Source organism: Tachyglossus aculeatus, chromosome 26, assembly GCF_015852505.1.
Source record: "Tachyglossus aculeatus isolate mTacAcu1 chromosome 26, mTacAcu1.pri, whole genome shotgun sequence".
Lineage (NCBI taxonomy): Eukaryota > Metazoa > Chordata > Mammalia > Monotremata > Tachyglossidae > Tachyglossus > Tachyglossus aculeatus.
The window spans coordinates 4,162,067-4,232,678 of NC_052091.1; the positions used below are offsets into that span (position 1 = coordinate 4,162,067).

The 70,612-nt window shown below is 53.0% G+C and overlaps 3 protein-coding genes across 7 annotated transcripts in view; 1 reads left to right on the forward strand and 2 right to left on the reverse strand.

Moving 5' to 3' along the window:
* Positions 1-5,773, forward strand: part of LOC119945959 (leucine-rich repeat and fibronectin type III domain-containing protein 1-like protein) — a 7,837-nt gene extending 2,064 nt beyond the window's left edge. Inside the window, exons 2-6 of one of the 2 annotated variants that reach the window (XM_038767276.1) lie at positions 399-1,844; positions 3,266-3,696; positions 4,623-4,740; positions 5,131-5,259; positions 5,407-5,773. In XM_038767276.1, the coding sequence (XP_038623204.1) occupies positions 487-1,844; positions 3,266-3,696; positions 4,623-4,690 (1,857 nt within the window). In that variant the 5' untranslated portion in view covers positions 399-486 and the 3' untranslated portion in view covers positions 4,691-4,740; positions 5,131-5,259; positions 5,407-5,773. The remainder of the gene's footprint in view (positions 1-398; positions 1,845-3,265; positions 3,697-4,622; positions 4,741-5,130; positions 5,260-5,406) is intronic. The other variant, XM_038767277.1, reaches the window with a different exon arrangement.
* Positions 5,774-15,940: 10,167 nt separating this feature from the next.
* On the reverse strand, positions 15,941-47,327 carry LRFN1 (leucine rich repeat and fibronectin type III domain containing 1). Of its 4 annotated transcripts, none has more exons than XM_038767215.1 (5): positions 47,256-47,321; positions 29,816-29,862; positions 29,081-29,234; positions 22,742-24,142; positions 15,941-16,935 (listed from the first exon to the last, which is right to left on the reverse strand). In XM_038767215.1, the coding sequence occupies exons 4-5, from the start codon at positions 24,118-24,120 to the stop codon at positions 16,017-16,019; spliced, it is 2,298 nt and encodes a 765-aa protein (XP_038623143.1). In that variant the 5' UTR covers positions 24,121-24,142; positions 29,081-29,234; positions 29,816-29,862; positions 47,256-47,321; the 3' UTR covers positions 15,941-16,016. The 4 variants fall into 4 exon arrangements, with proteins under 4 accessions (XP_038623143.1, XP_038623142.1, XP_038623141.1 ...); XM_038767214.1 differs by having other exon boundaries at positions 29,816-29,923; positions 47,256-47,312; XM_038767213.1 differs by having other exon boundaries at positions 29,816-29,945; positions 47,256-47,298.
* A 21,198-nt stretch (positions 47,328-68,525) lies between these two features.
* GMFG (glia maturation factor gamma) overlaps positions 68,526-70,612 on the reverse strand; it is an 8,582-nt gene continuing 6,495 nt past the window's right edge. Inside the window, exon 7 of the mRNA XM_038767436.1 lies at positions 68,526-68,646. Within this exon, the coding sequence (XP_038623364.1) occupies positions 68,575-68,646 (72 nt within the window). The 3' untranslated portion in view covers positions 68,526-68,574. The remainder of the gene's footprint in view (positions 68,647-70,612) is intronic.

The window sequence follows — 70,612 nt, forward strand, 5'->3', positions numbered from 1 at the left end:
CTCCCCAGCTTTTAGAACAGTGCTTTGCACATAGTAAGAGTTTAACAAACACCATCATTATGATTATTATTTGCTTGTATCCACCCCAGCGCTCAGTACAGTGCCTGGCACAAAGTAAACGCTTAACAAATACTTAAGCGCTTAAGTATTTGCTTAATACTTAATTAGAGCTCATTATTGGCCAAGCTTACGCACACATCTGCCCTGTAGGTTGGTGGGGAAGGGGCGACTCCAGGCCAGGGCCCCACAACTCGGCTTGTGCCTCCCAGCCTGCAGGCCTCCTCGCCCTGGCACGAAGACTGCCCGGCTCTGCCCCTGGTGCCAGCCCTGGGAGGGGGACGGGGGGGGCGCGAGCCTGGCCAGGCCAGGCCAACTTCTGTTTCCTTTCCACTTCCCAGCTCCTCCGGGCGCGGGGGCCGGACCCGCCGCCGCCTCTTCCTCCTCCTCCTCCTCCTCCCGGCCGCCCTCCGGCCTGGGCCCGGGGCCATGGAGCAGTTGGCGCTCTGGTCCCTGCTCCTGACGGCGCCTAGCTGGGCCGACTTGTGCCCACGTCGCTGCCACTGCCAGGCCCCGGCCCCGTCTCTGGCGGTTCTGTGCGCCCGCACCGGGCTTCTCTTCGTGCCCGCCCTGCTGGACGCCCGCACGGCCGAGCTGCGCCTGACGGACAACTTCATCGCGGCCGTGCGGCGTCAGGACTTCGCCAACCTGACCCGTCTGCTGCACCTCACCCTGTCGCGCAATACCATCAGCCAGATCCTGCCCTGGGCCTTCGCCGACCTGCGGGCCCTGCGGGCCCTGCACCTGGATAGCAACAGGCTGCTGGCCCTGGACGGCGAGCAGCTCCGCGGCCTTCCCAACCTGCGCCACCTGATCCTCAGCAACAACCAGATCAGCTCCATCGCCCCGGCCGCCCTGGACGACTTCGCCGAGACGCTGGAGGACCTGGACCTGTCCTACAACAACCTGGAAGGCCTGCCCTGGGCCGCCGTGGGCCGCCTGGCCAACGTCAACTCTCTCAGCCTGGACCACAACCTCATCGCCCACGTGCCGCCCGGTGCCTTCGCCAACCTTCAAAAGCTGGCGCGGCTGGACATGACGTCGAACCGGCTGAAGACCATCCCGCCGGACCCGCTCTTCCTGCGCATCCCCGTGTATGCCCGGTCGCGGGGCTCCCCGCTCTCCTCCCTGGTGCTCGGCTTCGGGGGCAACCCCCTGCACTGCAACTGCGAGCTGCTCTGGCTGCGCCGCCTGACCCGCGAGGATGACCTGGAGACCTGCGCCTCGCCGCCCGGCCTCCTGGGCCGCTACTTCTGGACGGTGCCCGAGGAGGAGTTCGTCTGCCAGCCGCCCGTCATCACCAGGGCCTCGGCCCGCGCCACCGTGGCCGAGGGCCAGCCGGTGAGCCTGCGCTGCCGGGGCTCCGGGGACCCGGCCCCCAGCGTCCACTGGCTGGCCCCCGACGGGCGCGTGGTGGCCAACTCCAGCCGCCTGCGGGTCTCCGAGGCCGGGAGCCTGGACATCGCCGTCACCCGTCCGCGGGACAGTGGTGTCTTCACCTGTGTGGCCTCCAACGCCGCTGGGGATGCCACGGCCTCGGTGGAGCTGAGTGTGGGGCCCCGGCCACGGGAGGCCAATGGCAGCAGGCCGCGCCCGGGGCCCTCGGACATCCTCACGGCAGGCCGGGGCAACGGCACGGCCGTCGGTGCCCAGCCCCGGGTGGTGGCCGTGGCCCAGGTGACCACCTCCTCGGCCCTGGTACACTGGGAGCCGGGCGCCCCGGCCCCTGGGCTCCGCATGTATCAGATCCAGTACAACAGCTCGGCCGACGACACCCTCATCTACAGGTGCGGCCTGGACTTGGGGGGCAACACGAGGGTGCAGCACGAGGGCACCCCCCTGGGCAGCGCCTGGGTAACAGGGACTTAACTCCGGGAGATCTCCGCGCTCTTAAAAGTCATGCGTTCTAATCCCAGCTCCGCCACTTGTCCGCTCTGTGACCTTGGGCAAGTCACTCCACTTCTCAGGGCCTCTGTTCCCTCATCTGCAAAATGGGGATTAACACTGTGAGCCCCACGTGGGACAGCCTGATTACCTTGAATCCCACCCAGTGCTTAGAACAGTGCTTGTCACATAGTAAGTGCTTAACAAATGCCATCATCATCATCATGATTATTATTATTCTCTGGGCCTCAGTTCCCTCACCTGTAAAATGGAGGTTAAGACTGTAAGCCCCATGTGGGACAACCTGATTACCTTGAATCTACCCCAGCACTTAGTACAGTGCTTGTCACATAGTAAGCGCTTAACAAATGCCATCATCATTATCATGATTATTATTATTCTCTGGGCCTCAGTTCCCTCACCTGTAAAATGGAGGTTAAGACTGTAAGCCCCATGTGGGACAACCTGATTACCTTGAATCCCACCCAGTGCTTAGAACAGTGCTTGTCACATAGTAAGCACTTAACAAATGCCATCATCATCATCATGATGATTATTATTCTCTGGGCCTCAGTTCCCTCACCTGTAAAATGGAGGTTAAGACTGTAAACCCCATGTGGGACAACCTGATTACCTTGAATCTACCCCAGCACTTAGTACAGTGCTTGTCACATAGTAAGCGCTTAACAAATGCCATCATCATCATCATGATTATTATTATTCTCTGGGCCTCAGTTCCCTCACCTGTAAAATGGAGGTTAAGACTTTAAGTCCCATGTGGGACAACCTGATTATCTTGAAGTACTTAGTACAGTGCTTGTCACATAGTAAGTGCTTAACAAATACCATTATCATTATTATTATTATTAATAATAAACCTGGGACCGGCGTGAGCCGCTGAGGGGTCTGGGAAGGATGGGGACTAGTGTGAGGGAGTTTTTTTAAATGACATTTGTTGAGGGTTTACTGGGTGTCCCACGCTGTTCTAAGCTGTGGAGAGGGTACAAGTGAATTAGGTGGGACACAATCCCCGGGGCTTGCAGTCTCAGAAGGCGGGAGAACGGGTATCGATCCCCATTTTACAGTTGAGGAAACTGAGGCACAGAGAAGGAAAGTGATGGTCAGTGAGCAATCATTAGAGGCGGGATTAGAACCCAGGTCCTCTGGCTCCCGGGTCAGGGCTCGTTCCACCGGGCCGCGCTGGCCCGGGAGGCCTGGCCCCGGCTATGGGATAAGTGATGGAGGCGGGCGACCCAGGGATGGAGGGTGGACAGGCTCGCCCTTCCCCCGGGCCTCTCACCCCCTGCCCGTGTCGCCCACCCAGGATGATCCCGCCTTCCAGCCGCTCCTTCCTGGTGCTAGACCTGGCGTCCGGCCGGGCCTACGAGTTGTGCGTGCTGGCCGTGTACGACGACGGGGCGACTGCCCTGACAGCCACGCGGGCCCTAGGCTGCGTGGGCTTCTCCACCCTCCCGGAGCCCGGGCAGTGCCCGTCCCCGCACCCCCCGGCCCTGGGCGGGGGCACCCTCATTGTTGTCCTCGGCGGGGCCATCGCCGCCTCCGCCCTCGCCTTCATCTTCATTCTCATCGCCCGCCACCGAGGAGGCTCCAAGACCCCCGGCCCTCCGGTCAGCCACGTCTGCTCCCAGACCAACGGGGGCTCGGCCGGGCCCGGGGGTCCCCCGCCCAGAAAGGACCAGGACCCCAAGGCCCTGGCGACTGAGCCCCACGATGCGCCCTACTCCGGAGAACAGGGTGAGTAAGGCCCCCGTGCACAATCATTCGTTCATTCATTCGATTGTATTTATTGAATGCTTACTGTGTCCAGAGCCCTGGGCTAAGCGCTCAGGTGGAGACATTAGAACAATAAACAGTCACATTCCCTTCCCACATGAATTTACACAGTCTCCCTTTCCCCACAAGCCCAGGTCTGGTTTCTTCCTCTCGCCTCCCCCACGTCATTCCCAAGTGGCTTCCAGGCTGGCCAGAGGGATAGCAATAATAATAATAATAATGATGATGATGGTACCAATAATAACGGTATTTGGGAAGCAGCATGGCCTAGTGGATAGAGCCCGGGCCTGGGGATCTAATCCTAACTCCTCCGTTTGTCTGCTGTGTGACCTTGGGCAAGTCACTTCACTTCTCTGGGCCTCGGTTACCTCATCTATATAATCTCTGGGACTGTGAGCCCCATAGGGGACACGGACTGTCTCCAACCTGATTAGCTTGTATTTACCCTAGCGCTTATAACAGTGCTTGACGCTTAGCAAGCGCTCAACAAGTACCATCATCATTATTATGTGTTAAACTTGGGAAGGGGGAAGGAATGGGGTCGAATGGGAGCATTTGAATCCCAGTCTGCAAAGGATGCTGAGAAAGTAACTCATCGCCTTGCAAAGGACGCTGGAAAATTGCCCGGACTCTATAGCAAAGGGTGCTGGGAAGCCACCTAGGTCCTTGGGAAAGGGTGCTGGGAAATTCTCTAGGCAGAATCGCTTCTCTTCCTCTAAGCATAGGATGCTGAGAGATCCTGGCAGGCAGAGGGTGGGGAGCTCCGTTTCAGAGCGGGAAGGGACAGGGAGAAGTGAGACATTGTGGGAGTTTGGGGGTTCTGAATCTTGGGGTCTGAATCCTCCATCTTCCTCTCCTCGCCGCCTCCCGATCCCTTCCACCCTCAGCCCCCGCCAGCCCAGCCCGGCCAGGGGAGAGGATGAAGCCAAGCGAATGGACGGACGTGATCATCTGACGCCGCCGTGCGAACTCGGGACCAGGGGGCCGCAGGGGCCGTGTGGTCTGGTGAGCATGGCGGGAGACCCCTCCCCGCCCACACCTGGGTCCTGTCTAGCTCGGGGAGTGGGTTCTTCTGCTGGGAATTGAGAACAGGGATGTCGGGGGTTGGGGGAGAAGGAGAGAACGGCAGCAGGAATGGCGGTGAGATGTCAGGAAGGATGACTGAGTAGGCCGCAGAGGGGCAGGCTGGAATGTTTCCTTCTCTAGAGGGAGAGAGAACGAAGACCCTGTTGGAGAGAATGTGAGAAGAGAGGCAGGGTTGTAGGGGGGTGGGAGTGGAAAACGGGTTGACTCTCCAAAATTTCAGCTGGAGCAGGAGGTGGAGGTAAAACCCAAGCAACCCGTCCATCCACCCCCGGTCCCCGGATCCCCATTCTGGTGTCTGTGTCTTCTCAGGTTTCAGGCCCAATCTCTCAATCCCCCCTCCCTCCCTTGAGCGGCCCTGGAGCCCCCTGTCCCTAGGATCCCCTGCCCGGAACCCCTGGACAGCCAGAGCCCCTGGAAGGGAGGCGAGAGGCCAGGGAGGTGAGAATTGGGGCTGGGGGCGGGAGGGGTGGGAGGAGGGGGTCTTGACCCCGTTGGACAGATCTCCCTAAGTCCCTCCCATTCCTTCGATTTCCCTCACCCCTTCCTATCCCCCCCCTGCTCACCTCTCCCACGATTTCCTTCCAGGCCCGTTGCCATGGAGACGAGGGGGGTCGGAGCGGCCATCTTGGATATGTCCACTCAACGCTGGCGAGAGACAGACCCACGCAAGGCCACGTGGACCGTCCCCTTCCCCCTGACTCCGTCCTCCTCCCGTGACCCTGGAGGATGGGGACCAGGTCCCTCTGGGAATACAGGGTCATGGGGGCTCTTTTCAACCCCCGTCCCCCGCCATCAGGGACTTTTTAAAAATAAAATGGCTCGTGACGCTGGCTGCCACTCCCGAGGCCTGACCCCTGGATGCCCCGCGTCCGGCGGTCCGTCCGGGGCCGTTCCGTGAGGAAGAAGGGAATGGTCCGGTGACCCCCGAGAGCCTGGAGGGGAAGGATCTGGGGTTAGGGAGGGGGACGCCTGACTTCTATGTCTCGCTTTTAATTTAATTTAATGATGGCATTTATTAAGCGCTTACTATGTGCAAAGCACTGTTTTAAGCACTGGGGAGGTTACAAGGTGATCAGGTTGTCCCACATGGGACACAGTCTTCATCCCCATTTTACAGATGAGGGAACTGAGGCCCAGAGAAGTGAAGTGACTTGACCAAAGTCACACAGCTGACAATTGGCAGAGCCAAGATTTGAACCCATGACCTCTGACTCCAAAGCCTGTGCTCTTTCCACTGAGCCACGCTGCTTCTCTTGCTCTGGGCCTCTGGGGCAGTACCACAGAGTGGATAGAGTACGGGCTTGGGAGGCAGAAGGTCGTGGGTTCTAATCCTGACTCCGCCACTCGTCTGCTGTGTGACCTCGGGCAAGTCACTTTACCTCTCTGGGGCTCAGTTACCTCATCTGTAAAATGGGGATTGAGATTGTGAGCCCCATATGGGACGGGGGCTGTGTCCGACTTGATTTGCCTGTATCCACCCCAACACTTAGTACAGCGCCTGGCACAGAGTAAGCGCCTGAGAAGCAGCGTGGCTCAGTGGAAAGAGCCCGGGCTTTGGAGTCAGAGGTCATGGATTCAAATCCCAGCTCCGCCAACTGTCAGCTGGGTGACTTTGGGCAAGTCACTTCACTTCTCTGGGCCTCAGTTACCTCATCTGTAAAATGAGGATTCAAACTGTGAGCCCCCCGTGGGATAACCTGATTACCGTGTGACCTCCCCAGCGCTTAGAACAGTGCTTTGCACATAGTATTCATTCACTCATTCATTCAATCATATTTATTGAGCGCTTACTGTGTGCAGAGCACTGGACTAAGCTCTTGGGAAGTCCAAGTTGGCAACATATAGAGACAGTCCTTACCCAACAGTGGGCTCACAGTCTAGAAGAAAGCACTTAACAAATACCATCTTTATTAAATACTACAATTATTATTATTTTTCTGGGAGAAAAGCTGAGGCACGGGAGCCCCGGCCTTCCTGGTTCTGGCTCGCCTGCTTATGACCCTTCCCCATCTTTCTTAGTCTTGTGATTTGGCTCTGCTCCGGGGACCGAGGCAGTGGGCGAGGGGGAGGGCGAAGGCTCCGGGGAGGGAAGAGGGGGCTGGCGGCGAGACAGAGCTGGGGAGGTGGAGATGACGGAGCCGGGCCAACTGCCCGAGCCACGTTGTCCTGGCAGGCACCATCTGGGTGCCTCACTTCCACTGCCCAATCTGCCTCTCTGGGGTGGGGGGTGGGCCCCGCAACAGAGGGCTGGGGGCCGGAGCTCTCCAGACAGGGGAAGGGCCAGGCGCTGGACCCCAAAAGTCCAGAGACTGACCTCTCCTCAGCCCACTGTCTTGCACTTTGACCTTTGACCCCCGGTGGGGGGTGAAGGAAGGGGCTCGGGGCTTGGAGTTTCCCAGAGATGCCGATTTAACCCGATTTGCTTGTATCCACCCCGGTGCTCAGTACGGTCACACAGTGAGCGCTTAACAAATACCGCAATTATTATTATCCCTGTCCTGGCAGCCCCTGGGAAAGCCTGCGGGTCATCTGGCGGGTGGGTTAGATAATAATAATAATGATGGCATTTATTAAGCGCTTGCTATGTGCAAAGCACTGTTCCGAGCGCTGGGGAGGTTACAAAGGGATCAGGTTGTCCCACGCTGGACCCCAAGAGTCCAGAGACTGACCTCTCCTCAGCCAACTATCTTGCACTTTGACCTTTGACCCCCGGTTGGGTCGGGGGGAGGAAGGATCCCGGGGCTTGGAGTTTCCCAGTGATGCCGATTTAACCTGATTTGCTTGTATCCACCCCAGAGCTCAGTACGGTCACACAGTGAGCACTTAACAAATACCGCAATTATTATTATCCCTGTCCTGGCAGCCCCTGGGAAAGCCTGCGGGTCGGCTGGCGGGTGGGTTAGATAGTAATAATAATGATGGCATTTATTAAGCGCTGACTACATGCAAAGCACTGTTCTGAGTGCTGGGGAGGTTACAAAGGGATCAGGTTGTCCCACGCCGGACCCCAAGAGTCCAGAGACTGACCTCTCCTCAGCCCACTGTCTTGCACTTTGACCTTTGACCCCCGGTTGGGTCGGGGGGAGGAAGGATCCCGGGGCTTGGAGTTTCCCAGTGATGCCGATTTAACCCAATTTGCTTGTTTCCACCCCAGCGCTCAGTACGGTCACACAGTGAGTGCTTAACAAATACCGCAATTATTATTATCCCTGTCCTGGCAGCCCCTGGGAAAGCCTGCGGGTCGGCTGGCGGGTGGGTTAGATAATAATAATAATGATGGCATTTATTAAGTGCTTACTATGTGCAAAGCACTGTTCTGAGCACTGGAGAGGTTACAAAGGGATCAGGTTGTCCCACGCTGGACCCCAAGAGTCCAGAGACTGACCTCTCCTCAGCACACTGTCTTGCAATTTGACCTTTGACCCCCGGTGCAGGGGGAAGGAAGGGGCCCGGGGCTTGGAGTTTCCCAGAGATGCCAATTTAACCCAATTTGCTTGTATCCACCCCAGTGCTCAGTACGGTCACATAGTGAGCGCTTAACAAATACCACAGTTATTATCCCTGTCCTGGCAGCCCCTGGGAAAGCCTGCGGGTCAGCTGGCAGGTGGATTAGATAATAATAATGATGATGATGGCATTTATTAAGCGCTTACTATGTGCAAAGCACTGTTCTGAGTGCTGGGGAGGTTACAAAGGGATCAGGTTGTCCCACGCTGGACCCCAAGAGTCCAGAGACTGACCTCTCCTCAGCCTACTATCTTGCACTTTGACCTTTCACCCCCGGTGGGGGGGGGGGGGAAGGAAGGGGCCCGGGGCTTGGAGTTTCCAAGAGATGCCGATTTAACCCTTTTTGCTTGTATCCACCCCAGCGCTCAGTATGGTGCACACAGTGAGCGCTTAACAAATACCACAATTATTATTATCCCTGTCCTGGCAGCCCCTGGGGAAGCCTGCGGGTCGGCTGGTGGGTGGGTTAGATAATAATAATAATAATAATAATTATGATGGCATTTATTAAGTGCTTACTATGTGCAAAGCACTGTTCTGAGCGCTGGGGAGGTTACAAAGGGATCAGGTTGTCCCACGTGGCGGGGGGCTCACCGTCTTCATCCCCATTTTACAGATGAGGTCACTGAGGCCCAGAGAAATGAAGTGACTTGCCCAAAGTCACACAGCTGACAAGCGGCTGAGTCGGGATTTGAACCCATGACCTCTAGAGAGGGAGCTCTACCTTGTTGGGTAGGGACCGTCTCTGTCTGTTGTCGACTTGTATTTTCCAAGCGCTTAGTCCAGTGCTCTGCCCACAGTAAGCGCTCAATAAATACGATTGAATGAATGAATTAAGCGCTTAATTCATTAATTAAGCGTAGTAAGCTCTTACTTTGGGCAGAGCACTGTACTGAGCGCTTGTCGCCACCTGCTGGGCATTTTTTGTTCACTCACTCGGTGCCCCACTTCCTCGACACTGAATCCCTGTGGAACAGGCGTGATCTATGGGAGGCTCCAAGCCGTAAAATCCACTGGGAAGGGGTCTTGGGGTGACATGGTACAATAGCAAACCATAGATCCAACATTCCCAGTCAATGAAAGCAGGAGGGATGGAGGCTAGACTTCGTGGAGGTTGGGAGATCAAAGAAAAAAAAAAGGCGGGGAGGGGAGACTGAGTGGCCTCCTTCCCCGTAAATAATAATAATGATGGCATTAATAATAATAATAATGGCATTTATTAAGCGCTTACTATGTGCAAAGCACTGTTCTAAGCGCTGGGGAGGTTACAAGGTGATCAGGTTGTCCCACGTGGGGCTCACAAGTCTTCATCCCCATTTTCCAGATGAGGCTACTGAGGCCCAGAGAAGTGAAGTGACTTGCCCAAAGTCACACAGCTGAACAGCGGTGGAGCCGGAGGGATGGAGGCTAGACTTCGTGAAGGTTGGGAGATTAAAAAAAAAAAGGCGGGGAGGGGAGACTGAGTGGCCTCCTTCCCTGTAAATAATAATAATGGCATTTATAATAATAATAATAATAGTGATGGCATTTATTAAGCGGTTACTATGTGCAAAGCACTGTTCTAAGCGCTGGGAGGTTACAAGGTGATCAGGTTGTCCCACGGGGGGGCTCACGGTCTTCATCCCCATTTTACAGATGAGGACACTGAGGCCCAGAGAAGTGAAGTGACTTGCCCAGAGTCACACAGCTGACCAGTGGTGGAGCCGGAGGGATGGAGGCTAGACTTCGTGAAGGTTGGGAGATTAAAAAAAAAGGCGGAGAGGGGAGACTGAGTGGCCTCCTTCCCTGTAAATAATAATAATGATGACATTTATAATAATAATAATAATAGTAATGGCATTTATTAAGCGCTTACTATGTGAAAAGCACTGTTCTAAGCGCTGGGAGGTTACAAGGTGATCAGGTTGTCCCACGGGGGGTGGGGGGCTCACAGTTTTCATTCCCATTTTACAGATGGGGTCCCTGAGGCCCAGAGAAGTGAAGTGACTTGCCCAAAGTCACACAGCCGACAGTTGGCAGGGCCGGGATTTGAACCCATGACCTCTCGTGCTCTTTCCACTGAGCCACGCTGCTTCTCCTTGTAACCACCCCAGCGTTTAGAACAATGGTTGGCACATAGTAAGCGCTTAACAAATACCACAACGACTAATGATAATAATTCAGGGCTCAACTCTGTTCCCCAGATGTCCCGGGCACGGAATATCTGGGAAGTTGGAGCAGAGGCCTCGGGTAGTCCAGTAGCCCTCCTCCCACCCCAGACTTGCCCTCAGGGACGGTGAGGTGGTCAGCCTCACCAGAGACGTGGTCTCTGGGGGATGCGGATTAGGGGGTGGCAGGGAAGACCCTTAAATCCCAGCATATCTTGCCCTTTTCCCGAGATGGTTCCCCAGCCCTCTCCCTGACCCCCGATGTCCACTCTGCCGTGACCTCAGACCCCTTCAGCCCCACCGCCCCCCTGCATCCCTCCTCCCCTAGCCCCCTCCTTTCATTCATTCAATCGCATTTATTGAGCGCTTACTGTGTGCAGAGCACTGTACAAAGAGCTTGGGAAGTACAGTACCCTCCTGCTGTCTCCCCATGTAACAATAACAATAATAATAATGGCATTTGTTAAGCGCTTACTATGTGCAAAGCACTGTTCTAAACGCTGGGGGGATACAAGGTGATCAGGTTGTCCCACGTGGGGCTCACTGTCTTAATCCCCCATTTTACAGATGAGGGAACTGAAACCCAGAGAAGTGAAGTGACTTACCCAAAGTCACACAACTGACAAGTGGCAGAGTCGGGATTTGAACCCATGACCTAGACTGTGAGCCCGCTGTTGGGTAGGGACCGCCTCTGTATGTTGCCAACTAGTACTTCCCAAGCGCTTAGTACAGTGCTCTGCACTCAGTAAGCGCTCAATAAATACGATTGAATGAATGAATAAATGAATGACCTCTGACTCCAAAGCCCGGGCTCTTTCCACTGAGCCACGCTGCTTCTCCGTAAACTGTAAGCTCATTATGGACCGGGAATGTGCCTGTTTACTGTTATAAACACTGCACTAAGCGCTTGGAAAGTACAATTCATCAACCAAGAGAGACAATCCCTGCCCACACCCGGTTTACAGTGTAGTAGAGAAGCAGGGTGGCTCAGTGGAAAGAGCCCGGGCTTTCGAGTCAGAGGTCGCGGGTTCAAATCCCGACTCTGCCACTTAGCAGTGCGACTTTGGGCAAGTCACTTAACTTCTCTGGGCCTCAGTGACCTCATCTGGAAAATGGGGGTGAAGACTGTGAGTCCCCCGTGGGGACAACCTGATCACCTTGTAGCCTCCCCAGCGCTTAGAGCGGTGCTTTGCACATAGTAAGCGCTTAACAAATGCCGTTACCATTATTATTAGAAGGGAGGAGAAAGGTATCAAAACAAGTAAACAGGTATCAATATAAATCCTATCGCTTGTCGTCATCACCATCATCATCAATAGTATTTATTGAGCGCTTACTATGTGCAGAGCACTGTACTAAGCGCTTGGGAAGTACAAATGACCCCCACAGTTGTCCCCACTGACCCCCGTCTCTCCGGGGTGTGGGGAGGGGCGGAGGACGATGGGGGTCACCGGGCAGCCCTGTGGCCCCCAGCCCTCCCGTCTTGGGGTCATTACTACGTAGTAGTCGTTTTTCTCGTTCGTCCACACGTGGGAACCCGGACAACCGGAGGGCAGGAGCGGCGAGGGTCCGAGCGGCCACCAGAAAGGGGGCCCGATTGCTAGGGCCGCTTGCAATTAATAGTCATCAGCTCATCACCTTAATGAGCCTGGATGGAGCCCCGTTAGCGCTGGGAAAGAGGCTATCTGCTTCAAGGAGGGCCCGCCGCTCGCCCCGCCCCCGCTCATCATAGCATAATAATGAGTTCAGTCCCATAATAAGTTAATTGCCACCATAATGAGCTGATTATAGCGCCTCATTAACATAAAGCGAGCACGTTTGGCCGCCGGAGGCTCTTCCCCGTTGTCGGAGGCCTAAGGCAGAGAGGGAAACACAGAGACATAAACATAATAATAGACATAATGGTGGCGTTTGTTAAGCGCTTCCTAAGTGCGAAGCACTGTTCTAAGCGCTGGGGGGGATACAAGGTGATCAATCAATCAATCAATCGTATTTATTGAGCGCTTACTATGTGCAGAGCACTGTACTAAGCGCTTGGGAAGTACAAATTGGCATCACATAGAGACAGTCCCTACCCAACAGTGGGCTCACAGTCTAAAAGGGGGAGACAGAGAACAGAACCAAACATACCAACAAAATAAAATAAGTAGGATAGAAATGTACAAGTAAAATAAATAAATGAATAAATAAATAGAGTAATAAATATGTACAACGTGGGGTTCACATTGTTGATCCCCATTTTATAGATGAGGTAACTGAGGCCCAGAGAAGTTAAGTGACTTGCCCAAAGTCACTCAGCTGACAAGTGGCGGAGGAGGGATTAAAACCCATGACCACTGGCTCCCAAACCCGGGCTCTTTCCACTGAGCCACGCTGCGACACCTAAACTGCTTCTTTTTTTCTCTCTCTCTCCCTCTCTCTCTTTCCCCTACACCCCCACACCCCTCAGCAGAGAGGAGAAACCGGGGTCCCCCAGCTAGGATGCAAACAGGAACACTCGGCCGAGTGCAGGGACGACGAAGAGGCCACCGTTGTCATGACAACACTCCCCCCCACCCCCCCCAAGCGGGCCAGGAAGCGGAGTGTGGATTTCGGGAGGGTTCTCTGTGCCTCAGTTAGCTCATCCGTAAAATGGGGGTTGACTGTGGGACAACCTGATCACCTTGTAGCCTCCCCAGCGCTTCGAAACGTGCTTTGCACATGGTAAGCGCTTAACAAATGCCATCATTAATTGAATTAATTCCCCACCTCAACCCTCAGCCTAGAGGCTCCAACCCCGGAGTCCACCCAGAGAGCCAGAGGAGCTCACAGACATGCGGTCGTGGAAAAACACGTGGTTCCTGCGATTCTTGGACACGGCGACTCAAAGGAATTCAGGTTGGGGGTCGGGGCGGGGGGAGGAGAAAGCCAGGAGCCGGGGGACAAGGCTGGGACTTGTATCCAAGAGTATGAACCGCCCCCCTTTCTCCCCACACCTCTCCTGCTCTCATTTGCAGTTCAGCACGGGAGCCATTCTGACCCTCAGATCTTCTGCGGAGGCAAACGCCTCCCTGGGGCAGAGCGGGGTGAGGAGGGGGTTTCAGTCGCCCCAGTCAAGGTCTGGCCGAGGTCTAGGCTCCTGCCCTGATCCCACAGCGCTGATCGTCGGCTGTCTCCTGCGGGGGAGGGGGGACGAAGTTTTCAGAGAGGAAGGGCGGTCAAGGAGCGGGGGAGCTGAGCTGGAGAAGAGCAGGAGGAGCGGTGACCTTGGAGTGACCTCCGCCAGGGGAAGGGACTCCGGCTTCCGTCTCCCCCTTCCCGCCCCCATCCCTCTCCCTCCGGCCTTTCGCTCCCTTCCACGCCTCCCCATCTCCCTCCATCTCTCCCATCGTCTCCCTTTCCCGGTTTTCCAGCCCTCCCCTCCCCCCAGCTCTGCAGTGTCTGCTGCATCGGCCGCTCTCCGTGACGTTTCTATTTCGGCTCCTCTCTCCTCTCTCTCTCTCTTTCTGTCCACCCTTCTCCCGCCCCCGGGCCCGGCCTCGGGGGACCTCTGGCCTCTTCGACTGTCCACTCCTTCCTCGGTCCGCCCCCCCAAAACCTCCTCCCTAGTCTCCCCCCAGTTGCCCCAGAGGAACTCCTGAGTCCGGGACGCAACCCCCAGGCCCAGGCTACCGCTCCCCACCCGCGACGTCCCCCGGTCTGTCCGTCTCCTGGCGGCCTTCACTCACCTGATCTCGAAGCGACTGACCTCCAGGGTCCCCGGAGGGGCCTGCGGTTTCTTCTTCCTGGCCCCTCCCGGCCAGATCCTCAGGAAACTGGAGGACCCCATCACTCGCACCCCCAACCCACCCTGGGACTCAACAATTTTCGAAATCGGGCTCCAGAGGTTCTCCGCGGGACCCAGGAGATCCCATTTCCAGCTTCGCACGGGACTCCGACCGGCGCTGGTCTGTGTGCCAACCGAAGAGCTCCCCGGACTTCTTTGCCACCCAGGCCCCAGGGGGCCTGAGCTACTCGGGAGTGGGGTACGCGACCCCCAATCCTCTCCCCCACTCCTCTCACAGCCCCTAGAAGGACGGCCTCCAGCAACTGGGAGGTGGGGGAGACGGACAGGGATGGGGCGAGACCTAAAGAGCCCCGGCTTAGGAGTCAGAGGATGTGGGTTCCAATCCTGCCTCTGCCACTCGTCTGCTGGGTGACCCTGGGCAAGTCACTTCACTTCTCTGGGCCTCAGTTCCCTCATCTGTAAAATGGGGATTAAAAGCGTGAGCCCCACGTGGGTCAACTTGATTACCCTGTAACTACCCCAGTGCTTAGAACAGTGCTTGGCACCTAGGAAGCGCTTAACAAATGCCATTATTATTATTTTTTTTTTTACCCCCACCCCAGCCCAGGACGAGTCTTTCTGTCCCTCTCTGGGCCTCTCAGCTCACTCGGCAGGTTGTCCCCCGGCCCCTTTCTGGGAGGAGACACCCCAGGCCGCTCTTCTTCCCTCTCCGTGCGGACAGTCCTTCCTTAAGTCTGACCTCCATCCCTCCTGCTGCCACGTCCTCTCTGTCCGCCCCGCCCCACAGAGCTCACGCAGGCAGGCAGCCGTTGACACAGAAAAGGTTTAATTTTTCTGGGGCTGGGGCAGCTCCCGGCTGGAGGAGGAAGGGGCTCGAATGGGGGTCGGGGGGTGGGGGCCGCTGGGTCCAGGCTCCCGGTAGGAAAGCTGGATCCAGGCCTGCCCAGCCACGGGGACTTTGGAGATAGGAGGGTATCAAGGGAGGGGGGTTGGGGGACGTGGTAGGGATGAAGAGAGGGAGGTGGGGGGATTGGGGACAGTGGGGAGGGGGTAAATTCAGGGCTGGGTTGGGGGGGTCAGGAGACAAGGGTGGACGGGGGTGATGATTTGGGGAAACACGTGACAACGAAAATGATCTAGTCCAGCCAGATACAATAAATAGACCTCCGCCCTCAGGGGGGCAAACCCCGCCCCTCCACGACCCCACGACCCCCACCCGCCCCGGTCTCCAGTTCTGCATAAAGATTTCTTGGGATTTCGTGTCTTGAGTGCATATATCCTGCCAGACAAACCCGCCCGCCCTCTAGCCCCCTCCTCCCCCCGCCCCCCTCCGGCCTTCCCCTCTCTTCCCCGGTGTCCCCCCTCCCACGGTGTCCCCACCGCCCCTGACCCTTGGAGCACGAAGGGTCAGGCCCGAGAGGAGCGGGAAGAGGGCCTCGTGGGGTGGGCCTCGTGGGGAGGACCGCGTGTCACCCGCCCCGTCCATGTGTCCGCTGTATAAGGCACCGCTGCAGCGAGGTCCGAGAGCGCGCGTGGGGTCGGCGCGCGAGGGGTGGGGGGTGGGGGGCCAGGCAGAAGAGTGGGGGACCCCTCGTCCCAAACCCAAGCGTGACCCTGCCCCTCCACCCCCACTCCGAGGGAAGAGCGGGGCCTCCTCCCTCGACATCCCCTCCCCACCTTCACCTGACCCTCTCCCGGGGACCCAGGCCACCGCCACTCCCCGGACGCCCCCCACCCCGACCCTCATCCCCGCCGAGGGGGCGGTGGGGGGGGTCTCAGACGGTGCTTTCCAACATCCACTCGGTGCTGGTGAAGGCGAGCCGACCGGGGCTCAGCCCCCCGCCCGCCGCGTCCAAATGCGAGGTGGAACGGTGGCGTTTTGTCCGGGCCCGACGCGGGTAACTATGGCTCTGAAACAGTGCCCCGTAGTCCCCGTCGAAAGAGTAGCGGTGGTGGTGAGTCCGGCTGAGCTCCCGGGGAGGCAGCCGAGGCGGGGGGACCCCCAAAACCCCGGAGTGGCTCCTTCTGGGGGGCGTCTCCGTCGTCTGAGGCCTAGTTTCCCCGCCGGAGGCCTCCTCGTTGACCCCCGACGGCAGAAGGCACAGAGACACCGTGGAGCCGCCCGAGCCTGGAGGGGGTCCCTCTTCCTGCGCCCCCCTGCCCGCCCTTCCTTCCTCCTCCTCCTCCTCCTCCTCAGCCGAGAGCAAGGCCACCGTCTGTCCGTCCCCGGGGCTAGGCCTCGAAGGAGCGTCCAGCTCCTGCAAGGCCTCGTATTTGTCCTGGGCGGCGGGCGGCGGGGGCTTGGCCGAGGGCAGCGGCGGATGACCGGCCGCGGTCCCCCCGCCCCCGCCGTTGGTCTGAGAATATACATCGCTGACCCGAGGTCCGGGCACCTTGGGGCCGTCGGGGCCGCTGTAGACCTTGTAGCGGATCATGAGGATGACGATGAAGACCAGGACGGAGGCCACGATGAGGCCGCCGATGACGAGGATCATGGTGCCACCCAGGAACTGGGCGTGCAGGGGGTGGCAGGGGGCCGGCTCCCCGGCCGTAGTGAACTGGACGCAACCCACCACGCGTGTGGCCGTGAGGGCCGTCATCCCATCGTCGTACACGGCCAGCACGCAAAGGTCGTACTCCCGCCCCGCCGCCAGGTCATTCACCAGGAAAGTCTTGCTGCTGGACGGGATCATCCTGGGAGGGGGGAAGCGGGGTGGGGGGACACAAGACCTGGAGTGAGCCACGGCCCCCCTCTGCCCCAATTCCGCCCCCCACCCTCACAATAATAATAATTATGGCATTCGTTAAGCGCTTACTAGAGGCCGGGCACTGTTCCCTGTCCCACCTGGGGCTCCCGGTCTCCATCCCCGTTTTCCAGATGAGGTCACTGAGGCCCGGAGGGGTGAATTGACTTGTCCAAGGTCACACAGCAGACAAGTGGTGGAGCCAGGATGAGAACCCATGACCTTCTGACTCCCAAGCCCGGGCTCTAGCCACTAATAGTAATAATAATAACAATGGCATTTATTAAGCGCTTACTATGTGCAAAGCACTGTTCTAAGTGCTGGGGAGGTTACAAGGTGTTCAGGTTGTCCCACGGGGGGGCTCACAGTCTTCATCCTCAGTTTACAGATGAGGTAACTGAGGCCCAGATAAGGGAAGTGACTTGCCCAAAGTCACACAGTTGACAATTGGCAGAGCTGGGTTTTGAACTCATGACCTCTGACTCCAAAGCCCAGGCTCTTTCCACTAAGCCATGCTTAATAATAATAATAATAATAATAATAATAATAATAATAATAATAATAATAATAATAGTAATAATTGTGGTATTTGTTAAGCGCTTACTGTGTGCCGGGCACTGTACTAAGCGCTAGGGTGGATACAAGCAACTCAGGTTGGACATAGTCCCTGTCCCACTTGGGGCTCCCAGTCTCAATCCCCATTTTACAGATGAGATAATTGAGGCCCAGAGAAGCGAAGTGTCTTGCCCAAGGTCACGCGGCCGACAAGTGGCGGGGCCAGGTTGAGAACCCATGACCTTCTGATTCCCAGGCCCTGGCTCTATCCACTAGGCCATGCTGCTTCTCCCTAGTCCCCTGCCCTCTGGTTAAAAATAACAACTGTGGTATTCGTTAAGCGCTTACTGTGTGCCGGGCACTGTACTGAATGCTGGAGTGGATACAAGAAAATCAGGTTGGGCACAGTCCTTGTTCTGCATGGGGCTCACGGTTTTGATTCCCATTTTACATGTGAGGTCGCTGAGGCTCAGGGAAGTGAAGTGACTTGACCAAGGCCACCCAGCAGACAAGAGGAGGAGCCAGAATATAATAATGAGGGCATTTGTTAAGCGCTTACTATGTGCCAGGCACTGTTTTAAGCGTTGTGGAGGTTACAAGGTGATCGGGTTGTTCCACATGGGGCTCACAGTCTTAATCCCCAGTTTACAGATGAGGTAACTGAGGTACAGAGAAGTCAAGTGACTTGCCCAAAATCACACAGCTGACAAGTGGCGGAGCCGGGATTAGAACCCAGGACCTCCGACTCCCAAACCCGTGCTCTTTCCACTACACCACGCTGCATCGCTTTTCCCCTGGCCTGGGATGGGGCGATCGAACATGCTTGTAACCTTGGGCAAGTCACTTAACCTCTCTGGGCCTCAGTTTCCTCATCTGTAAAATGGGGAGGGCGGCACCTGTCTTTAATAATAATCATAAAATAAAACTGTAGCATTTCTCAAGCGCCTACTATGTTCCAAGCAACATACTAAGCAGTGGGGTAGATCGATTAAGCAGTGGTATTTATTGAGCTCTTCCTGTGTGCACAGCACTGTACTGAACGCTTGGGAGAGGACAATACATTAGACTTTGCAGACACATTCTCTGCCCACAACGAGCTTACAGTCTGGAAGTACAGTAGATACAGTATTTGCAGATTAGACACAGTCCCTGTCCCACTTGGGGCTCACAGTGTATTTGTTCAGCGTTTACTCTGTGTCAAGCACTGTACTAAGCGCTGGAGTAGATACAAGATAATCAGTTCCCATGTTTGTAGATGAGGGAATTGAGGCACAGGGCAGTGAAGTGACTTGCCCAGGGTCATACTGCAGACTGGTGGCACAGCTGGAACGAGAACCCAGGACCCCTGACTCCCAGCCCCCAGTGCTTTCCGCTCTCAGAGATATTATAAGAGGGGCTGTCAGGCTAACAACCAAATCCCCACCATATTCCAAGCATTTAGTACAGAGCTCTGGGCATGGTATGCACTCAGCAAATACTACTTATTGATTGCCGAGCTGCCCTCAGTCCAGGGCTGATCCCCCATTAATTCCTAATAACAATAATGATAGAGAAGCAGCGTGGCTCAGGGGAAAGAGCCCGGGCTTTGGTGCCAGTGGTCATGGATTCAAATCCCGGCTCTGCCAACTGTCAGCTGGGTGACTTTGGGCAAGTCACTTCACTTCTCTGGGCCTCAGTTCCCTTATCTGTAAAATGTGGATTAAAACTGTAAGCCCCCCACCGTGGGACAACCGGATCACTTTGTAACCTCCCCAGTGCTTAGAACAGTGCTTTGCACATAGTAAGCGCTTAACAAATGCCATTTATCATTATTATTATTATTCTATGTGCCTGTTACCTCATCTGTAAAATGGGGATTGACTTTGAGCCCCCCGTAGGACAACCTGATCACCTTGTATTCCCCCCCAGTGCTTAGAACAGTGCTTTGCACATAGTAAGTGCTTAATTAATGGCATTATTATTAATTATTAATAATATTAATTAATAATATTAATTAATAATAATAGGACTTGTTAAGCGCTCGTTCCAAGCCCTGTTCTAAGCGTTGGGCTAGATACAAGTTGATCAGGTTGGGCAGAGCCCCTGTCTCACCTAGGGCTCGGACTCTTAATCCCCATTTTTTACAGACGAGGTATCTGAGGCCCAGAGAAGTGAAGCGACTTGCCCAAGGTCACACAGCAGACACGTGGCAGAGCCAAGATTAGGATCCGGGTCCTTCTGGCTCCCGGGCCCGAGGTCTATCCCCTAATAATAATAATGATGATGGCATTTATTAAGCGCTTACTATGTGCAAAGCACTGTTCAAAGCGCTAAGCCACGCTGTGTTCACATACCTGATTTATTGTTCTACTGTACTCTCTCAAGAGCTTTGTACACAGTAAGCGCTCAGTAAATAGCGCTTAGAACAGTGCTTGGCACATAGTAAGCGCTTAACAAATACAATCATTATCCTTATTATTATAAATACGATGGAATGTACGAATGAACGAACACGCCTGATTCTCTCAGGGGCCCTCAGGTCTCCGTCCCTTAGGGGAGGACAGGGAGCAGAGTGGAGTCGGATGTCTGTGAGCAGAGTAGAGCCCAGGCTTGGGAGTCAGGAGGTCCTGGGTTCTAATCCCGGCTCCGCCACTCGTCTGCTGCGTGACCTTGGGCAAGTCACTTCACTTCTCTGTGCCCCAGTTACCTCATCTGTAAAACGGGGATTGAAACTGCGAGCCCCGAGTGGGACATGGACTGTGCCCAACTTGATTTGCCTGTATCCACTCCAGCGCTTAGTACAGTGCCTGGCACATAGTAAGTGCTTAACAAATGCTATTATTATTATTAAGCGGCCCGGAGCCGACGGGCTGACAGGTACCAGATCTTTGCAAAGCTGCTGTCACATCACAGCATGCAAGAACAGCGAAAGCAAAGGAGGGAGGCACCACCTTGGCCCCCTTCCCACCTTCCAGCGACCCCCACTTACAGGACCTTCCACGGGCCACAGAAGAGCAGCTGCCACCCTCCCGGACCGGGGAGGACAGGGTGGTCTCCTGCCCAACCAATCAATCATACTTATTGAGCGCTTACTGGGTGCAGGGCACTGTACTAAGCACTTGGGAGAGTACAGTATAAAAGAATTGGTAGACCCATTCCCTGCCCACAAAGAGTTTGCGGTCCAAATCCCAAGACCACCAGGAAGTGAAGCCCCCCCAAAACTGGCTTCCTTTCAAGACCCAAAGGTGGGGAGGGGGTGCTCTGATTGGTGGGAGGCCTATAGGGGTGGGGGGCCTGGTCCGGTCCGGTCGAGACCTACCCACTCGAGCCACGAACCCGCTTAACCCTTGGCTTGCTGTGGGCAGGGACTGTCGCTCTTTATTGCGGCATTGTACTTTCCCACGCGCTCAGTACAGTGCTCTGCACACAGTAAGCGCTTAATAAATACGAATGAATGAATGGATGAAGCCCACTGTCCTGGGGGAGGGGGCTGTCCTGGCTCTGTTCCAGAGCCCCCCCTGCCCCCCTTCCTGGAGCTCCTCGCTCCCACCCGGCCCTACCGGTTTCCCCCCCCAGCATCAGCCTTCTTCTCCTCCTGGGAACTCGCTTCGTTTTTATTTCTGTTCTGACAAACAGCCCAGGAGAGGCAGATAATTAGATGAGGTTCTGCCTCGGACCCCTTGGGGTTGGGGGGAGGGGGCGGTGGGAGAGAGGGAGGGGCAGGAGTTTAGGGGCCGGGAAGGGGAAGGATGGCTTCTCTGGCCTTAAATCGCAAGCCCAACCAGATCCTTCCAAATCGTGATAGAGGCCACTGGTCTCAACGTCAGTAGTGTTTATTGAGTCCTGATTCATTCATTCATTTATTCAATTGTATTTATTGAGTGCTTACTCTGTGCAGAGCACTGTACTAAGAGCTTGGGAAGTACATCAGCAACTTGTACTGATGGTGTGAGAGGGTAGCTACAATAACAATAATAATAATGGCATTTATTAAGCACTTACTAAGAGCTTGGGAAGTACATCAGTGACTTGTACTGATGGTGTGAGAAGGTATCTACAATAATAATAATAATAATGGCATTTATTAAGCACTTACTAAGAGCTTGGGAAGTACATCAGCAACTTGTACTGATGGTGTGAGAGGGTATCTACAACAATAATAATAATAATAATGGCATTTATTAAGCACTTACTAGGAGCTTGGGAAGTACATCAGCAACTTGTACTGATGGTGTGACAGGGTATCTACAGCAATAATAATAATAATAATGGCATTTATTAAACACTTACTAAGAGCTTGGGAAGTACATCAGCAACTTGTACTGATGGTGTGAGAGGGTATCTACAATAATAATAATACTAATGGCATTTATTAAGCACTTACTAAGAGCTTGGGAAGTACATCAGCAACTTGTACTGATGGTGTGAGAGGGTATCTACAACAATAATAATAATAATAATGGCATTTATGAAGCACTTACTAGGAGCTTGGGAAGTACATCAGCAACTTGTACTGATGGTGTGAGAGGGTATCTACAACAATAATAATTATAATAATGGCATTTATTAAGCACTTACTAAGAGCTTGGGAAGTACATCAGCAACTTGTACTGATGGTGTGAGAGGGTATCTACAACAATAATAATAATAATAATGGCATTTATTAAGCACTTACTAAGAGCTTGGGAAGTACATCAGCAACTTGTACTGATGGTGTGACAGGGTATCTACAGCAATAATAATAATAATAATGGCATTTATTAAGCACTTCCTAAGAGCTTGGGAAGTACATCAGCAACTTGTACTGATGGTGTGAGAGGGTATCTACAATAACAATAATAATAATGGCATTTATTAAGCACTCACTAAGAGCTTGGGAAGTACATCAGCAACTTGTACTGATGGTGTGAGAGGGTATCTACAATAACAACAATAATAATGGCATTTATTAAGCGCCTACTATGTGCAAAGCACTGTTCTAAGTGCCGGGGAGGTTACAAGGTGATCAGGTTGTCCCCTGTGGGGCTCACAGTCTTCATCCCTATTTTACAGATGAGGGAACTGAGGCACAGAGAAGTGAAGTGACTTGCCTGACAGTTGGCAGAGCTAGGCCTCTGACTCCCAAGCCCGGGCTCTTTCCACTGAGCCACCCTGCTTCTCCATCCCTCTCCCCTCCCGACTGTCTCCCGTCGAGCCCGCCCCCGCCGGGGGTCCCGACCCACCTGTAGACGAGCGAGTCGTCCAGCGAGCTGTTGTACTGCACCTGATACATGCGGATGCCGGGGATGTGGCGCTCGGAGGGCCAGCGGATGACCACGGAGCTGGAGGTCAGGTCGGCGGCTACGAGGCGGCGCTCCAGGGGGCTGCGCGAATCGTTGGCACCCGCCCGGCTGGACGTGGTGATGTCGCTGGAGCCGGGGTCAGCAGGCTCTCTGAGACGGGCAGCGGGGTCGACCAGGAGGGGCAGAGGGACGACACCAACCTCCACGGGTGCGGTGGCCTCGCCTGCCGCGTTGGAGGCGATGCAGGTGAAGACACCACTGTCCTGCAGGGTGGTGATGAGCAGGTCCAGGGTGCCGTTGGTGTAGACGGCCGTGCGGGTGGTGTTGTGAAGGAGCTTACCGTCGGGGGCGATCCAGTGGACGGTGGGCTCGGGGTCGCCCACGGCCCGGCACTTGAGGCTGACGGCCTGGCCTTCCATGACCTGCGCCCGGCTGCTGGCCTGGCGGGTGATGAGGGGCGGCTCGCAGACGAACTCCTCCTCCGGGATGGACCAGAAGTACTTGTCCATCAGGTGCTCGGGCGAGGCACAGGTCTCCAGGTCATCCTCGCGGGTCAGGCGGCGCAGCCAGAGCAGCTCGCAGTTGCAGTGCAGGGGGTTGCCCCCGAAGCTGACAGTCAGGGTGGATGGGGGGGCCCCGCGGGCACTGGCCAGCACCTGGGCCCGCAGGAAGAGGCTGTCGGGGGGCAGCTTCTGCAGTCGGTTGGAGGTCATGTCCAGCCGGACCAGTTTGTGCAGCAGGGAGAAGGTGCCGGCGGCGATGTGGTCGATGAGGTTGTGATCCAGCGTCAGCGTGTTCAGGTTGGCCATCTGGCCCACGGCGGCCCAGGGCAGGCCCTCCAGGTTGTTGTAGGACAGGTCCAGGTCCTCCACGGTCAGCAGGAACTCGTCGAAGGCGGCCGGCTCCACGCGGCTGATCTGGTTGTTGCTGAGGATCAGGTGGCGCAAGTTGGGGAGGCCGCGGAGCTGCTCGCCGTCGAGGGCCAGCAGCCGGTTACTGTCCAGGTGCAGGGCCCGCAGGGCCCTCAGGTCGGCGAAGGCCCCGGGCACGATCTGGCTGATGGTGTTGCGCGACAGGGTGAGGTGCACCAAGCTGGTCATGTTGGCGAAGTCCTTGCGGCGGACCACGGTGATGAAGTTGTCCGTCAGGCGCAGCTCCACGGTGCGCCGGTCGATGGACGGCGGCACGAAGAGGAGGCCCGTCTTGGCGCACAGCATGGTCAGCGTCGGAGAGATGTTCTGGCAGATGCAGCGGCCCGGGCAGTGCTGACCGGACACCACCGTCCCCAGGAGCAGCAGCGGCAGGAACACGCTGGCCATGGTCCGGCCTTCGTGCCGGGCCCTGGGAGGGCGGAGGGGAAGGCCGGGGTCAGCCAGCGGGTAGTCCTTCCTGGTGTCTGACCTCCAGCCCTCCAGCTCCAGGCTCACGGGCAGGGGCAGGCTCGGAGATGGAGTGGGCCGGAACCCGAGGGTACTCCCCCCATCCCTCCCTGGGGGTTTGGGGCTTCGGAGGGCCTAGCCGAATCAATCAATCAATCAATCAATTGTATTTATTGAGCGCTTACTGTGTGCAGAGCACTGTACTAAGTGCTTGGGAAGTACAAGTTGGCAACATATAGAGACAGTCCCTACCCAACAGTGGGCTCACAGTCTAAAAGGCGGGGAGGGGACCCCGGGAAGGGGCATCGGGGCACGTGACCCCCAGGGCCTAACAGAGAAGTGAGGCCGCTTCTGGGGGGTGGGGAGTGAGGGGCCAGTACAACCCCCACCTCCCACCAGCCTCAATAAATACGATTGAATGAATGAATGGTCCAGTTAGAGCCAGGGACCCCCCCTCCCCTAGCCCCCTCCGGACACCCACAAGGGGGTGAGGAAGCAGTTTCAGCGTGTCCCAGCCAGGATGTCCCGGGGAAGGGGCATCCCTCGAAACACCTTGGCCTAGTGGCAAGGCTACAGGCTTGGGAGTCCGAGGATATGGGTTCGAATCCCAGCTCCGCCACTCGTCTGCCGTGTGGCCTTGGGCAAGTCGCTTCACTTCTCTGGCCCTCAGTTCCCTCATCTGGAAAATGGGGATGAAGACTGCGAGCCCCCAGTGGGACAACCAGATTACCTTGTGTCCACCCCAGTGCTTAGAAAAGTGCTTGGCACAGAGTAAGCGCTTAATACCTTAATTATTATTAATAAGAGGAGCCGGGGAGAGGGGGACCCTGGAGTGGGGGTGGAAGGTGGGGATCTCCCCTTCCTCCTTCCTTCCCCCCAGCCGACCCTCTCTGGCGGGGCGTCAGTCAGCCGAAAACCAGAGCAGCCACTTCCCAGCGGGAATTCCCCGGCGGTTCGGCTCCCAGCCCACAGCCGTCAGCGTTGATCACAACACCGGGAAGGGAAGGAAGAGGAGGGAGGGGAAAGGAGGGGAGGGGGAAGGAGGGGAAAGGAGGGGAAAGGAGGGGAAAGGAGGGGAGGGGGCGGGCCCCACCCTCCGAGGAACCGAGCTGACAAGGGAAGAACCCAGTTGTCCGGGCCTCCCTCTTCCCAGCCGGGTTCCACCCGCCCCAAGGACGCACCCCCGGAGACGCTGGAGAGAGAAAGGGGCAGAGACAAACAGGGACGAGATGGGCAGAGACAGGAGGAGGAGAGGAAGCGATGGCCTACGTGGTCAAACGTCCAGCGAGATAAACGCTGTGCTTGCTGCTGCGGCTGCTGTCTGGGCTGAGCCAGCGAAGCTGGTGAGCCCCCGGAGCCCTGCCTGAGACCCTTACCTGGGACCCCACTCCCCATCCTCCCTCCCCCCTTTAGCCCCCCTCATCCTCCCCTAATCCCCCTCATCCCCCTCATTCCCCATTCCAGCTGGGCCCTGCCCTTCCTTTCCTGTTGTCTGGCTCTCTGCGTCTCCTTTCTTTCCTCCTTCCCAATCCCTCCTCTCCCTTTTTCTTCCCCCTCTGTCTCTCCCTCTCTCTCCTCCTCGTCCTCCTTCTCCTCCCCTTAATAATAATAATAATAGCATCGTTAGGCGCTTACCGTGTGCCAAGCACTGTTCATTCATTCAATCGTATTTATTGAGTGCAGACTGGGTGCAGAGCACTGTACTAAGCGCTTGGAAAGTACAATTCGGCAACAAGCAGAGACAGTCCGGAAGCATGGGGGTAGGTACAAGATAAATCAGGTTATAATAATAATGGCATTTGTTAAGCTCTTACTATGTGCAAAGCACCGTTCTAAGCGCTGGGGGGATACAAGGTAATAATAATAATAATAATTTTGGTATTTGTTAAGCGCTTACTATGTGCAAAGCACTGTTTTAAGCGCTGGGGAGGATACAGGGTGATCAGGTGTCCCACATGGGGCTCACAGTCAATCCCCATTTTACAGATGAGGTAACTGAGGCTCAGAGAAGTTAAGTGACTTGCCCAAGGTCACCCAGCAGACATGTGGCAGAGCCGGGATTCGAACCCATGACCTCTGACTCCAAAGCCCGGGCTCTTTCCACTGAGCTCCGCTGCCCAGGTTATCGCACCTGGGGCTCACAGTCTTAATCCCCATTTTTACAGATGAGGTAACTGAGGCACAGAGAAGTTAAAAGAGACTTGTCCAAGGTCGCACAGCAGAGAAGTGGTGGAGTCCGAATTACAACTGTCGTCCTCTGGATCCCAAGCCCGTGCTCTTTCCACTAAGCCATGCTGCTTCTTTCTCCAGTCATTTCCTCCCCTTCCCGTCCTCCTCCTCCTGCTCCTCCTCCTCCTCCTCCTTCTCTCTCCTCTTCCTCCACCCACCCTTCCTCCTCATCTTTCCTTTCTTGCCTCCGGCCCCTTCCCTTCCTGCTCTGACTCCTCACACCCTACTCCCACCCTCCCAGGACACCCACTCTTTGGGGGAATGAACAGGACCGGGGCTGGAAAACTAGACTGGCTTGTCTGCCCTGGTTTGGGAGAGGGGGAGGAAGGGCAAGGGACAGGAAGGGAGCGTTAGAATACGGTGGAAGTGGCCTTGGGAAAACATTTTATGCAACAGAAGCATCTTAACATAGGTGGGTGAGAGACTAGGTGGGTGGGAGCCTCTTATTGTGGTGGAGAATAAGAATAAGAAGACCAACACTTTTCATTTTGAGTGGCGGAGGAACTCAAAGCTTTTTCCTACTAATCCTCTCATCCTCCCCACTCCTGTCTCTGTCTCACTTCACTTCACAAGGAAGCCAGAAGTGGAGGGAGGGAGGGTGGAGGGAGGATGGGGCTCAGAAGACTTGGGGTGGGGGGATCCTTGGGAGGAAGCTGGGAAGCAATCCAGGGTTCAGGCTGCCCCAGGCTCTGTAGAAGGGGAAGAAATTAAGTGGTGTTGGCACCTCAGCCCTGCACCCTCCTCACTGGCACATGCGCAATCTGACTGATTCTTCAGTGGTGAATTCTTCAGAATTCCCAGATTGCAACTGGAGGGATGGAGGATAGACTTCAGGCAAGTCGTCTTGGGAGTAGAGGGAGACAGGAAGCCAAAGTAGAGTATGGGAGGTTAACCTTGTGGGGAGAGGGGGTTTCTCTGAGGAGACCCTGCCATATGGGGCTGGGTGAGGGAGAGAGGGGAAGGAGCAGGATGGCCCTAATAATAATAATGATGGTATGTGTTAAGTGTTTACTATGTGCCAAGCACTGTTTTAAGCGCAGGGTGGTGGGGGGGATATAATCAGCGTGGCTCAGTGGAAAGAGCCCGGGCTTTGGAGTCAGAGGTCATGTGTTCAAATTCCGGCTCCACCAGTTGTCAGCAGTGTGACTTTGGGCGAGTCACTTCACTTCTCTGCACCTCAGTTATCTCATCTGTAAAATGGGGATTAAGACTGTAAGCCCCCCGTGGGGCAACCTGATCACCTTGTAACCTCCCAAGCACTTAGAACAGTGCTTTGCACATAGCACTTAATAAATGCCATTATTATTATTCCTCCTCCCCATCCCCCCCGCCTTACCTCCTTCCCCTCCCCACAGCACCTGTATATATGTATATATGTTTGTACATATTTATTACTCTATTTATTTATTTATTTTACTTGTACATATTTATTCTATTTATTTTATTAATATGTTTTGTTTTGTTGTCTGTCTCCCCCTTCTAGACTGTGAGCCCGCTGTTGGGTAGGGACCGTCTCTATATATTGCCAACTTGTACTTCCCAAGCGCTTAGTACAGTGCTCTGCACACAGTAAGCATTCAATAAATACGATTGAATGAATGAATGAATGAATGAATGAATAAATACGATTGAACGAATGAATGAATCAGGTTGTCCCACATGGGGCTCCCAGTCTTCATCCCCATTTTACAGATGAGGTAACTGAGGCCCAGAGAAATGAAGTGACTTGCCCAAAGTCACGCAGCAGACAAGTGGCGGAGGCGGGATTAGAACCCATGACCTCTGACTCCCAAGCCCGGGTTCTTTCCACTGAGCCACGCTGCTTCTCCTGAGAGCTGACAAAGCATTGGGGTGGCCATCTAAGAGGCTGGGTTCTGGCTTTAAGATGCTAACTTGTGAAAATATCCCTTCCACTCTGGATATTTTTAGTTTTTCCACCCTGGGTAGGAGTTCAGTCCAGGGGGGAGGGCTTGTGGAAGCGGCATGGTGTAACGGATAGAGCCCGGGTCTCGGAATCAGAAGGTCATGGGTTCTAATCCCGTCTCCACCACTTGTCTGCTGAGGGACCTTGGGCAAGTCACTTCACTTCTCTGAGCCTCAGTTACTCAACTGTAAAATGGGGATTAAGACTGTGAGCCTCACGTGGGACAACCTGATCACCTTGTATCCCCCCCAGAGCTTAGAACAGTGCTTGGCACATAGTAAGCACTTAAGAAATGCCATCATTATTATTATTATTTTCTGGGCCTCAGTTACCTCATCTGTAAAATGGGGACTGAGATTGTGGGCCCCCTGTAGCCCAGGGACTGCGTCCAAACCAATTTGCTTGCATCCACTCCAGAGTTTAGTACAGTGCCTGGCACATAGTAAACACTTAAATACCATAATTACTACGGTGTGAGGGTGAGTCGGGGGCTCTCTCTGGTCTGAAATGCCCCCTGTCCCCACCCCACCAGGTTGGCCAGGAATTTTTGGCATCAGGTCTGTCTCTCTCCCTGCCTCTGTACCCCATGGCATCCCACCGGGATTAACCCTTCTTTGTGAGAAGAAACCCCCAGCCTCCCCAGATGCCCCTCAGTGCCCAGCATCTCATCCTGCGAGTCAGGAAGTCCTACCTGAAGTCTAACCCCCCTCCCTCTGACTGCAGTTCTAAGTAGGAAGATGCCCTTACCTTGCCTCCCGCACGCCTCCTAATCCTCTCTTCCTCCCCACTCTCTGCCCAGCCACTTGACCTCCCAAGGAGGTCAAGGGTGGGGGATGCAGCTGGGGAAACCGAGGCCCGGCAGACCCGTGGGGCCCCTCCGACCGGTGGGCCTCCCTGGGCTCTGCGGAGGGGAGGAAATAAATGACATCAGCACGCCTGCCCATGCAAACACACTCACACTCAGGAACCCCTGCTGTCCCCTCTTCTCGGTCCCACGACTTCGCAGAACCCCTCTAGACTGTAAGCTCAATGTGGGCAGGGAACGTGTCTCTTATATTGTTCCGTTGTCCTCTCCTGAGCACTTAGTACAGTTCCCTGCACACAGTAAGTGCTCGATAAAGGCGATTGACTGACTCCAGGCCGCAGGGCACGGAGTGGGGATGCCTCCCCCCGCTGCCTCACCAAACTGGCCACGTCCATCTGTGAGTGGCCACCCCCGGGGCTCATCGTGGCCTTCTTCTGCCATCGAGTAGTCTCCAGTGGTGAGTATGAAATGCCCACCCGGAGCAGAGTGTCTTCCTCAGAGCCCGGGAGCATGCCACAAAGGAAGGCAGCCAGTTCTTCGCCCTCCAAGAACCTCCCATGGCCCCCTTTCCCCCCGTCCCTGGGCCCCGCTCCCTGGCACTGTCCGAGCCCAGCCACCCCCTCCACCCTGGCGACCCCCGCTCTCCCTTCTGCTCAAGCCCCGACCCGGGGGCTCACCGGTCCTCAGGAAGTCATTCTGGCCGCCGGGCCACCACCGCTTCCTCCTGGAAAGCAGAGACGCGCCGATCAGAACTGCTCCAGGAAGTCCTCTCAACTGTCCTCCATCTTGGAAAAGCGGCACCCCAGCCTCAATCAATCAATCAATCAATCAATCAATGGCATTTATTGCGCGCTTACTGTGTGCGGAGCACTGGAGTGACCCTCCCTGCTGCCTGGGCCCCACCTACCCATTCAGGAATTGCAGAGAATCAGCGTGGCCCAGTGAAAAGAACCCGGGCCCGGGAGCCAGAGGACCTGATTTCTCATCCCGTCTCCACTGTCAGTCAGTCGGTCGTATTTATTCATTCATTCAGTCATATTTATTGAGCGCTTACTGTGTGCAGAGCACTGGACTAAGTGCTTCGGAAGTACAAGTTGGCGACATATAGAGACGGTCCCTACCCAACAACGGGCTCACAGTCTAGAAGGGGGAGACAGACAACAAATCAAAACTTGTGGACGGGTGTCAAGTTGTCAGAATAAATAGAATCAAAGCTAAATACACATCATTAACAAAATATTGAGCACTCACTGTGTGCAGAGCGCTGTACGAAGGGCTGGGGAGAGTACAATACAACTCTTTTCTGTGATTTCATTCATTAAATCATATTTATTGAGCGCTCACTGTGTGCAGAGCACTTTACTAAGCGCTGACTTCACTTCTCTCGCCTCAGTTCTCTCATCTATAAAACGAGGAGTCGATACCTGTTCTCCCTCCCCCTCACACTGTAAGCCTTGCATGGGACAAGTACTGCATCTGACTGGATTATCTTGGATCGACCCCAGTGCTTAGTACAGTGCTTGGACAGAGTAAATGTTTAACAAGTCAACCCACCAATGCTATTTATTGAGCACTGATTGTGTGCAGAGCACTGTACTGTTTGGGACAGAACGATAAAGCAGTGTTGGTAGACACGTTCCCTGTCTGTAATGAGGTGGCGTAGTGGAAAGAACACGGGGCCTGGGAATAAGAAGACCTGGGTTCTAAACCCAGCTCCACCGTTTATCTGTTGTGTGACCTTGGCCAAGTCACCTAACTTCTCTGTGCCTTAATTACCTCACTTGTAAAGTGGGGATTAAGACTGTCAGCCCCTTGTTCGACCTGGATTGGGTCCGAGTTGATTAGCTTGTTTCCACCCCAGCACTTAGTACAGTGTCTGGAATATGGTAAGTGCTTAAAAAATGCCATAAAATGACATGAATAACAAGCGTTCACTATAATTATTAGTGTGGCTTAGTGGAAAGAGCATGGTCTTGGGAGTCAGAGGTTGTGGGTTCTAATCGCTTGCCTGCTGAGTGACTTTGGGTAAGTCACTTAGCTTCTCTGTGCCTCAGTCACCTCATCTGTCAAATGGGGATAAAGACTGCGAGCCCCACGTGGGACAACCTGATTACCTTGTATCCACCCCAGTGCTTAGAACAGTGCTTGGCACATAGTAAGTGCTTAACAAATGCCATCATCATTATTATTATTATTATGAAGAAGAAGTTCCAAAATGTGGAGGGAGGAAGTTCCCCAAGAGGAAGGGGTGAGGGGGCTGCTGGGGAAAGGAGCAAGTGTTTTTCACTCCAGAAAACCATTCAGGCCCCTGGACTCCCCCTGAGGTGAAGTGCTCTCTGACCTATTAAGAGACTCCTTTGAGGGAAACAACTGGATCATTTCCTATAATTTCAACTAATTCTTAATCTAGTGCAGACTACAAGACACGAGCATCTTCGGCTTGATATTGGGTAGGGACCATCTCTGTATGTTGCCAATTTGTACTTCCCAAGCGCTTAGTCCAGTGCTCTGCACTCAGTAATCGCTCAATAAATACGATTGAATGAATGAATGAATGAACCTGATCAGCCTGATCAGAGAGAAGCTCCTGGGGGCAGGGTGAGGGGTGGGGGCTAGGATCCCCTGGGAGATGAGCAGAGAAGGGAGGGAGATATTGGGGGGAGGGAGGAGGTTGGAGGGGCTTCAATCTCTGGATCTCCAGCACCCCAGAAGATTTTGGAGAAACTGAGACAAGGAGGGGGTAAGGGACAGAACCCAGAGGTCCAGGGTCTAGTCCTCCCCGGAGGTTATGTCTGTTGAGGGTGGGGTGGAGAGAGATTCATGGGGTCTCCCTCAGCTGCTCAGGCCTGCTCCTAGTCCTTTCAGGCACAACCCATCCAGCCTCTTCCAGGGTACTGGGCTCCCCTTCCAGCCTTGGGGGTAGAAGGGTTTCCCCTCGAGTCCACTGGCCCTGAGTCCACAGACCCCTAATACACAGGCCCCCTGAACACAAAGGCCCTTGAGCCCACGCATCCCCAATACACAGGCCGCCGCAAGCACACAGGCCTCTGAATTACACAGCTCCTTAGCACACAGGCCCCTGAGTAGCCCCTGAGTAGGCCCCTCATCAATCAATCAATCAATCATATTTATTGAGCACTTACTGTGTGCTCTGCAACTTGGGAAGTACGAGTTGGCAACATAAATAATAATGGCATTTATTAAGCACTTACTATGTGCAAAGCACTGTTCTATGTGCTTTGTATCACCCCCAAGCGCTTAGAACAGTGCTTTGCACATAGTAAGCGCTTAACAAATGCCAACATTATTATTATTCTATGTGCAAAGCGCTGGGGAGGTGATCAGGTTGTCCCACGTGGGGCTCACAGTCTTAATCCCCATTTTCCAGATGAGGTAACTGAGGCACAGAGAAGTGAAGTGACTTGCCCAAAGTCACACAGCTGACAGTTGGTGGAGCCGGGATTTGAACCCGTGAGACCTCTGACTCCAAAGCCCGGGTTCTTTCCACTGAGCCACACTGCTTCAATCATTCATTCAATCATTCTATCGTGTTTATTGAGCGCTTACTGTGTGCAGAGCACTGGACTAAGCGCTTGGGAAGTCCAAGTTGGCAACATAGAGAGATGGTCCCTAGCCAACAGTGAGCTCACAGTCTAGAAGGGGGAGACAGACAACAAAACGAAACATGTTAACAAAATAAAATAAATAGAATAAATATGTACAAGTAAAATAAATAAATAGAGTAATAAATCTGTACAAACATATATACATATATACAGGTGCTGTGGGGAGGGGAAGGAAGTAAGGCGGGGGGATGGGGAGGGGGTGGAGAGGGAGAGGAAGGACGGGGCTCAGTCTGGGAAGGCCCCTGAGAGAAGCAGCGTTGCTCAGTGGAAAGAGCACGGACTTGGGAGTCAGAGGTCATGGGTTCAAATCCCATCTCTGCCACTTGTCAGCTGTGTGCTTTGGGCAAGTCACTTCACTTCTCTGTGCCTCAGTTACCTCAGCTGTAAAATGGGGATGAAGACTGGGAGCCCCACATGGGACAACCTGATCACCTTGTAACCTCCCCAGTGCTTAGAACAGTGCTTTGCACCTAGTAAGTGCTTAACAAATCCATCATTATTATTATTATTATTATTATTACACAGACCTCAGAGTCCACAGGTCCCTGAACAACAATACTAGTAATCATAATGGTATTTGTTAAGCACTTACTATGTGCCAGGTACTGTACTAAATGCTGGAGTGGATACAAGCAAATCAAGCTAGACACAGTCCCCGTCCCACTGGGGGGCTCACAGTCTGAAACCCCATTTTGCAGATGAGGTAACTGAGGCGCGGAGATGTGAAGTGACTTGCCCAGCGTCACACAGCAGACGAGTGGAGGAGCCGGGATAGGAATTCACAAACTTCCGATTCCCAGGCTTGGGATCTGTCCATTACATGATGCTGCTTCACAGGTCCCCCCAAATACACAGGTTCCCCATTCATTCATTCATTCAATCATATTTATTGAGTGCCAGGTGTACAGGTAATGAACTCGGGGGTCTGTGTGCTTGGGGGCATGTATAATTGGGGCTCTTTGTGCTTGGGGGCCCGTGGACTTGGGCACGTGGGTATTCCATGGGTGTGTGTTTGGGGGCCTGGTACTCTCTGGCCTGTGTATTTGAGGAAGTGTGTGCTCAGAGGGCCTGTGGAATTGGGCGCCTGGGAATTCTGGGGTCAGTGCATTTGGGGGGCTGAATATTTAGGGACCTATGGACTTTCATTCATTCATTCATTCATTCATTCATTCAATCGTATTTATTGAGCGCTTACTGTGTGCAGAGCACTGGACTAAGCGCTTGGGAAGTCCAAGTTGGCAACATCTAGAGACGGTCCCTACCCAACAGCGGGCTCACAGTCTAGAAGGGGGAGACAGACGACAAAACAAAACATATTCACAAAATAAAATAAATAGAATATGTACAAATAAAATAGAGTAATAAATCTGTACAAACATATATACAGGTGCTGTGGGGAGGGGAAGGAGGTAAGACGGGGGGGAGGGGGAGGGGACTTTATGGAATCAGGGCCTGTGTGCTTCATGGCCTGTGTATTCGGGGTCTGTATCTTCGGGGGGCTGTGTGCTCAGTGGCCGATGCATTCGGGGCCTGTATATTTGGGGCCCTGTGTGCTTGGTGGATAATAATAACAGTAATAATAATGATGGCATTTGATAAGTGCTTACTGTGCGCCAAGCACTGTTCTAAGCGCTGGGGTAGATAGAAGGTAATCAGGTTGTCCCACATGGGGCTCACAGTCTTCATCCCCATTTTAAAGATGAGGTAACTGAGGCACAGAGAAGTCAAGTGACTTGCCCGGAGTCACACAGCTGATCGGTGGCGGAGCCGGGATTAGAACCCACAACCTCTGACTCCCAAGTCCGTGCTCTTGCTGCTAAGCCACGCTGCTTCTCTAATAATAATGGCATTTGTTAAGTGCTTACTATGTGCAAAGCACTGTTCTAAGTGCTGGGGGGATACAAGATGATCAGGTTGCCGCACGGGGGGCTCACAATCTTGATCCCCATTTTACAGATGAGGGAACTGAGGCACAGAGAAGTGAAGTTACTTGCCCAAAGTCACCCAGCTGACAATTGGCTAATTGTCCCTCCTCCCCCTCCCTATCCCCCCGCCTTTCCTCCTTCCCCTCCCCACAGCACCTACATATATGTATATATGTTTGTATGTATTTATTATTCTATTTTATTTGTACTTATTTATTCTAATTATTTTATTTTGTTAATATGTTTGATTTTGTTCTCTGTCTCCCCCTTCTAGACTGTGAGCCCGCTGTTGGGTAGGGACCGTCTCTAGATGTTGCCAACTTGGACTTCCCAAGCGCTTAGTCCAGTGCTCTGCACACAGTAAGCGCTCAATAAATACGATTGAATGAATGAATGAATTGGCGGAGCTGGGATTAGAACCCACGACCTCCGACACCCAAGCCCGGGCTCTTTCCACTGAGCCACGCTGCTTCTGGCTATGCTATGTATTGGTGGCCTGTGTATTCGGGGTCTGTGGACTCGGGGGCCTCTGTGTTTGGGGGCCTCTGTGCCGGAGGCCCTGGGTATTTGGAGTCTGTGGAGTCTCCAGAGTCCAGTGCTCTGCACACAGTAAGCGCTCAATAAATACAATTGATTGATTGATTGTGGACTCGGGGGCCTGTGGACTCAGGGACACGTGGACTCGGCCGGGGGATGCCCGCGGATTCAGGGACCAGACAACCTTCAAGCTGCCTTCTCCACTCTTACCGGAAAACAAATGAACGTGAGACCACGGGCTGGGACACGGGCCGGGGGTGGGAAAGGGAAAACAACGGGATTTTCAACATCCACCAACACGCTTGAAACACACATCTACATGCGACACACAGGCTGCGCCAGTACCCACTTGTGCATACTCTGTTCCAAACATAACCCGCTTGAAACACACATCTACATGAGACACACATGCTGTGCCAGTACCCACTTCATCATCAATCGTATTTATTGAGCGCTTACTATGTGCAGAGCACTGTACTAAGCGCTTGAGTACCCACTTGTACTACCCACTTGTGCGTACTCTGTTCCAAACATACCTCAACACTCCCGCAGTGTCTTCTGCTTAGACCCCCCAAGCAAATACGGACTCATGAACACAGGCCATGCCTTGAAAACACCCCGACATAGAGAGGTACCCCTCGGCTCGCCCCCACAGAACCTAACTTTCAGTGTGGCGTACCAAGGGACCCGCGATTTACATGTGTGCTCTTGCGAGCTGGGGGAGAATAGCAACTGAGGCAGCCTGGCCCCAAACAAGACCCTCCTAGCCCCCCCCCAGCCATCCCCCACCAAAGGCTGACAGGATTCTGAGTCCCCAGGGGAAGGGAGGGAGCTGGGGGTAATAATAATAATAATAATAATAATAATAATAATGGCATTTATTAAGCGCTTACTATGTGCAAAGCACTGTTCTAAGCGCTGGGGAGGGTACAAGGTGATCAGGTTGTCCCACATGGGGCTCACAGTCTTCACCCCCATTTTCCAGATGAGGGAACTGAGGCCCAGAGCAGTGAAGTGACTTGCCCAAAGTCACCCAGCTGACAAGTGGCGGAGCTGGGATTCAAACCCGAGACCTCTCACTCCGAAGCCCGGGCTCTTTCCACTGAGCCACGCTGCTTCTCACTTAATAAGCACTTAATAAATGCCATCATTATTATGGGTTCGAATCTCGCCTCTGCCAGTTGTCAGCTGTGTGACTTTGGGCAAGTCACTTCACTTCTCTACATCTCAGTTCCCTCATCTGGAAAATGGGGATGAAGACTGTGAGCCCCCCATGGGACAACCTGATCACCTTGTAACCTCCCCAGTGTTTAGAACAGTGCTTTGCACATAGTAAGCGTTTAATAAATACCATTATTATTATTATTATCACCTGGAATCTTGGTCTCAGATCTGGCTGGTGGGGGTAGATAGGGAGAGTTTTTCCCCAAAACTCTGATAATAATAATAATAATAAAAATAATAATTATGACGGTATTTGTTAGGTGCTTACTATGTGTCAAGCACTGTTCTAAGCACTGGGTTGAACATAAGCACTGGGGGGAACACAAGCAGATCAGGTTGGAGACAGTCCCTGATCCCTATGAGGCTCACAGTCTTCATCCCCATTTTACGGATGAGGTAACTGAGGCACAGAGAAGCGAAGTGACCCATCCAAGGTCACACAGCAGACAAGAGGCAGAACCAGGATTAGAACCCAGATTCTTCTGACTCCCAGGACTGTGCTCCATCCACTCTATTCATTTTATTTGTACACATTTACTATTCTATTTATTTTGTCAATGATGTGCATCTAGTATTTATTCTATTTGTTCTGACGACTTGACACCTGTCCACAAGTTTTGTTTTGTTGTCTGTCTCCCCCTTCTAGACTGTGAGCCCGTTGTTGGGTAGGGACCGTCTCTATATGCTGCTAACTTGTACTTCCCAAGCGCTTAGTACAGTGCTCTGCACACAGTAAGCGCTCAATAAATACGATTGAATGAATGAATGAATAAATGAACTCTGTTGGGTGGTCCTCCAGGAAGTCTTCCCAGACTGAACCCCCCTTTTCCTCTGCCCCTCTCCCCTCCCCATCAGCCCGATTCCCTCCCTCTGCTCTACCTCCCTCCCCTCCCCACAGCACTTGTGTATATGGGTACATCTTTATTATTCTATTTATTTTATTAATGTTGTATATACATCTAGAATTCTATTTATTTAAATTGATGCTCTTGATGCCTGTCTACTTGTTTTGTTTTGTTGCCTGTCTCCCTGCTCTAGATTGTGTGCCCATTGTTGGGTAGGGATTGTCTCTATTTGTTGCCAAATTGTACTTTCCAAGCACTTAGTACAGCGTTCTGCACACAGAAAGTGCTCAATAAATATGACTGAATGAATGAATACGATTGAAGAGAGATAATAACAATAACGATGGTAATAATAATAATAATAATGTGTTCCACACACTGTACTAAGCACTGATACTTAGCTGTACTAATTGTACTTTCCAAGCGCTGATACGGGATAGACGTATCAAACACACCTGGTTCCCAGGCTAAGTGGGAGGGAGAACAGGTATTTTATCCCCATTATACAGATGAGGAAACTGAGGCCCAGAATTCTCCCTCCTACTTGGACTCTGAGCCCTATGTGACACCTGGTTATTTTGTATCTATCCAAGTGCTTAGGATAGTGTTTGACACAGAATTAGTAGTTAACAAATATTATTGTTATTGCTATAATAATAATAATAATGGCATTTATTAAGTGCTTACTATGTGCAAAGCACTGTTCTAAGCGCTGGGGAGGTTACAAGGTGAACATGTTGTCCCACGGGGGGCTCACAGTCCTAATCCCCATTTTACAGATGAGGTAACTGAGGCACAGAGAAGTTAAGTGATTTGCCCAAAGTCACACAGCTGACAGTTGGTGGAGCCAGGATTTGAACCCATGACCTCTGACTCCAAAGCCCGGGCTCTTTCCACTGAGCCACACTGCTTCTCATATTATAAGACTGTGAGCATTATGTGGGACAGGGACTGTGTCCAAACTGATTAGCTTGTATTTACCCCAGCCCTTAAAACAGTGCTTTATACATAGTAAGTGCTTAACAAATACTGTTATTAATAATAATAATAATAATAATGACATTTGTTAAGGGCTTACTTACTGTTGTAAGCGCTGGGGAGGTTACAAGGTGATCAGGTTGTCCCATGGGGGGCTCACAGTCTTAATCCCCATTTTACAGATGAGGGAACAGAGGCCCAGAGAAGTGAAGTGACTTGCCCAAAGTCACACAGCTGACAATTGGAGGAGCTGGAATTTGAACCCATGACCTCTGACTCCAAAACCCGGGCTCTTTCCACTGAGCCACGCTGCTTCTCTATTATTATTATTGTTGTTGTTGTTATCAAGTGAAATGACTTGACCAAAGCAAACTGTGGATTTAGGATTAGAACCTGGCTCCTCTGACTCTCGGGCCGGGGATGCTTCCAATCAATCAATCGTATTTATTGAGTGCTTACTGTGTGCAGAGCACTGTACTAAACGCTTGGGAAGTACAAGTTGGCAACATATAGAGACAGTCCCTACCCAACAGTGGGCTCACAGGCTAGAAGACTTCCACTAATCCACACAGCTTCTCTGGGAGAGAGAAAAGTGTAAAGTGGCCAAGAGACCCCCCCAGGATCTAATCAAAAGGGAGAACTCCCATCCTCCACCCGGGAGAAAAACTGCATGCATGTGTGTGGGCACGGATTGTATAGTGGATAGAGCATGGGTTCGAATCCTGCCTCTGCCACTTGTCTTCTGTGTGACCGTGGAGGAGTCACTCCACTTCTCTGTGCCTCAGTTTCCTCACCTGGAAAATGGGGATTGAGACTGTGAGCCCCACGTGGGACCAGGGACTGTGTCCAACCCGATTTGCTTGCATCCACCCCGGCGCTTAGTACAGTGCCTGGCATCTAGGAATACTGAAAAATACCATAATTAGCATTGTTAGCATTACCTGTGTGAGTGCGTGTCTGTGATGCAGTGGGCTGGAATGCAGGAATAAGGGTGTCCAAGAGTGAGGGGGCACAGGGGTCTGTGGGTCTAGGTGTGCAATCTAACCCACTGACAGTCGAAGACATTTACACACAACCCACCCCTGTACACACACACACACACACACACACACACACACATGCTCATACATGTTCTCCCATTGGGGTGGTCTTCCTTCCTCACCTATCCTGCCCAGTTCCAGGGAGGTGGGTCAGGGACTATGGGCATTTGGTTGGGGGGGGGGGGGGGGAACGGGTGTGGGGTAGCTGGAGGGATTGAGGCTAGACCGGGAGGGAGGGATGGGACGGGGTGTGTGGAGGGCCAGGGCAGGAATAGAGAAAGAAATAATAATAATTAATTGCATTATATTTGTTAAGTGTTTTATGTGCTAGGCACTGGGGTAGACACAAGCAAATAGGATTAGACACAATCCCTGTCCCGCATGGGGCTCCCAATCTTCCCAGACTGAGCCCCTTCCTTCCTCTCCCCCTCGTCCCCCTCTCCATCCCCCCCATCTTACCTCCTTCCCTTCCCCACAGCACCTGTATATATGTATATATGTTTGTACATATTTATTACTCTGTTTATTTATTTATTTATTTTACTTGTACATATCTATTCTATTTATTTTATTTTGTTAGTATGTTTGGTTTTGTTCTCTGTCTCCCCCTTTTAGACTGTGAGCCCACTGTTGGGTAGGGACCGTCTCTATATGTTGCCTATTTGTACTTCCCAAGCGCTTAGTGCAGTGCTCTGCACATAGTAAGCGCTCAATAGATACGATTGATGATGATGATCTTAATCGCCATTTTACAGACGAGCCAACTGAGGCCCAGGGAAGTGAAGTGACTTGCCTAAGGTCACACAGCAGACAAGTGGCAGAGCTAGGATTAGAACCCAGTTCCTTCTGACTTGCAGGCCTGTGCTCGAAAGAGGCGGGGGGAGAGGAAGGCCGGGGAGGGGAGGGTGGAGGGTCGGAGAGGGGGCTGAGGGCTGGACGGTATCAGCTGCATCTCTCCCTGCCCATCAGGCCCAAAGGGGCCCAGTCTGGGGTCAAGAACCAACTTGAGTGAGATAGAGGCAGAGATCCACTCACCCACCCTGCCCAAGGAACCCCCTTATCCAGGCCTTTCCAGAACCCTCTTGCTCTGAGGGAGGTTGGGGGGAAGCCGGAGGACCCCAGCCCCGCATCCACCTGGACCCCCAGATGGATGGGAGCGGCCTCCTCTCGGAGCCAGCGGCGGGAGCGATGGGACCAGTTGGACTGCATTGCAGGAGCCTTTAAAAAGGAAACCCGAGCCCTCCTCTGGGGCTGTCCCCTGGCCCGGTCCGGCCCGGTCCGTCTCCGCTTCCAGGCCCGGGAGGCTGGGGGAGGGGATTCCAGCCTGTGGGACTGCAGGCCTGGATCCGAGGAGGAGCAGGCCGTCCGAGTAGACCCCAAGCCCCCTTCCATCCTGGAGAGATCCCGCCACCCTGTTCGCGCAGAGGCCCTGACTTGGGTTCCGTGATGGGGGGCAACTGAGGCCCAGGCCTGTCACAAAGTAGAACTAGAATCCAGGGGTGGAGACCTTACACCTAGAACCCAGCACCCTAAACCAGATCCCAGCATTCTAACCGTAGGGCCCAGCACCCTAACTCAGACAACAGCACCCGAACCCCAGAATCCAGTACCCTAACCCAGATCCCAGCACCCTAACAACCCAAAACCCAGCATCCTAACTCCAGAATCCAGAATCCAGTTGCCCCACGTGGGACAACTTGATTACCTTGTATCCCTCAAGCACTTAGAACAGTGCTTTGCACATAGTAAGCGCTTAACAAATGTCATTATTATTATTATTAACGCAGCACTCTATCCCAGATCCAAGCACCCTAATCCAGATCCCAGCACCCTAACTACAGAATCCAGTACCCTAACCCTGATCGCAACACCCTAAGCCCAAAATCCTGCACCCTAACCCAGATCAATCAATCAATCAATCAATTGTATTTTTTGAGCGCTTACTGTGTGCAGAGCACTGTACTAAACACTTGGGAAGTACAAGTTGGCAACATATAGAGACGGTCCCTACCCAACAGTGGGCTCACAGTCTAGAAGGGGGAGACAGAGAACAAAACAAAACATATTAACAAAATAAAACAGAATAGATATGTACAAGTAAAATAAGTAAATAGAGTAATAAATATGTACAAACATATACACACATATGTTTGTTATGTTACATATACACATATGTTATATTCGCACATATATATACACATATACATATAGATCACAGCATCCTAATCCCAGAGCCTAGCACCCTAACCCAGAACCCATCACCCTAACCCCAGAATCCTGCACCCTAACCCAGATAATAATAATAATAATAATAATAATAATAATAATAATAATGTTGCTATTTGTTAAGCGCTTACTATGTGCCAAGCACTGTTCTAAGTGCTGGGGTAGATGCAAAGTGATCAGGTTGTCCCACGTGGGGCTCACAGTCTTAATCCCCATTTTCCAGATGAGGTAACTGAGGCACAGAGAAGTTAAGTGACTTGCCCCAAGTCACACAGCTGATAAGCGACGGAGCTGGAATTAGAGCCCATGACCTCTGACTCCCAAGCCCGAGCTCTTTCCACTGGGCCACACTGCTTCTCTGCAGATCACAGCATCCTAACCCTGTAACCTAGCATCCTAACCCAGATCCCAGCCCCCTAACCCCAGAACCCAGAACCCTAATCCTAACCCGGAATCCAGGCGTTTTCCCCCCACCAAACTTTGGCAACATTAGATAGAGAAATGGGAAAAACTCAAAAGTTAAAGCCTTCATCAGGAGGCTGGATCTGAACCTCCTCCAAGAGACTTTCCATTATTAATCAATCAATGGTATTTATTGATTGATTTATCTCCCATCTCCCCACTCTGTTTCCTCTCTTCTGCCACTTCAGCACTTCCAGATAATAATAATGATGGCATTTATTAAGCACTTACTATGTGCAAAGCACTGTTCTAAGCGCTGGGGAGGTTACAAGGCGATCAGGTTGGCCCACGTGGGGCTCACAGTCTTAACCCCCATTTTACAGATGAGGGAACTGAGGCACAGAGAAGTGAAGTGACTTGCCCAAAGTCACACAGCTGACAATTGGCAGAGCCGGAATTTGAACCCATGACCTCTGACTCCAAAGCCCGGGCTCTTTCCACTGAGCCAAGCTGCTTCTCAACATCACCTAAGCACTCGGGTACCCACCCCACTCACAACAGGTACCAGTTATATCTTCTGTGTGGCCTTGGGCAAGTCACTTAACTTCTCTGTGCCTCACTTACCTCAGCTGTAAAATTCATTCATTCAATCGTATTTATTGAGCGCTTACTGTGTGCAGAGCACTGTACTAAGCGCTTGGGAAGTACAAGTTGGTAACATATGGAGACGGTCCCTACCCAACAGTGGGCTCACAGTCTAGAAGACTGTGTGGGACAGGGATTGTGTCCAACCCGATTGGCGTGTAACCACCCCAGTGCTTAGAACAGTGCCTGGCACATAGTAAGCACTTAAAAAATGCCACAATTATAACAGATCTGAAGCTTCCTCCTACCTATAACTTATTTTAATGTCTCCCCCATTAGATTATAAAGCTCTGGAGGGTAGGCAGGTAAAGCTCCCTTCCTCTCCTCCTCGTCCCCCTCTCCATCCCCTCATCTTACCTCCTTCCCTTCCCCACAGCACCTGCATATATGTATATATGTTTGTACATATTTATTACTCTATTTATTTATTTATTTTACTTGTACATATCTATTCTAATTATTTTATTTTGTTAGTATGTTTAGTTTTGTTCTCTGTCTCCTCCTTTTCAGACTGTGAGCCCACTGTTGGGTAGGGACTGTCTCTATATGTTGCCAACTTGTACTTCCCAAGCGCTTAGTGCAGTGCTCTGCACACAGTAAGTGCTCAATAAATATGATTGATTGATTGATTGATTGATAGGCAGCATGTCTACTCACGCTGCTGTGCTCTCCCAAGCACTTACTATCGTGTGCTGAACCAAAGTTCTCAATAAGTGCTATTAATTGATTGAGGAGGGTGAAGAGGGCAGAGCAAGGAGGGCCAGGATTAGGACAGCTTCGGTCTCAGAGAGGGTCCGATAGGGGAGTCTCAGGGTGATTCTCTGTCTATCGGAGTGGAGTGTGAGGAGGAACCGGGAAAACTGCCGAAGAAGGGATGGGGACTGGGCCTCTAGAAAGGATTGTCCAATAACAGGAGGACAGGAGAATTGGGATCAGGAAGGGGTGGAGCTGTCAGGTGGGGCCATATCCAGCCCAAGAGATCTCTTTCCGGGGGAGAGATCCCCATCCGAATGGGTGGAGGAGGGGTGCAGGGGACTGGCTGGGATGACCCCGTAATGGGATTCTAGGACTCGTGGCTCCAGAGTTGAATCGGAGGAGGCCTCTTCCAGCTTGAAAGTGATTCAAAATCTCAGCCCAAGTGGAAGTGGGTGGGAAGCGGAGCCCCTGCTGCGGCCTCTGGCCTCTTCTGGGGCCTGGCCTTCACCGATAAAATAAGCAGCCCCATCTCCCTACCCCTGACTTCTCCTCTGCTCCGTCTCACTTCCAGGCCGGAGGCGTTCCCAAATTCAGACGTCCCGTCTCCCCCACCCAAAATGAAGGAACCCCCTGCTCCTCAGCCCCCAGAGCCCCGACCCCAGGGTGCAGGGGGGATGACCAGCTGAGAAGCAGCGTGGCTCAGTGGGAAAGAGCCCGGGCTTTGGAGTCAGAGGTCATGGGTTCAAATTCGGGCTCCGCCAATTGTCAGCTGGGTGACTTTGGGCAAGTCGCTTAACTTCTCTGTGCCTCAGTTACCTCATCTGTAAAATGGAGATTAAGACTGTGAGCCCCCCGTGGGACAACCTGATCACCTTGTAACCTGCCCAGTGCTTAGAACAGTGCTTTGCACATAGTAAGCGCTTAATAAATGCCATTATTATTATTATTATTATTATTATTATTATTATTATTATTATTATTATTACCTGCCCTCCGGGCCCCAGAAGAACAGAGAAGGGCAGATAGTAAGTACCAAGGACAGGGCCTCACCTCCCTCCCTGGGCCCCAACTGGTGGCCACCTGGCCCCGGGGGGCCATCCACTCAGGATCCAATTGGCCCCGGCCCAAGAGGCAAGGAGAGGGGCTACCCCCTTTTGCGGCCTGGATCCGGACCGTCGGGACTCTCAGTAAGCGCTCAATAAATACGATTGATTGATTGATTGATTGATTGATTGACTCTCTGCCCTCAATCCCAGACCACTCGAGGTGAGAGTCGGGGTGGTCTGCCCACTGCCCAGTTTGGCAGGGTCTCCCCCTCTCCCCTTCCCCTCCAACCTGGGGTCTCGGGTGACTGGAAAGGAGAGAGACAGAGAGACAGGGAGAGACAGAGAGAGAGACAGACAGATGTTGAGGGAACAGAAAGCGGGAGCAGATGGGAGAGGAGTTGGGTGAGGGGAGTGGAGTGTGGAGGCCCGGCTGGGGGGCCTGGAGTAGGAGAGGGGGAGGCGAGGGACCCCAAACCTTTCCCTCATTGGCTGCTTTCTCGGATAAAGGTGGGGACAAGAAGACTGAGTCTGCTTGGGTCCTTTTCCTGTAGGCCAGACCCCCCTCCTCTCAGCTCCTTTCTCTGAACTCCAGAAACCCCCAGGGTGGGGAGAGGGGCAGAGGGTAAGTCGAGAAATCAGGGATCAACCCTCCCGGGCTGGGGTGGGGGGACATTTGGGAGATATAAAGCAGGCTGAGAGTTTTGGGGGGGGTTGGGATCCCAATGGGGGAAGGGACAATCCTTACACCCCTCATGGGGCAGGGGAAAGGGAGATTTGGCATGCAGAGGGGGCACCGGGTGAGGGGAGGGTGGTGGCAGGGAATCTCCCAGATTCCGGAGCAGGGATGGGGGGCGGCGGGAAAGACCCAGTTAAAAGAAGGGGGACGAGAGAGGGGGTTGGGGTTCAGGGTTGCAGGTCTCTCTCTCTCTGGCCCCTTTTTCAGCTCCCTGAGATGCCAGCCTTCTCCGCCACCCCCACCCAGGCCCCCGGAGTCTCATCACGAAGCAGAGAAGGTGGGGAGGGAGTTCTCCCACTAGCAGCCCACCTCCCCCCACAAAAGGGCCCCGTCCAGCTCCAGGCAGGCCCGGAGGCTGGGATCCCCGGAGACCCCCGCGAGCTGGGGCCCGCAACGGGGACTGGAAGGGAGAGGGGCGAGGCGAGACCCTTCTCCATCCCTGCCCCCCCGAAAAGGGCATGGGGCAAGGGGGGGTTGGATCCCGGAGTGGGGGAGAAAGGCTTCCCACCCAGCTTCTCCCCGCGTGGTCGTTCTGGGTCTGTCCAAATGGCCGCCCTCCTCTTCTTCTTCTTCTTCCTCCTCCTCCTCCTCCTCCTCCTTCTCCAGCCCCTGAATCCCCCCCACGCCAAGCCTTCCTAGCCACCGGCACCCCCAGTCCAGAGCCGACCTGCCGCGACACGGGCACGTCCTCACACAGACACACACCATCATGGCCCTCAGACCCACACTCAAAAAACATACAAATCCGCCCCCCTCCCTCCACCCCACCACACATCCCGCTGCACAAACCCACCAACACACGCAGACACAGACACCCCCCCCACCCCCACCCCAGGAAAAAAAGCCATCCACACTCTAGCAACACGCACACACCCAGAGACACATAAACATCCCCCTCACGCACAGACACACACATACATACACCAGCACTGGAGACACACCAAACACACACACACACAGAAACACAGATCCATCCAGGGGAGCATAGAAACAGCCTCAGCAGCTCACACACCCAGGGACCCAAATGGACACCCCCCCAACCCAGGCAGAGCAGCCCCCCCCCCCCCCCATACACACACCAGCACTGGAGACACACCAAACACACACACACACAGAAACATAGATCCATCCAGGGGAGCATAGAAACAGCCTCAGGGGCTCACACACCCAGGGACCCAAGTGGACAACCCCCCCCACCAAACCAAGGAAGAGCAGCCCACAGACACACACACACACCAGCACTGGAGACACACCAAACACACACACACACACACACACACACACACACAGAAACACAGATCCATCCAGGGGAGCATAGAAACAGCCTCAGGGGCTCACACACCCAGGGACCCAAGTGGACAACCCCCCCCCAAACCAAGGAAGAGCAGCCCACAGACACACACACACACACACACCAGCACTGGAGACACACACACACACACACCAGCACTGGAGACATACACACACACACACACACACACACACACACACACACACACAGAGAAACATAGATCCATCCAGGGGAGCATAGAAACAGCCTCAGGGGTCACACACCCAGGAACCCAAGTGGACATCCCCCGCCAACCCAGGCAGAGCATCCCACAGACACACACACACACATACACACACACACACACACACACCAGCACTGGAGACACGCCAAACACACACATACACACACACACACACACACACACACACAGGGAAACACAGATCCAACCAGAGGAGCATGGAAACAGCCTCAGGGGCTCACTCACCCAGGGACCCAAATGGACACCCCCCCCAGCCCAGGCAGAGCAGCCCACAGACACACACACACACACACACACACACACACACACACACCAGCACTGGAGACACACCACACACACACACACACACAGAAACATAGATCCATCCAGGGGAGCACAGAAACAGCCTCAGGGGCTCACACACCCAGGGACCCAAGTGGACAGCCCCCCAACCCAGGCAGAGCAGCCCACAGACACACACACACACATCCACACACAGAGTGCCCCACTGCCCACCGCAGCCCCCCACCCGCCAACATATAAGGAGAGGCCCTCCCCCCAATCCTCTCTCTCTCTCTCACACACATACACACAAAACAGGCCCCAAGCCTTTCTCCCTTCCTCTCCCTCTCCCCAGCCCCCCAACTCTCCCCCGGCTCCCCTGGGGCCTTGGATCTCACCTCGGGAGCGGGGAGGGGGGCGAGGGTCTCAGCCCCGGGCGGGTGTCATCTTCCCGGCCAGCATCCCGGGGGTGGGGACCGGCTGGGGGACGGGGAGGGGGCCGCTCAGCTCCAGCCACAAAGACGGCCGCCGGATCCGCGGGGGGAGGGGGACCGAGGGACAGAGGGTGGGGAGCCGGGCCCTCCGGGGTCCCTCCCACGCTTCGGGGTCCCTGGGCAAGCGGGGTGGGGGGGGAGGGGGGCGAGGGGCCGCCGGCACCCGCAGCCTCGACGGCCCCCTCCCCATCTCCGGGGCCTGCAGAGAGGGGAGGGGGCGGGAACCGGGAAAAGAGGGAGGGAGGAAGGGGCTGGGAGCTCGGACACCTGGATCCCTCCTCCGACGGATGGGGGGGGGGGCGAATTGGGAATGGGAAGGGGGGAACTGGGAGGGGCCTGGTGCAGCCAGGGAGGAGAAATCTTTAGCACTGCAGCAGATGGGGCGGGGGGAGACGGGGGGATGGAGGGGAAGGGGCTTCAGGCTTGGGGTGGGGCCGAGGGGGTGGGGAGGGGGCGTCCCCTCCCCCCTGCCAGCCAACCCACCGCCCCCTCCAGCTGGGGACCACACGGTGGGGAGGGGGACAGAGAGGAGGACAGAGCCAAGGACGGAACAGGGGAGGGGCAGGCCAGGCTGGGATGGAGATGGAGACAGCTCCTTTTCCCCCCCCTATTCCGGGGGTGGGGGTGGGGGCCTCTCCCGACCCCCTCCCCCAGGCCCCCACATGTGAAAGGAGAGGGAGGGGCCCACAGACGGATGAGAGGGACACACGGGCGAGGGAAGGAATCATCACCATCATCATCAGTCGTATTTATTGAGCGCTAACTGGGTGCAGAGCACTGGACTAAGCGCTTGGGAAGTCCAAGTTGGCAACATAGAGAGACGGTCCCTACCCAATAGTGGGCTCGCAGTCTAAAAGGGGGAGACAGACAACAAAACCAAACATACTAACAAAATAAAATCAATAGAATAGATATGTACAAGTAAAATAAATAAATAGAGTAATAAATATGTACAAACATATATACATCTATATAGGTGCTGTGGGGAAGGGAAGGAGGTAAGATGGGGGGATGGAGAGGGGGCGAGGGGGAGAGGAAGGAATCAGAAAGGGAGAGGGGGAAGGGGACACTTCTAGACTGGGAGCCCACTGTTGGGGAGGGACCGACTCTAGATGTTGCCAACTTGGACTTCCCAAGCGCTTAGTACGGTGCTCTGCACACAGTAAGCGCTCAATAAATACGATTGATTGATTGATTGATTGATTGACCCAGAGACGGATGAGAGGGGCACACGGGCGAGGGAAGGAATCAGAAAGGCAGAGGGGAAAGGGGACACTTCTAGACTGGGAGCCCACTGTTGGGACCGTCTCTAGATGTTGCCAGCTTGGACTTCCCAAGCGCTTAGTACGGTGCTCTGCACACAGTAAGCGCTCAATAAATACGATTGATTGATTGATTGATTGATTGACCCAGAGACGGATGAGAGGGGCACACGGGCGAGGGAAGGAATCAGAAAGGGAGAGGGGGAAGGGGACACTTCTAGACTGGGAGCCCACTGTTGGGGAGGGACCGTCTCTAGATGTTGCCAGCTTGGACTTCCCAAGCGCTTAGTACAGTGCTCAATAAATACGATTGAATGAAGGAATGAATAAAGAGACAGAGAAAGGCGCCCAGGCCCTTGACTCAATTGGACAGCTCCAATTCACACCCACCCAGAGCCCCTAGTCTTCCCCCCTTTTTTGTAAGAAGCCGACTTTGACTCCTTTCCACAGCCACAGTCTCTCCTGGGGCCAGCATACAGAGCCCACTGTTGGGTAGGGACCGTCTCTAAATGTTGCCAACTTGGACTTCCCAAGCGCTTAGTACAGTGCTCTGCACACAGTAAGCGCTCAATAAATACGAGTGATTGATTGATTAACTTGCTGCTTCCTGGACTGTCAGGCCTGAGTCTTCTCTCTGTCTGATCCTGCAGAACCTCCAACCACTGGGGCCTGGGAAGGAGCGTGACCTAGTCGAAAGAGTGCCTGCCTGCGACTCAAGGGACCTGGGTTCAAATCCCAGCTTCTGCCGCTGGCCCGCTGCGTGACCTTCGCAAGTCGCCTCCCCTTAATAATAATAATAATGATGGTATTTGTTAAGCGCTTACTATGTGCAAAGCACAGTTCTAAGCACTGGGGGGATGCAGGGTGATAATAATAATAATGGTGGTGGTATTTGTTAAGTGCTTACTATGTGCAAAGCACTGTTCTAAGAGCTATTTATTTTATTTTGTTAATACTATTTATTTTATTTTGTTAATATGTTCTGTTTTGTTCTCTGTCTCCCCCTTCTAGACTATGAGCCCACTGTTGGGTAGGGACCGTCTCTATATATGTTGCCAACTTGGACTTCCCAAGCGCTTAGTCCAGTGCTCTGCACACAGTAAGCGCTCAATACATACGATTGATTGATTGATTGGAGGGATACAAGGTGATCAGGTTGTCCCCCAGGGGGCTCACAATCTTAATCCCCATTTTACAGATGAGGGAACTGAGGCCCAGAGAAGTGAAGTGACTTGCTCAAAGTCACCCAGCTGGCAATTGGCGAAGCCGGGATTTGAACCCATGACCTCTGACTCCAAAGCCCGGGCTCTTTCCATTGAGCCACGCTGCTTCTCTATCCTGGGCCTCAGTTTCCTCATTTGAAAAAAGGGGGTTCGATAGCTCTTCTCCCTCCTAATTTAGACTGTAAGTCCCTTATGTGACCGGGACCATGTCCGACCTGAGTATTTAGTGACCCAGTGCTTAGTACAGTGCTTGGGACAAAGTAAGCGCTTCACAAATATGATTATTATGATGATGTCCCCTTAGCAGCAGGGAGCTGCTAAGCGCTGGGGGGATACAAGGTGACAGTAATAATAATGGTGGTATTTGTTAAGCGCTTACTGTTCTAAGCGCTATTTATTTTATTTTGTTAATACTATTTATTTTATTTTGTTAATATGTTTTGTTCTCTGTCTCCCCCTTCTAGACTGTGAGCATGTCATGTGGGCATCAGATAAGTTTCTTTTGGACCCAGGGGGAGGAAGGGCAGGGGGACAGATCTGCCCAGAAAGTCCAGCGTGGCCTAGTGGAAAAAACCCGGGCCCGGGAGTCAGAAGGACCTGGGTTCTAATCCCAGCTCCCCCACTCATCAGCTGTGTGACCTTGGTCAAGTCACTTCACTTCTCTGGGCCTCAGTTCCCCCCTCTGTAAAATGGGGGTTAAGACTGTGAGCCCCATGCGGGACAGAGACTGCGTCCAATCTGATTGGATTGTATCTACTTCAGCTCTTGGAACAGTGCTTGACATATAGTACCAAATACCATTGTTATCATTATTAATTATTATTATTACTGTTTGTCCAGTTCATGCCTGTACCTGAGGGCGGAATCGAAGAGTATGGGGAGAGTTTAGAAAGATGCATCGTATTCATTCAATCGTATTTATTGAGCGCTTACTGTATGCGGAGCGCTGTTCTAAGCGCTTGGGAGAGTATACTACAACAATAAAGAGAAACATTCCCTGCCCACAATGGGCTTACAGTCTAGAGCTGTATCCATGTGACCAAGGGGAAGAGACTGGAGGAGAGGGTGGGAATGAGGGTAAGAAGGCCCTCGAGGAAAGGGTGAGGCTTTGGGTGAGGAAGATTCATTCATCATTCATTCAATCGTATTTATTGAGCGCTTACTATGTGCAGAGCACTGTACTAAGCGCTTGGGAAGTCCAAGTTGGCAACATATAGAGATGGTCCCTACCCAACAGTGGGCTCACAGTCTAGAAGGGGGAGACAGAGAACAAAACAAAACATATTAACAGAATAAAATAATTAGAATAAATATGTACAAACAAAATAAATAAATAAATATTTATTCCCTCCGAGGGAATATTTATTATATTCCCTCCGAGGCCTGCTCTGAGGTGGAGCTGCCGTGAGTTGAAGATGGTGCCTGCCGGCTACTGCTTGGACGTCGTTCATTCATGCATTCATTCATTCAATCGTATTTATTGCGCGCTTACGGTGTGCAGAGCACTGGACTGAGCGCCTGGTATCTGGGGGCACCTGGGTTCATAAGTACAGTGCTCTGCACACAGTAAGCACTCATTAGATACCATTGATGAGGATGATGTGTATGTGCATGAATCCTCCTCCCCTTCCCCCCGCCCTACCTCCTTCCCCTCCCCACAGCACCTGTATATATGTTTGTACAGATTTATTACTCTATTTTACTTGTACGTATTTACTATTCTATTTATTTTGTTAATGATGTGCATTGAGCTTTAATTCTATTTTTTCTGACCACTTGACACCTGTCCACATGTTTTGTTTTGTTGTCTGTCTCCACCTTCTAGCCTGGGAGCCCACTGTTGGGTAGGGACCATCTCTATATGTTGCCAACTTAGACTTCCCAAGCGCTTAGTACAGTGCTCTGCACATAGTAAGCGCTCAATAAATACGATTGAATGAATGAATGAATGAGTCTGTGCTCATTAGCATGTCGGTATCTATGAATGGATCTGTGAGTATGTGTCTGTGTGCCTGCATGCTGGGGATGTGTGTGTGTGTGTGTGTGTGTGTGTGTGTGTGTGTGTGTGCATGGGTGAGCTGTGACTGCGTGTTGGGGGGCTGATATGAAACCGGTGGCTGGGGGGGGGGGGAGTCTGGGTGAGGTATTGGAGTTAGAGGTCATGGGTTCAAATCCCAGCTCCACCAATTGTCAGCTGTGTGACTTTGGGCAAGTCATCTAACTTCTCTGTGCCTCAGTTCCCTCATCTGTAAAATGGGGATTAAGACTGTGAGCTCCCCGTGGGATGAATTTATCGCCTTGTAACCTCCCCAGCGCTTAGAACAGTGCTTTGCACATAGTAAGCACTTAATAAATGCCATCATTATTATCATTGTGGGGGAGATCCGGGGTGTCGTTTTGTGCGCAGGGTGTGTGTGTGTGTGTGTGTGTGTGTGTGTGTGTGTGTGTGTGTGTGTGTGTGTCTGGGGTATGCTGGGGGCCTGGGCAACGTGAATGATGATGATGATGGTATTTGTTAAGCGCTTACTATGTGCCAAGCATTCATTCATTCATTCAATCGTATTTATTGAGGGCTTACTGTGTGCAGAGCACTGTACTAAGCGCTTGAGAAGTACAAGTGGGCGACATATAGAGCCGGTCCCTACCCAACAACGGACTCACAGTCTAGAAGCACAGTCCAGCCCTGGTCTAAGCGCTGGATGTGTGTTTGGGGTGACTGTGTGATTTTGTGTACGTTGTGCTTGTGGATCTGGGGATAGATCGGAGTCTGTGCTTTTTCCGGTGTTGAATTCTTGCGCCCGTGAGCCGGTGAAAGTGCGTTTAGTGCGTTGCGTTGGGGGGCCTCCAAATTGTGCATGCTGTTTGTGTGTCCTGGGATCTGGGGGTGAAGGTCTAGGTGAGCGCCTGTGTTTGTGGGACGGTAGAGAAGCAGTGTGGCTCAGTGGAAAGAGCCCGGGCTTGGGACCCAGAGGTTATGGGTTCTAATCCCAGCTCCCCCACTTGTCAGCTGGGTGACCTTGGGCAAGTCGCTTCACTTCTCTGGGCCTCAGTTACCTCATCCGTAAAACGGGGATTAAGACTGTGAGCCCCACGTGGGACAGCCTGATCACCTTGTATCCTCCCCAGCGCTTAGAACAGTGCTTTGCACAGAGTAAGCGTTTAACAAATCCCATTATTATTATTATTATTATTATTATTAGTGTGTGCTGTTTGTGTGTCTCCCCGTGTCCCCTTGGACTGGGCTCTGCAGCGGCGCCCAAACCGCTCTGCTCCGGCCGCCCGCGGCTCCTCGCCTCTCCTGCCCCCAGCGGCCAGGACAGGAACTTCACCTTCCTCCTTCCCCTCGCCCCGCCCCTTTCTCCCCAGACAGCCAATCAACGACGGGAAGTCCCCGCCCCCAGGCTCAGGCCACGCCCCCGAGACAGGCCGCGGCTCCTCGCCTCTCCTGCCCCCAGCGGCCAGGACGGGAACTTCACCCTCCACCTCCCTCCTCCGCCCCGCCCCTTTCTCCCCATCCAGCCAATCAACGACGGGAAGTCCCCGCCCCCATGATCAGGCCACGCCCCCACGACAAGCCGCGGCTCCTCGCCTCTCCTGCCCCCAGCGACCAGGACGGGAACTTCACCCTCCTCCTCCCTTCCCCGCCCCGCCCCTTCCTCCCCATCCAGCCAATCAACGACGGGAATTCCCCGCCCCCATGATCAGGCCACGCCCCCTAGGCAGGCCGCGGCTCCTCGCCTCTCCTGCCCCCAGCGGCCAGGACGGGAACTTCACACTCCACCTCCCTCCATATCCCCGCCCCTTCCTCCCAAGCCAGCCAATCAACGACGGAAAGTCCCCGCCCCAAAGATCAAGCCACGCCCCCAAGACAGGCCACGGCTCCTCGCCTCTCCTGCCCCCAGCGGCCAGGACGGGAACTTCACCCTCCTCCTCCCTTCCCCCGCCCTTCCCCTTCCTCCCCAGCCAGCCAATCATGACCTCCCCAGTGTTTAGCACATAGTAAGCGCTTAATAAATGCCATAAAAATATCGACTTCATTGAGCACGTGCTGTGTGCAGAGCACTGGACTAAGCGCTTGGAAGGCGCATGTTTTGTTATACTAATAATAATAATGGCATTTATTAAGCACTTATTATGTGCAAAGCACTGTTCTAAGCGCCGGGGAGGTTACAAGGTGATCAGGTCAAGCCCCCCGTGGGACATAGTCTTTCAGTATTTTTGATTTTGTTTTCTGTCTTCCCCTTCTAGACTGTGAGCCCGCTGTTGGGTAGGGACTGTATGTGTTGCCAACTTGTACTTTCCAAGCGCTTAGTACAGTGCTCTGCACACAGTAAGCGCTCAATAAATACGATTGATTGATTGATTGATCCCCATTTTCCAGATGAGGGAACTGAGGCCCAGAGAAGTGAGGTGACTTGTCCAAAGTTACACAGCTGACAATTGGAGGAGCCGGGATTTGAACCCATGAGCTCTGACATGTTTTGTTTTGTTGTCTGTCCCCCCCTTCTAGACTGTGAGCCCGTTGTTGGGTAGGGACCGCCTGCAGATGTTGCCAACTTGTGCTTCCAAAGCGCTTAGTACAGTGCTCTGCACGCAGTAAGCGCTCAATAAATACGGTTGAATGAATGAATGAACAAGGGGCAGGCCCCGCCCCTAGGAACAGGCCACGCCCCCAAGACAGGCCGCGGCTCCTCGCCTCTCCTGCCCCCAGCGGCCAGGACGGGGACTTCACCCTCCTCCTCCCCCCCGCCCTCCCTTCCTCCCCAGCCAGCCAATCAACGACAGGAAGTCCCCGCCCCCAGGATCAGGCTACGCCCCCAAGACAGGCCCCGGCTCCTCGCCTCTCCTGCCCCCAGCGGCCAGGACGGGAATTTCACCTTCCTCCTTCCCATCGCCCCGCCCCTTCCTCCCCAGCCAGCCAATCAACGACGGGCATTCCCCGCCCCAGGACAGGCCACGGCCCCAAAGACGGGCCGCGGCTCCTCGCCTCTCCTGCCCCCAGCGGCCAGGACGGGAACTTCACACTCCACCTCTCTCTAGCCCCGCCCCTTCCTCCCCAGCCAGCCAATCAACGACGGCAATGCCACGCCCCCAGGCCTAGGCCCCGCCCACTAAGCCCCAAGAGGCGACAGCCAATCACAGGCGCCCCCGAGCCCTCCGATTGGTCCTTTTCTAATCCGGTGGGTCTCCGCTAAATCACCTGGATTTACGGGTGGGGAATAAAAATAAATTCATTCATTCATTCAGTCGTATTTATTGAGCGCTTACTGTGTGCAGAGCACTGGACTAAGCGCTTGGGAAGTCCAAGTCAGCAACATATAGAGACGGTCCCTACCCAACAACAGGCTCACAGTCTAGAAGGGGGAGACAGACAACAAAACAAAGCATGTGGACAGTAAAACGAGGGCATTTGTTTAGCGCTTACTATGTGCGAAGCACCGTTCATTCATTCATTCGATCGTATTTATTGAGCGCTCACTGTGTACAGAGTACTGAGGCCCAGAGAAGTGATTTGACCTCCTCCAGGAGGCCTTCCCAGACTGAGCCCCTTCCTTCCTCTCCCCCTCGTTCCCCTCTCCATCCCCCATCTTACCTCCTTCCCTTCCCCATAGCACCTGTATATATGTTTGTACATATTTATTACTCTATTTATTTTACTTGTAAATATCTATTCTATTTATTTTATTTTGTTAGTATGTTTGGTTTTGTTCTCTGTCTCCCCCTTTAGACTGTGAGCCCACTGTTGGGTAGGGACTGTCTCTATATGTTGCCAATTTGTACTTCCCAAGCGCTCAGTACAGTGCTCTGCACACAGTAAGTGCTCAATAAATATGATTGATGATGATGATGACCAAGGTCACCCAGCAGACAAGTGGCAGAGCGGGGACCCAGGTCCTTCTGACTCCCAGTGTTCTGCACACAGTAAGCGCTCAATAAATACGATTGGCTGTGAGGCCGTTGTTGGGTAGGGACTGTCTCTATATGTTGCCGACTTGTACTTCCCAAGGGCTTAGTCCAGTGCTGTGCACACAGTAAGCGCTCAATAAATACGATTGAATAAATGAATGAATACAACCCCCGAGCGAATGCTCTCCCTCCACACATCCGCCAAGCTCGCTCTCTTCCTCCCTTCAAAGCCCTACAAAGAGCTCACCTCCTCCATAAGGCCTTCCCAGACTGAGCCCCCTTTTTCCTGTCCTCCTCCACATCCCCACCGCCCTACCTCCTTCCCCTCCCCAAAGCACTTGTATATATATTTGTACAGATTGGTTACTCTATTTTACTTGTACATATTTACTATTCCATTTATTTTGCTAATGATGTGCTTTAATTCTTTAATTCTATTTGTTCTGACGATTTTGACACCTGTCTACATGTTTTGTTTTGTAGTCTGTCTCCCCCTTCTAGCCCGTGAGCCCATTATTGGGTAGGGACTGTCTCTATATATTGCCGACTTGTACTTCCCAAGCGCTTAGTCCAGTGCTCTGCACACAGTAAAACTGGGGAACCCTTTCCAGGCTCAACTTCCCCTCCCGGTTGGCCTCCGGTCCCCTCCAGAACATTAGGAGACCTCACTCTCCTCCAGGAGGCCTTCCCAGACTGAGTCCCTTCCTTCCTCTCCCCCTCGTCCCCCACTCCATCCCCCCATCTTACCTCCTTCCCTTCCCCACAGCACCTGTATATATGTATATATGGTTGTACATAGTTATTACTCTATTTATTTATTTATTTTACTTGTACATTTCTATCCTATTTATTTTATTTTGTTGGTATGTTTGGTTCTGTTCTCTGTCTCCCCCTTTTAGACTGTGAGCCCACTGTTGGGTAGGGACTGTCTCTATGTGTTTCCAATTTGTACTTCCCAAGTGCTTAGTACAGTGCACTGCACATAGTAAGCGCTAAATAAATACGATTGATTGATTGATTGATAAATCTGTACAAACATATATACATATATACAGGTGCTGTGGGGAAGGGAAGGAGGTAAGATGGGGGGATGGAGAGGGGGACGAGGGGGAGAGGAAGGAAGGGGCTCAGTGTGGGAAGGCCTCCTGGAGGAGGTGAGCTCTCAGTAGGGCCTTGAAGGGAGGAAGAGAGCTAGCTTGGCGGATGGGCAGAGGGAGGCCATTCCAGGCCCGGGGGAGGACGTGGGCCGGGGGTCGATGGCGGGACAGGCGAGAACGAGGTACGGTGAGGAGATTAGTGGTGGAGGAGCGGAGGGTGCGGGCTGGGCTGGAGAAGGAGAGAAGGGAGGTGAGGTAGGAGGGGGCGAGGGGATGGATGGACAGCCTTGAAGCCCAGGGTGAGGAGTTTCTGCCTGATGCGCAGATTGATTGGTAGCCACTGGAGATTTTTTAGTCCATCACGGCCCCGGAGCTGGAGCCGGGCTTGGCTGGGTCTCTCGGTCGGAAATCCAAGCGTCCCTGGATCTCCAGCGAGGGCTGGGTATGTGGAGCCAGAGCTGGAGTGGAGAGTGAGTGAGTAGGCCCCAGGATCATTCCATCCTCTTCCCGTTGACCCCGTTCCCTCCTCCCTCACCACCTTCCCGTATATTCCACTCCCTCTCACCAGGAAGTCCTTGGATAATAATAATAATGATGGCATTTGTTAAGCTTTCACTGTGTGCAAATAATAATAATGATGATGATGATGGCATTTGTTAAGCATTTACTGTGTGCAAATAATAATAATAATAGCATTTATTAAGCGCTTACTATGTGCAAAGCACTGTTCTAAGCGCTAAGGGGATACAAGGTGATGAGGTTGTCCCATGTGGGGCTCACAGTCTTCATCCCCATTTTACAGATGAGGGAACTGAGGCGCAGAGAAGTTAAGTGACTTGCCCAAAGTCACACAGCTGACAAGTGGCGGAGCCGGGATTTGAACCCATGACCTCTGACTCCAAAGCCCGGGCTCTTTCCCACTGAGCCACACTGCTTCTAAGCGCTATTCTAAGTACTGGGAGGGGATACAAGGGGATCAGGTTGTCCCACGTGAGGCTCACAGTCTTCATCCCCATTTTCCAGATCAATCAATCAATCAATCAATCGTATTTATTGAGCGCTTACTGTGTGCAGAGCACTGTACTAAGTGCTTGGGAAGTACAAGTTGGCAACATATAGAGACGGTCCCTACCCAACAGTGGGCTCACAGTCTAGATGAGGTAACTGAGGCTCAGAGAAGTGAAGTGACTTGCCCAAGGTCACACAGCAGACATGTGGCGGAGCCGGGATTAGAACCCATGACCTCCGGCTCCCAAGCCCGGGCACAGGAGCACGGGCATGGGAGCCAGAAGGACCTGGGTTCTAATCCCCACTCTACCACTTGTCTGCTGTGTGATCTTGGACAAGTCACATCCCTTCTCTGAGCCTCAGCTACCTCGGCTGTAAAATGAGGATTAAGAATGTGAGCCCCATGTGGGACACGGACTGTGTCCAACCTAGTATCTACCCCGGTGCTTAGTACAGTGCCTAGTACATAGAGAGCGTTTAACAAATACCATAAAAAGTCTAACTTCTAGCCCTCCACCTGCAGTCTGCCTTTTTTGGTATTTGCTAAGCGCCTATTGTTAATGAAAGTAATAATAATTGTGGTATTTGTTAAGCACTTACTATATGCCAGGCACGGTCCTAAGTGCTGGAGTAGTTATAAGCTAATCGGGTTGGAAACAGTCTCTGTCCCACAAGGGGCTCAAGGTCTTAATCCGCATTTTAGAGATGAGGTAACCGAGGCACAGAGAAGTTAAGTGACTTACCCAAGGTCACACAGCAGACAAGTGGCGGAGCCAGGATTAGAATCCAGGTCCGTTTGATACCCAGGCTGTATTCACTAGGCCGCTCTGTTCCTTCCCCTTCCCTCTCCCCTCTCTATAAGGTTTGGGGCATGGCAGGTCTCCCAGATGATCAGGAAACTCTTTCTTGAAATCATGTCCTCTCCATCACTTCCCAACATCTCTCCGATCGGGGGGCCGAGAGGGGACCACGTCCAGGAGAGCAGGGAGAGGAGGGGAAGAGGGAAGATACCTTGATTGTAGGTAAAGAGGTTGGGGCAGATTATTATTAGTCATGGTATTTGTAAAGCACTCCCTTTGTGCCAGGCACTATCCTAAGCGCTAGGGGAAATACAAGTTAATCAGGTTGGACACAGTCCATATCCCACGTGGGGCTCACGGTCTTAATCCTCATTTTACAGTTGAAGAAACAGGTACAGAAAAGTGAAGTGACTTCCCCAAGGTCACACAGGTTGGACACAGTCCCTGTCCACGTGGATATGGACTGTGGATACCCGTGGATATCCCACGGTCTTAATCCTCATTTTACAGTTGAAGAAACGGGTACAGAGAAGTGAAGTGACTTCCCCGAAGTCACACAGGTTGGACACAGTCCCTGTCCACGTGGATATGGACTGTGGATATCCGTGGATAGCCCACGGTCTTAATCCTCATTTTACAGTTGAAGAAACGGGTACAGAAAAGTGAAGTGACTTCCCCAAGGTCACACAGGTTGGACACAGTCCCTGTCCCACTTGCGGCTCGCAGTCTTAATCCCCATTTCCCAGATGTGGGAACTGAGGCCCAGAGAAGTGAAGTGACTTGCCAAAGGCCACACAACAGACATGTGGCAGAGCCGGGGTTAGAATCCAGGTCCCCTGATTCCCAGTCCCGGGCTCTAGCCATGAAGCCACGCTGCTTCTCCATCAGTTAAGAAAACAGGAATCAGCTGTGTCTCCAGAGCTGAGTCATTCTGTCCCCTGGGTGTTATTAATTAATTGGGCAATTAGCCCATTAGAGTCCCCTCCTCTGCCTTTCCCTGCCCCCCCCTTTCCGCCTGAGAGGCGGGAGAAAGAGAGGGAGGAGGATGGATTTCATGAATGGCGGAAGGGCCCGTCAAGACTGGGCTCTGGCCCTGTGACTCCTTGCTGGCTCTTTCCCAGGCCCCATCTCTTCCCCCCTTCTCCCCCGATCCTGACTTCACCTTCGCCCCTCTCTTCTGGGGAGGGGGAATAGAGAAAGAGACACAGAAACACAAAAGCTGAGAGGCACGAAGAGATCGAGGAGGTCCCGGCCCGCTTATCCCCTAGGTCTCCGGGCTCCGGAGCCCCAGGCCATGGCCTATCCCAGGGTGGGATTGGGGGGTTTCGAAGGGGGGTCATGGAGGATGAAGTGCCTCCTTCCCTGAGCTCTCTCCTCGGCTGGGAGAAAGGTAGGATGAGGGGCGGGATGGGGACTTGAGGGGACGGTGAGAGCTGAGATCAGCATCTCCCCTCCTCCTCGTTCTCGGACATTCGGGCAGCGCAGAGCCAGAGGGACTCCTGGCCGGGACTGTTGGACGTTGGCATCTCCGCTTGGTGTTCCCTCGCCAGGACTTTTTCGGGATCACCCGGGTGACCGTGCCAGCAGCCGTGGCTTGTATACAGGGTTGGAGATAGCAAGGCCCGGCCAAGTCCCCGGCAGAGTGGCCAGGGAGCTCCGGCCTGCGGCCGGAGGGAGCCAGCCATTGAGGGAGGGGCGAGAGTGGAAGAGGGGAGAGGTGACAGGAGGCCCAAGGTCACCTTGGCAGGGTTACCGTGGCAACCCCAAAGCTGCTCCATTCACGACACTTCCCGAGTAATGGGGACGGGGAAGGTGAAAGGGTCCGGTGGACCGGGAAAGGGGAAGAGGAGGGAAGCCCAGCCCCGCTAAGATCTGGCAGGGAGAGAGAGGCTGAAACAGACGTGAAGAAATAGAGCTAGACTTTCCCCTTAAAAGCCGGAGCAGACAAGCTGGGTTTCCACCCTCTCCTCCTCCTCTTCCCACCTCCTTCCCATCTCCAGACCCCAGCCCTGGATCTCTCAGACCCTCCTCTCCCCCTACTTCCACTGAGAGTAACGGGCAGAGGCCGTGGAATGTATGTGTGTATGTTGGGGGTGGTGGCGATGGATGGACCCAAAATAGCTTTAATTCTATTTGTACGATTTTGACAACCGTCTTCGTGTTTTGTTTTGTTTGTCTGTCTCCCCCTTCTAGACTGGGAGCCCGTTGGTGGGTAGGGACCGTCTCTATATGTTGCCAAGCGCTTAGTCCAGTGCTTTGCACACAGTCAGCACTCAATAAATACAGTTGAATGAATGATGATGATGGCATTTATTAAGTGCTTACTATGTGCAAAGCACTGTTCTAAGAGCTGGGGAGGTTACAAGGAGATCAGGTTGTCCCACGGGGGGCTCACAGTCTTCATCCCCATTTTACAGACGAGGGAACTGAGGCACAGAGAAGTGAAGTGACTTGCCCAAAGTCACACAGCTGACAATTGGCAGAGCCGGAATTCGAACCCATGACCCCTGACTCCAAAGCCCGTGCTCTTTCTACTGAGCCACGCTGAATGGGCTGACTGGTCATCTTGGGGTCCACTAAGAACATCAGATCCTTCTCTGCCTCTGACCCTTTCCCAGAAAGGTCAGGAGCCACTTCTCTTCACAAGTTTCTCTCCCCTGGCCTAATCCATCTCCCTTAAGCAGTAGGACGTAATATGGCCTATATATTTTTAAAATGGTATTTGTTAAGTGCTTACTCTGGGCCAGGCACTGTACTAAGTGCCGGGGTAGATACGAGCTAATCAAGTTGGACACAGACCATGTCCCACGTAGGGCTCCCAGTCTTAATCCTCATTTTACATCTTGAACATATTTACTATTCTATTTATTTTGTTAATGATGTGCATTTAGCTTTAATTCTATTTGTTCTGACGACTTGACACCTGTCCACATAATAATAATAATAATAATGATGGCATTTATTAAGCGCTTACTACATGCAAAGCACTGTTCTAAGCGCTGGGGATGTTACAAGGTGATCAGGTTGTACCACGTGGGGCTCACAGTCTTAATCCCCATTTTACAGAAGAGGTCACTGAGGCACAGAGAAGTGAAGTGACTTGCCCAAAGTCCCACAGCTGACAAGCGGGGGAGCCGGGATTTGAACCCATGACCTCTGACTCCAAAGCCCAGGCTCTTTCCACTGAGCCACGCTGCGTTTTGTTTTGTTGTCTGCCTCCCCCTTCGAGACTGGGAGCCCGTTGTTGGGTCGGGACCCTCTCTATCTGTCGCCGACTTGGACTTCCCAAGCGCTTAGTCCAGTGCTCTGCACACAGTAAGCGCTCAATAAATACGATTGAATGAATGAATTCTACAGATGAGGGAACTGAGAAACAGAGAATTTAAGGGGCTTGCTCAAGATCACCCAGGGGACAAGTGGCGGAGCAGAATCAGAACCCAGGTCCTTCTGATTCCCAGGCCTTTCTTGCGCCCATTCTGCCAGCTTAGATCTCCGCCTCCCCCTGCTTGGTATCTGATCAATCAATCAATCAATCAATCGTATTTATTGAGCGCTTACTGTGTGCAGAGCACTGTACTAAACGCTTGCGAAGTCCAAGTTGGCAACATCTAGAGACGGTCCCTACCCAACAGTGGGCTCACAGTCTAAAAGGGGGAGCCAGAGAACAAAACCAAATGTACTAACAAAATGAAATAAATAGAATAGATATGTCCAAGTAAAATAAATAAATAGAGTAATAAATATGTACAAGCATATATACAGGTGCTGTGGGGAAGGGAAGGAGGTAAGATGGGGGGGATGGAGAGGGGGACCAAACTTGTATGTTGCCAACTTGTACTTCCCAAGCGCTTAGTCCAGTGCTCTGCACACAGTAAGCGCTCAATAAATGCGATTGATGATGATGATGATGATGATGACAAGGGGGAGAGGAAGGAAGGGGCTCAGTCTGGGAGCTGGAGCCCTTGGGCTCGGATTGCTCTGTGCCTCCTGAAGGACGGACTCGGTTGTTTTGGCCACTGGCGGGATTTGCATCGGTAGCCCCGTGCCTTGCTTTCCCCTGACCCCCAGAATTGGTCCTGCCTCCTCTATTCCGCAGGAGCAGCTGGGGTGGGGGGAAGAAGGGGTGGCAATTTGGGCTACGTGAGATAGCATGGTGTGGTGGCTACAACACGCACTTGGGAGTCGAATATGTTTGTACATGTTTATTACTCTATTTATTTATTTATTTATTTTACTTGGACATATCTATTCTATTTATTTCATTTTGTTGGTATGTTTGGTTTTGTTCTCTGTCTCCCCCTTTTAGACTGTGAGCCCACTGTTGGGTAGGGACTGTCTCTATGTGTCGCCAATTTGTACTTCCCAAGCGCTTAGTACAGTGCTCTGCACATCATCATCATCATCATCAATCGTATTTATTGAGCGCTTACTATGTGCAGAGCACTGTACTAAGCGCTTGGGAAGTACAAATTGGCAACATATAGAGACGGTCCCTACCCAACAGTGGGCTCACTGTCTAAAAGTACATAGTACTTTTAGAGCACATAGCACATGGTAAGTGCTCAATAAATACGATTGATTGAAAGGTCATGGAGCAGCATGGCTCAGTGGAAAGAGCCCGGGCTTTGGAGTCAGAGGTCATGGGTTCAAATCCCGGCTCCACCAATTGTCAGCTGGGTGACTTTAGGCAAGTCACTTCACTTCTCTGGACCTCAGTTCCCTCATCTGTAAAATGGGGATTAAGTCTGTGAACCCCCATGGGACAACCTAATCACCTTGTATCCCCCCAGCACTTAGAACGGTGCTTTGCACATAGTAAGCGCTTAATAAATGCCATCATCATCATCATCATGGGGTTCTCATCCCGGCTCTGCCCCTTGTCTGCTGCGTGGCCTTGGGCAAGTCACTTCACTTCTCCGGGCCTCAGTTCCCTCATCCGGAAAATGGGGATGAAGACTGTGAGCCCCACTGGGGACAGGGACTGTGTCCAACCCAATTTGCTTTTAGGCACCCCAGCACTTAATATAGTACGTGGCACATAGAGCTTAACAAACACCTCAATTATTATTAGAAGCACTGGGGCCCCATAGAGCACAGGCTTGGGAGTCAGAAGGTCATGGGTTCTAATCCTGACTCCACCACTCGTCTGCTGTGTGACCTCGGGCAAGTCACTTTACTTCTCTGGGCCTCAGTTCCCTCATCTGTAAAATGGGGATTAAGATCACGAGCCTCATGTGGGACACAGACTGTACCCATTTTGAATAGCTTGTATCTACCCCAGAGCTTAGAACGGTGCTTGGCACATAGTAAGTGCTTAATAAATATCATTATTGTTATTATTATTATCAGAACAGGGATACAACGAGAGATTGAGGCGGAGATATTGGAATAGAAACAGCATCCAAAGACACAGTTCCTCATTCCCGCTTTCCCGCGGGTCTGGTGTCCTGGTCCTCCCCGGCTCCCGCCCTGGGAAGGCCTGGTCCAGGAAGTTGAATCTCTCCTCCCCCAGCCAGACCTTCCTCCTCCTCCCCGGAGCCTCAGTTTCCCCCTTTAGACCAGGGGCAACGATCCTGGAACTGCCCCTTCACCCCCATCCTGCTTGGGATGGAGCAAAAAGGGGATAGGGAGAGAAACCATTTTGTTGGTCTGGATACCTTCGGAAGGTAACCAGTTGCCATGGCAACACAGCATCAGTACCACTTGCGGTTGAACACATCTGCCGGGGGGGTGGAACAGCCAGAGGTGGGAATTAGGTGGGCAGTTGAAGAGCGGGGAGGAGCAAGGGACCCCCTCTCTCCCCATCTTTGGACATATTTATTTTACTTGTACATATCTATTCTATTTATTTTATTTTGTTAGTAGGTTTGGTTTTGTTCTCTGTCTCCCCCTTTTAGACTGTGAGCCCACTGTTGGGTAGGGACCGTCTCTATATGTTGCCAACTTGGACTTCCCAAGCGCTCAGTACAGTGCTCTGCACACGGTAAGCGCTCAATAAATACGATTGATTGATTGATTGATTGATTGATCAGGCTCCTTGAGGTTGGGAGAAGGGGTGAAAAAAAATCAGATTCACGGCTCAGGTCTCAGCTGGATCCCCCAGCTGACAATAGTGTCTCTGGACTGCAAGCTTGTTGCGGGCAGGGAACGTGCCGACCGTCTGCTGTGCTGTACTCTCCCAAGCGCTTAGTACAGTGCTCTGCACATAAGGCACGATAAATACTATTGGTGATGACATCTACCAACTAAGCAGCATGGCCTGGTGGACAGAGCCCGGGCCTGGGAATCAGAAGAACCCGGGTTCATTCATTCAGTCGTATTTATTGAGTGTTTACTGTGTGCAGACCACTGTACTAAGCGCTTGGGAAGGACAAGTTTGCCTTCCCAGACTGAGCCCCCTCCTTCCTCTCTCTCTCCTCCCCCTCCCCATCCCCCCACCTTACCTCCTTCCCCTCCCCACAGCACCTGTATATATGTATATATGTTTGTACAGATTTATTACTCTGTGTATTTATTTTACTTGTACATATTTATTCTATTTATTTTGTTAATATGTTTTGTTTTATTGTCTGTCTCCCCCTTCTAGACTGTGAGCCCGCTGTTGGGTAGGGACCGTCTCTGTATGTTGCCAACCTGTACTTCCCAAGCGCTTAGTACAGTGCTCTGCACACAGTAAGCGCTCAATAAATACAATTGAATGAATGAATGAATGGGCTAGCTATCTACCCCAGCACTTCGAACAGTGCTTGACACATTAGTAAGTGCACAACAAACACCATCATTTTTATTACTATTGCTCTGCACCTAGTAGGTGCTCAATAAATACCACTGGTGTTGATTGGTAGCCCCAAGAGAAGCAACAGTGATTTAGTGACTGGAACACAGGCCTGAGAGTCAGAAGGACCTGATTTCTAATCCCAGCACCTCCACCTGTCTGCTGTGTGACCTTGAGCAAGTCACTTCACTTCTCTGGGCCTCAGTCACCTCGCCTGTAAAATGGTGATTCATTCATTCATTCAATCGTATTTATTGAGCGCTCACTGTGGGCAGAGCACTGGACTAAGCGCTTGGGAAGTCCAAGTTGGCAACATCTAGAGACGGTCCCTACCCAACAGCGGGCTCACAGTCTAGAAGGGGGGAGACAGACAACGAAACAAAACCTATTAAGAGTGTGAGCCCCCATGTGGGACAGGGACCGTGTCCAACCTAACTTGTATCCTCCCCGGCGCTTAGAACGGTGCTTTGCACATAGTAAGCGCTTAACAAATGCCATCATTATTATTAACAAGTACCACCATTATTATGATCACCTCCTCCAGGAGGCCTTCCCAGACTGAGCCCCTTCCTTCCTCTCCCCCTCGTCCCCCTCTCCATCCCCCCATCTTACCTCCTTCCCTTCCCCACAGCACCTGTACATATGTATATATGTTTGTACATATTTATTACTCTATTTATTTATTTTACTTGTACATATCTATTCTATTGATTTTATTTTGTTAGTATGTTTGGTTTTGTTCTCTGTCTCCCCCTTTTAGACTGTGAGCCCACTGTTGGGTAGGGACTGTCTCTATATGTTGCCAATTTGTACTTCCCAAGTGCTTAGTCCAGTGCTCTGCACACAGTAAGCGCTCAATAAATACGATTGATGATGATAATGATGAACCCCTGACCTCTTTCCTCCCGGCTCCGAGATTCGCCGGACAGTGAGGTGCGGCTGAGGACTCAGACTTTGGTGGGGGGGAGATGAAGACGGTATTCCAGGAGGAAGTCAGGGAGGGGCAGGACGACCCCCAAAAGATGGGAAAGGGGAGATAGGCCGTGTCTGATGTACAATGGCGCCTGCCATCCGGCCCGATTTAATAAAACTCTTCGGTTGAATTGCTCCCGCGGCGGCTCTCTCCCAGGATTAATATCTCGGCCTGGCTTTCCCTCGCCTGTTTAATATCTCCCCGCCCCCAAAGCCCCCCGGCTCTCGCACTGGTTTAATATCACGGACCCCTCGAGGCCCGAGTCGGGTGGGGGAAAGCAGCGTGGCTCAGTGGAAAGAGCCCGGGCTTGGGAGGCAGAAGTCATGGGTTCTAATCCCAGCTCCGCCACCTGTCTGCTGTGTGACCTTGGGCGAGTCACTTCACTTCTCTGGGCCTCAGTTCCCTCCTCTGGAAAATGGGGATGAAGACTGTGGGCCCCACGGGGGGCGACCTGATTCACTCAATCGTATTTATTGAGCGTTTACGGTGTGCAGGGCACTGCACTAAGCGCTTGGGAAGTACAAGTTCCCTATATATAGAGATGGTCCCTACCCAACAACGGGATCACAGTCTAGAAGATCACCTGATCACCTTGGACACCCCCCCACAGCGCTTAGAACAGTGCTTGGCACCTAGTAAAGCGCTTAATCAATCAATCGTATTTATTGAGCGCTTACTGTGTGCAGAGCGCTGTACTAAGCGCTTGGGAAGTACAAGTTGGCAACATATAGAGACAGTCCCTACCCAACAGTGGGCTCACAGTCTAAAAGGGGAAGACAGAGAACAAAACCAAACATATTAACAAAATAAAATAAATAGAATAGATATGTCCAAGTAAAATAAATAAATAAATAGAGTAATAAATATGTACAAACATATATACATAGATACAGGTGCTGTGGGGAAGGGAAGGAGGTAAGACGGCGGGATGGAGAGGGGGACGAGGGGGAGAGGAAGGAGGGGGCTCAGTCTGGAAAGGCCTCCTGGAGGAGGTGAGCTCTCAGCTCTCAGCTTAACAAATACTAATAATGATGGCATTTATTAAGTGCTTACAAATGCCATCCTTATTGTTATTATTGCTGTCCATTCCCAGGAGGAAGAGAAATCAACGCTGGAGAAGGGGAAGAAGCCCCTGGAGGGAAGCAACCAGGAGAGGAGGAGGTGATAAGGGGGGCGGGAACGAGCGTCGAGCCGCCAGCAGCCAAATTGGACCCTGGCTCGCCTCCTGCTGGCCACCACAGGGATTGCAGGGCCCTCGCCCCCTGCTGGCCACCTCGGGGATTGCAGTGGCCCTCGCCCCCTGCTGGCCACCGCGGGGATCGCAAGGGCCCTCGCCCCCTGCTGGCCACTGCGGGGATCGCAGGGCCCCTCGCCCCCTGCCGGCCACCGCGGGGATTGCAGTGGCCCTCGCCCCCTGCTGGCCACCGCGGGGATCGCAGGACCCCTCGCCCCCTGTTGGCCACCGCGGGGATCGCTGGGCCCCCCCGCCCCCTGCTGGCCACCGCGGGGATTGCAGTGGCCCTCGCCCCCTGCCGGCCACCGCGGGAATCGCAAGGGCCCTCGCCCCCTGCTGGCCACTTCGGGGATTGCAGTTGCCCTCGCCCCCTGCTGGCTACTGCGGCGGTCGCAGGGCCCTCCGCCCCCTGCTGGCCACCGTGGGAATCGCAAGGGCCCTAGCCCCCTGCTGGCCACCGTGGGGATTGCAGGCCCCTCGCCCCCTGCCGGCCACTGCGAGGATACAGGGGCCCCTGCCCCCTGCTGGCCACCGCGGGGATCGCAGGGTCCCTGAAACTCAGTGAGCTCCAATCATAATGATGGTATTTGTTAAGCGCTTACTATGTGCCAAGCACTGCTCTAAGCGCTGGGGAGGATACAAGGTGATCAGGTTGTCCCACGTGGGGCTTATAGTCTTATTCCCCATTTTCCAGATGAGGTCACTGAGGCCCAGAGAAGTGAAGTGACTCGCCTAAAGTCACCCAGCTGACAAATGGCGGAGCTGGGATTTGAACCCATGACCTCTGGACTCCCAAGCCCGGGCTCTTTCCATTGAGCCACAGTGCTTCACTCCAACCGTTTATTTGTTTTACAGTGTGGGGGTCCCCAGACCCCACCATCCCCACCCCCACCCCAAGACCCCGGGCATCGCGGTCCGTCCGCCCTCCACCCCGGTCCCCGGGCCTAACGGAAGAAAGCCAGTTTCTCCTGCAGCCAACTCTCCGTCAGGTCGTCCGTGGTCCGGATTTCAAACACCTGCAGGGAGAGACGGGTGATGGGGCCGGGGTGGAGGGGCAGGGGGAGGCCTACTCCTCCTGCCAGGGCACAGTAGTGGTATTTATTAAGCACTCATCAATAGCAGTAATAATTATTATTATCAGAGGCCCATCTCCTCCAAGAGGCCTTCCCAGACTGAGCCCCACTTTTCCTCACCTCCCACTCCCTTCTGCGTCGCCCTGACTTGCTCCCTTTCCCCTTCCCCACCTCCCAGCCCCACAGCACTTATGTCCAGATCTGTCATTTTATTTATTTGTATTGATGTCTGCCTCCCCGTCTCTAGACTGTGAGCTCATTGCGGGCAGGGAGTGATAATAATAATGATGATGGTATTTGTTAAGCGCTTACTATGTGCAAAGCACTGTTCTAAGCGCTGGGAATGTCACCGTGTATTGTTGTAGTGTACTTGTAGTGTAGTGTGCTTTTAGACTGTGAGCCCACTGTTGGGTAGGGACTGTCTCTATATGTTGCCAACTTGGACTTCCCAAGCGCTTAGTACAGTGCTCTGCACACAGTAAGTGCTCAATAAATACGATTGATTGATTGATTGATTTCCCAAGCGTCTAGCACAGTTCTCTGCACATGGTAAGCACACAGTAAGAGCTTAATAAATAATAATAATAACGATGGCATTTATTAAGCACTTACTCTGTGCAAAGCACTGTTCTAAGCGCTGGGGAGGTTACAAGGTGATCAGGTTGTCCCACTGGGGGCTCACAGTCTTCATCCCCATTTTACAGTTGAGGTAACTGAGGCACAGAGAAGTGAAGTGACTTGTCCAAAGTCACACAACTGACAATGGGCGGAGCCGGGATTTGAACCCATGACCTCTGACTCCAAAGCCCGGGCTCTTTCCATTGAGCCACGCTGCTTCTCCCTCTCCTATAAATACGAATGAATGAATGAATGAATGAATGAATGGTAATTGTTAAGCGCTTACTATGTGCCAGGCACTGTTCTAAGAGCTGGGGTAGTTACAAGATAATTGGGTTGGACCCAGTCCCTGGCCCTCACAGGGCTCACAGTTTTCATCCCCATTTTCAGACGAGGGACAGAGAAGGGAAGCGACTTGCCCAAGGTCACACAGCAATCAATCAATCAATCAATCGTATTTATTGAGCGCTTACTATGTGCAGAGCACTGTACTAAGCGCTTGGGAAGTACAAATTGGCAACACATAGAGACAGTCCCTACCCAACAGTGGGCTCACAGTCTAAAAGGGGGAAACAGAGAGCAAAACCAAACATACCAACAAAATAAAATAAATAGGATAGAAATGTACAAGTAAAATAAATAAATAAATAAATAAATAAATAAATAGAGTAATAAATATGTACAACCATAAACTGGAGGATCTGGGTTTAGAAACTAGATCCTCCCGACTCCCAGCCCCGTGCTCTTTCCACAAGGCCACGCTGCTTCCCTATTTTTTTATGGTATTCATTAAGCGCTTACTGTGTGCCGGGCACTGTACTAAGCGCTGGGGTAAAAACAAGCTTGTCCACTTGGACACAGCCCCTGTCCCACCTGGACTCACAGTCTTCATCCCCGTTTTACAGATGAGGCGACTGAGGTCCAGAGAAGTTAAGTGACTTGCCCGAGGTCCCACAGCAAACAAGTATTGAGTGCCCTTTTTGGGCGGGGCACTCTTCTAAGGGCTTGGGAGTGTGCAAAAGAGTTAGTGGACATGATCCCTGTCCTCAAGGAGCTTACAGTCTAGCTGGGGGGATGGACGCTAGAATAAATCATGGACAGGACGAAAAAGGAAAGTGGATGGGTACATTCATTCATTCATTCAATCGTATTTATTGAGCGCTTACTGTGTGGAGAGCACTGGACTAAGCGCTTGGGAAGTACAAGTTGGCAACGTATAGAAACGGTCCCTACCCAACAGTGGGCTCACAGTCTACGTGAATTTGTGCTTAAATATTAAGGAAGGTAGCTA

Excerpts from the sequence above, each read along its gene's own strand:
- LRFN1 (XM_038767216.1), bottom strand. The coding sequence starts at position 24,120 with ATGGCCAGCGTGTTCCTGCCGCTGCTGCTCCTGGGGACGGTGGTGTCC. Across the intron at positions 16,936-22,741 it reads GACGACTCGCTCGTCTACAG|GATGATCCCGTCCAGCAGCA; the intron begins GTGGGTCGGGAC and ends CCCCCCTCCCAG.